The 65,799-nt window shown below is 46.5% G+C and overlaps 8 protein-coding genes across 32 annotated transcripts in view; 4 read left to right on the top strand and 4 right to left on the bottom strand.

Moving 5' to 3' along the window:
• Positions 1–4,709: 4,709 nt before the first annotated feature.
• B4GALT3 (beta-1,4-galactosyltransferase 3) lies at positions 4,710–10,647 on the top strand. 7 transcript variants are annotated; one of them, XM_043877949.1, is made up of 9 exons: positions 4,800–4,881; positions 5,165–5,477; positions 5,687–5,832; positions 6,167–6,465; positions 6,969–7,204; positions 7,986–8,176; positions 8,283–8,405; positions 9,614–9,718; positions 9,852–10,647. In XM_043877949.1, the coding sequence occupies exons 4-9, from the start codon at positions 6,204–6,206 to the stop codon at positions 10,123–10,125; spliced, it is 1,191 nt and encodes a 396-aa protein (XP_043733884.1). In that variant the 5' UTR covers positions 4,800–4,881; positions 5,165–5,477; positions 5,687–5,832; positions 6,167–6,203; the 3' UTR covers positions 10,126–10,647. The 7 variants fall into 7 exon arrangements, with proteins under 7 accessions (XP_043733881.1, XP_043733880.1, XP_043733884.1 ...); XM_043877950.1 differs by having other exon boundaries at positions 5,165–5,247; XM_043877946.1 differs by lacking the exon at positions 5,165–5,477 and having other exon boundaries at positions 4,710–4,881.
• Positions 10,648–10,739: 92 nt separating this feature from the next.
• PPOX (protoporphyrinogen oxidase) lies at positions 10,740–14,555 on the bottom strand. 6 transcript variants are annotated; one of them, XM_043877938.1, is made up of 13 exons: positions 14,367–14,555; positions 14,104–14,198; positions 13,823–13,957; positions 13,570–13,685; positions 13,255–13,387; positions 12,825–12,969; positions 12,525–12,715; positions 12,028–12,088; positions 11,730–11,848; positions 11,539–11,649; positions 11,292–11,441; positions 11,041–11,083; positions 10,740–10,958 (listed from the first exon to the last, which is right to left on the bottom strand). In XM_043877938.1, the coding sequence occupies exons 2-13, from the start codon at positions 14,188–14,190 to the stop codon at positions 10,816–10,818; spliced, it is 1,434 nt and encodes a 477-aa protein (XP_043733873.1). In that variant the 5' UTR covers positions 14,191–14,198; positions 14,367–14,555; the 3' UTR covers positions 10,740–10,815. The 6 variants fall into 6 exon arrangements, with proteins under 6 accessions (XP_043733873.1, XP_043733874.1, XP_043733876.1 ...); XM_043877939.1 differs by having other exon boundaries at positions 14,104–14,215; positions 14,367–14,543; XM_043877941.1 differs by lacking the exon at positions 14,104–14,198 and having other exon boundaries at positions 13,570–13,701; positions 14,367–14,540.
• On the top strand, positions 14,387–17,929 carry LOC122677733. Of its 2 annotated transcripts, none has more exons than XM_043877952.1 (2): positions 14,387–14,800; positions 17,401–17,929. In XM_043877952.1, the coding sequence occupies exons 1-2, from the start codon at positions 14,387–14,389 to the stop codon at positions 17,416–17,418; spliced, it is 432 nt and encodes a 143-aa protein (XP_043733887.1). In that variant the 3' UTR covers positions 17,419–17,929. The 2 variants fall into 2 exon arrangements, with proteins under 2 accessions (XP_043733887.1, XP_043733886.1); XM_043877951.1 differs by lacking the exon at positions 17,401–17,929 and adding an exon at positions 14,972–15,581.
• Positions 15,290–21,830, bottom strand: USP21 (ubiquitin specific peptidase 21). Of its 2 annotated transcripts, XM_043877936.1 has the most exons (13): positions 21,391–21,830; positions 19,707–20,327; positions 18,845–18,904; positions 18,593–18,713; positions 18,258–18,369; positions 17,923–18,078; positions 17,373–17,437; positions 17,018–17,121; positions 16,750–16,836; positions 16,388–16,466; positions 16,057–16,164; positions 15,838–15,952; positions 15,290–15,626 (listed from the first exon to the last, which is right to left on the bottom strand). In XM_043877936.1, the coding sequence occupies exons 1-13, from the start codon at positions 21,394–21,396 to the stop codon at positions 15,536–15,538; spliced, it is 1,725 nt and encodes a 574-aa protein (XP_043733871.1). In that variant the 5' UTR covers positions 21,397–21,830; the 3' UTR covers positions 15,290–15,535. The 2 variants fall into 2 exon arrangements, with proteins under 2 accessions (XP_043733871.1, XP_043733872.1); XM_043877937.1 differs by lacking the exon at positions 16,750–16,836.
• Positions 21,831–21,963: 133 nt separating this feature from the next.
• On the bottom strand, positions 21,964–25,892 carry UFC1 (ubiquitin-fold modifier conjugating enzyme 1). Its single transcript, XM_043877953.1, has 6 exons — positions 25,500–25,892; positions 23,604–23,671; positions 23,304–23,367; positions 22,923–22,999; positions 22,580–22,670; positions 21,964–22,381 (listed from the first exon to the last, which is right to left on the bottom strand). Exons 1-6 carry the CDS (start codon positions 25,620–25,622, stop codon positions 22,301–22,303), a joined length of 504 nt encoding a protein of 167 aa, XP_043733888.1. The 5' UTR covers positions 25,623–25,892; the 3' UTR covers positions 21,964–22,300.
• Positions 25,893–41,488: 15,596 nt separating this feature from the next.
• Positions 41,489–51,965, top strand: DEDD (death effector domain containing). 8 transcript variants are annotated; one of them, XM_043877971.1, is made up of 6 exons: positions 41,490–41,631; positions 43,371–43,403; positions 48,972–49,360; positions 49,576–49,665; positions 49,961–50,107; positions 50,861–51,965. In XM_043877971.1, the coding sequence occupies exons 3-6, from the start codon at positions 49,036–49,038 to the stop codon at positions 51,235–51,237; spliced, it is 939 nt and encodes a 312-aa protein (XP_043733906.1). In that variant the 5' UTR covers positions 41,490–41,631; positions 43,371–43,403; positions 48,972–49,035; the 3' UTR covers positions 51,238–51,965. The 8 variants fall into 8 exon arrangements, with proteins under 8 accessions (XP_043733899.1, XP_043733906.1, XP_043733902.1 ...); XM_043877967.1 differs by having other exon boundaries at positions 41,494–41,631; positions 48,977–49,360; positions 49,558–49,665; XM_043877963.1 differs by having other exon boundaries at positions 41,495–41,631; positions 49,558–49,665.
• Positions 51,966–52,493: 528 nt separating this feature from the next.
• Positions 52,494–55,452, bottom strand: NIT1 (nitrilase 1). 5 transcript variants are annotated; one of them, XM_043877958.1, is made up of 7 exons: positions 55,324–55,452; positions 54,665–54,763; positions 54,148–54,402; positions 53,938–54,041; positions 53,596–53,729; positions 53,304–53,429; positions 52,494–53,036 (listed from the first exon to the last, which is right to left on the bottom strand). In XM_043877958.1, coding segments are annotated over exons 1-7 (987 nt in total). In that variant the 5' UTR covers positions 55,326–55,452; the 3' UTR covers positions 52,494–52,769. The 5 variants fall into 5 exon arrangements, with proteins under 5 accessions (XP_043733893.1, XP_043733895.1, XP_043733896.1 ...); XM_043877960.1 differs by lacking the exon at positions 55,324–55,452 and adding an exon at positions 55,156–55,292; XM_043877961.1 differs by lacking the exon at positions 55,324–55,452 and adding an exon at positions 55,139–55,162.
• PFDN2 (prefoldin subunit 2) overlaps positions 55,412–65,799 on the top strand; it is a 10,846-nt gene continuing 458 nt past the window's right edge. Inside the window, exons 1-3 of the mRNA XM_043877972.1 lie at positions 55,412–55,555; positions 65,027–65,115; positions 65,217–65,340. Of these exons, the coding sequence (XP_043733907.1) occupies positions 55,481–55,555; positions 65,027–65,115; positions 65,217–65,340 (288 nt within the window). The 5' untranslated portion in view covers positions 55,412–55,480. The remainder of the gene's footprint in view (positions 55,556–65,026; positions 65,116–65,216; positions 65,341–65,799) is intronic.

Genomic DNA, 65,799 nt, shown 5'->3' on the forward strand with positions numbered 1-65,799 from the left:
TTTCAGAAACATAGGCGTTCTAGATGATGACTAAGCCCAGGGTGTGGCCAGCATGAAAAAGAGTGGAGGTGAAGTTTCCTGAAAACAGGGAGCTTACAAATGAATGTAGAAGAGTTGTCAGAAGATGGTAGATATGAGGGATAGAAGGTGAAGATCAGTTTTACAAGAGTAGAACACCTTGGAGGGGCAGAGGCTCAGAGGAAAAGTCCTCTAGATGAGATATATATCAATTTTCTGTATAAGTCTATCTTTTCCATTATACAGTGAGACCTTTTAAAAAAAAAAAAAAAGGTAGGGCTTTTACTTGACTCCTATTTTGTGCTCAAAATTCAGATGGAATGAATATCCAGTTTGCTGGCCCTTTCCCATACTTCTTACTAATTATCACAGAACCCTGTAAGATGGGTTCACTGTACAGATGAACCCAGAGAGTGTATTGCTCAACATCACACAGCCAGAGATTTCAAAGCTGCCATTGTGGTACTTCCCTGACAGTCCAGTGGTTAAAAATCTGCCTTGCAATGCAGGGGACGTGGATTCAATCCCTGGTTGGAGAACTAAGATTCCACATGCCTTGGAGCAACTAAGCCTGTATGCTGCAACTCCTGAGCCCACACACCACAACTAGAGAATCTGTGCACCACAATGAAAGATTCCACGTGGCGCAACGAAGACCTGATGCAGCCAAAAAAAAAAAAAAAGTTGCTATTGTACTGAAATCCAGTATTATATAATTATAAGCCTTCACAGGCACATCAAACTCATTAAGTCCAAAGTTTTGTTTCTCGTTAAATATCCATTGGTCCACATTAGAAATCCAAGATCCATCTTGGAGTCTCTAACTCCCTGACTTGGCACATGCCATCACTCACCAAGTCCTATTTGCCTCCCAAAAATTCTCAAAGGTGTCTTCTTCTTTCTAGTCCCACTGAAATTACCTCACTTTGCATGAGCTTTATTTCACTCCTGGATTTCTGCAGTAACCTTAATAGGTCCCTGCTTCCACCCTTAACCACTCTGATAATGCTCCACGTTTCCACCAGAACAAACTTCCTAAAATCTCTGTTTTGAGTGTTTTAACGCCTTTGTCTTGCCCTCAGGATAAAAATCTCTTTTAATGTGGCTTATGGACTCTTTCATTATCTGACATCTATTTACCTTGTCAGTCTCATCTCTCATCATTCCCCTCACCCTATTGTTTAGCTCTACGATCCATTTTTTAAATTTCCCCAATGCCCTAATTTATTCCTCATTTTCAGACTGCACTATGGTTTTCTTGGTCTAGAACACAATCCATCTGTTAAAAGATAATTTTCGGAAAGGGTAAAATTATAACTCTCACTCTGTAAAATCTTATTCTGACACTTATTAAAATGGTGAGAAAGACGGATTATCGCAATAGGGGTCAACACTGTCCCAGTCAGAGAGAGACTGGATTCAACTCTGAATACAGTTGTTGCTTTAATGGTCCGGGATTGAGCAACGAGAATGAAGACAGACCACGAAATCCGGTGCGATGGGTCAGGGGACCTGCAGCCTCTATTGGACTGAAATGCAGAATCCACGCTGAGTCCAGCTTTTGTTCCTAACTGTAGACCACAAGACTTTCTCAGATCTTATCTTTCTCAAGACACATGCTGTTTCAGTCACATACTCCTATTTGTCATGGACTACACTGACAGAGTCCAGATCTCCTTGTTTTTACCCCAGGCCTCTCCCTTCTGGGCTAGTCTCAGGAACAATTAGCAAGTGAGTAAACAGCAAGGAGAAGGGGACGACAGAGGATGAAATGGTTGGATGGCATCACCAACTCAATGGACATGGGTTTGGGTGGACTCCGGAACTTGGTGATGGACAGGGAGGCCTGGCGTGCTGCAGTTCATGGGGTCACAAAGAGTCAGACATGACTGAGCCACTGAACTGAACTGAAGCAATATTCATGTCTGACTCCGACTTGGTGTTCCAAGGTCCATGTTTTCATGATCCCAGTCATACTCCCTTCTGGGTCTGGCCTTGGGGTTTCTAACAAGGCTATTATTCTAAGAAAAACATGAAAGATAATCATTAACATAGTTTCTTAATATATGCTGTTTTTCCAGGTGCTATTTCCATGGAATTTCTCAAGGCTGTGAATGTACATTATTAGGAATTCCTAATACAGTACAGTCCTACATACAGTAAGGACAAATGGATATTTATAGGCAATGAGCAGAATGAGAGAGTCAATGGATGGAAAATTACATCAAGGATAAGAAGATTCTTGCTAAACCAACTTAGAATTCTTGCTAAAAGCAGGCCAAGGAGATTAGAAATTAAGGGTAAGGGGATTCTTGCTAAACTGATATCGGATTCTTCCTAAAAATGGCTACAGGCCCAAGGATGAGGTCTATTGGAAAAGAGGGCTCAGGGGGCCTGTTTAAAATTTGGTCAAGGAGAGAGTTTTTGTTAATACACATATAAAAATGAACACCTGTTAAAGTGTTTTTATTTAACTCACAAGGAAACAAGCAAAAGACTCTTGAGTGTCCCTCAGACAGCAAGGAGATCAAACCAGTCAATCCCAAAGGAAGTCAACCTTGAATATTCATTGGAAGGACTGATGCTGAAGCTGAAGCTCCAATACTTTGGCCACCTGATATGAAGAGCCGACTCATTGGAAAAGACCCTGATGCTGGGAGAGACTGAAGGCAGGAGGAGAAGGGGATGACAGAGGATGAGATGGTTGGATGGCATCACCGACTCAATGGATATGAGTTTGAGCAAGCTCTGGGAGATGGTGAAGGACAGGGAAGCCCGGCATGCTGCAGACCGTGGGGTCGCAAAGAGTTGGACACAACTGAGCAACTGAACTAAACAATAGACACATTTATGTAGGTCAGGGGTACAGAAATATGAAAATGAAGGCAAAACTGTTTTTTCCACAATGTTGGGAGGAGGGGGTTAATTGAACCTCTGTCAGACAACAGAATTTACATTGGGTCAGTTACCTACAGAGTTGTAAAATAGCCGCATGGAAACAGAAACTTATACAACAGAAGGACATGCTATAGACAAGTACTTTAGGTTTCCTGTCACTTCTGGGAAATCTTTCCCAAACTTCAACTTGTGAATGAGGTGCAATTTCTAGGTTATCATATTTATTACACTATATTGTGTGTAACTCCTCCCATCCCCACATAAGAACATGAGATTTTTCAGGCAGACACTGTGAGTTATTCAAGTTTTCTCAGTGTGATCATCTGCTTCTAAGGAGCACAATATTCGAAGGGGGTAGTAGAAGCCACAAGATAAACATATTGCGTATTAATGGAGTTTCCATCTTATTCTAACATCTGGAGAAACACATTTTTACATTAAAGCAGACACTGCCCTTCCCTTCATACTCAATGTTTCCTTGTTTTATTAACCATTTTTATTTCAAGGCCTGAGGGATAGCTTGGGGATACAAAAATGCACCAGAGTGGTCTGCAAAGATGTACCCCAAGCAGGAAACAACTTTGATAATAAGTGGCACTAGGTTGCGGGGGGCGGGGGGAAGGGGCACTGACACATTGAGAATCGTATTCAGACCAGCCTGGGGTGATAGGTCTTCTGATACACCGGCCTCTCGGTCCTTCTTGGCCCCAAGGAAAGTCCTGGTTTGACAGGCTGTTTTTATAAGTCTAGGGGTGGGGACTGGACATGGAACAACAGACTGCTTCCAAATCGGGAAAGGAGTATGTCAAGACTGCATATTGTCACACTGCTTATTTAACTTATATGCAGAGTACATCAAGCGAAATGCCAAGCTGGATGAAGCACAAGCTGGAATCAAGGGAGAAATCCCAATAATCTCAGATATGCAGATGACACCACCTTTATGGCAGAAAGCAAAGAAGAACTAAAGAGACTCTTGATTCTGAAAGTGAAAGGGGAGAGTGAAAAAACTAGATTAAAACTCAACATTCAGAAAACTAAGATCATGACATCCGGTCCCATCACTTCATGGCAAATAGACGGGCAAACAATGGAAACTGTGACAGACTTTATTTTTTGGGGCTCCAAAATCACTACAGATGGTGACTGCAGCCATGAAATTAAAAGACATTTGCTCCTTGGGAGAAAAGTTATGACCAGCCTAGACAGAATATTAAAAAGCAGAGACATTACTTTGCCAACAAAGGTCTGTCTAGTCAAAGCTATGGTTCTTCCAGTAGTCATGTATGGATGTGAGAGTTGGATCTTAAAGCTGAGCGCTGAATTATTGATGCTCTTGAACTGCGGTGTTGGAGAAGACTCTTGAGAGTCCCTTGGACTGCAAGATCAAACCAGTCCATCCTAAAGGAAATCAGTCCTGAATATTCATTGGAAGGACTGACGCTGAAGCTGAAACTCCAATACTCTGGCCAACTTATGTGAAGAACTGACTCATTTGAAAAGACCCTGATGCTGAGAAAGATTGAAGGCAGGAGAAGGGGAAAACAGAGGATGAGATGGTTGGATGGCATCACCGACTCGATGGACATGAGTTTGGGCAAGCTCCGGGAGTTGGTGAAGGACAGGGAAGCCTGGCATGCTGCAGTCCATGGGGTCGCAAAGAGTCGGAGACGACTCAGAGGCTGAATTGAGGATTGAGGAATCGAATCCTGCTAGGGGTCGGTCCAGTGGGGAAGACCCCTGCGCTGGTTCCCAAAGGGTCGAGCCCCTCGTTGCTTGCGGCCTGAAGCGAGCCCCACCATCCCGGCGGTGCTCAGACCCTGCGCCCCACGCCTGGGCGGCTCCCCTCTGAGGCCCCGCCCCGTGACGCGAGGCCCCGCCCCCGCGGCGCCCGCTTCCAAGATGGCGGCAGCGATTCCTGCCCGGCTGTCCGGGTGGCGGTGACGACGGGCGGCAGAAGGCCAGGTGTGTAGGCTGGAGATGGTGGGGTGGGAGGCCCTGGAGAAAGGTTTGGGAGATTGGGAAGGTGAGAAGTTTTGGGTAAAGGCTGTAAACAGCCTTGAGCAAGGAGGGAGACCTAAGTGCAAGTCCGGATAGAGGCCGGTGGGCTCACTTTGCGAGGTAGAGCAATCGCCAGAGGAGGTTGGCATGGGATGAGAGGAGGCTGCTCCGAAAGAGCTGGGCTGTAACCCCTTCCAGACCGCTGACCACGCCCCTCTAGGTGAGCTAGCCCACGTTCTTCTGACAGGTTCTGCCCAGCCCTCCCTCTCCCTGTCTCATTTCATCAATAACCCTGATCCCGACCCTCGCCAGGATGGAGAAAGGTAGAAGGTAGAGGACGCCACCCGCATCCTATTGCCTGCCGCGCTCCGGGGTTGTTTGCTTGCAGCTCCCAGGTGGTCACCTCCCTGCACCTGCGGAGCTAGCTCCCATAAATGTGAAGAACGGAAATGAGCCAGTTTCCTCCGCCTCCCTGGGTTCTCTTGAGGCCACTTCACAATCCTGTTAGGACTGCCTCACCCAGATTTCCAGTAGCTGCCCTGTCCCCACTCCCCAAACAGGTTGGTCCTGTTGGGGTGGGGGATGGTTAAATACCGACTGAATCTGACACGCTATAGGATGGCTGGGGCAGAGCCGGGGACCTAGCATCTCCTGCTCCACCCCTTTTCTCTCCAACCACTTTCCCTCGCTTCGGGAAACCGGCTTCACCCTGTTCCTGCTCTCTGCCCCTCTGAGGGTGGCTGGCTATCCTTGACCACTTCTGTTCCAGCTGGTCCCAAGATTGCTGTTGGAGTGCTGGATGGAGCCTGTCTCTGTCTTTTGTTACATTTCCAATTTTATATAATGCTTCACATCTCTGCTCCCCCGGGACCTCCTGGAGTCCCCATGATCCTGAAGAAGACAGTTTGAATCTAGGTGAGTCTATCTCTCCCCCTCTAAAATTGGAAGGAATGTCCTCCAGAGAATGCTCTGGAATGGCCTTGGGACCTGAATGATGTAAGCATTCTTGGGGGTAGGGACTGAGTAGGTGGTAGGAGTGGTTTGAGGGAGGGGTGGTGGAGAGTGAAACTTAGGCTGGAAGTGACAGGTGGTGCGGCCTGCTGATGGTTACATTCTATTTCTTTTTGTATATGTGTGTGTGCCCTTGTGTGACTTTGTTCTTTTCCTTTTTCCTCTTTACCCCTGCCCACCACCTTCATCAATACCCGATGCTCTCTCTGCTGGCATGCTGTCTTCCTGTCCCCCCCAGAACTCTCCTCTCTCTCTCATCCAGACCTCAGCGCAGGATGTTGCGGAGGTTGCTGGAGCGGCCCTGCACACTGGCCCTGCTTGTGGGCTCCCAGCTGGCAGTCATGATGTACCTGTCGTTGGGGGGCTTTCGGAGCCTCAGTGCCCTCTTTGGCCGAGAGCAGGAGCCGACATTTGACTATTCTCATCCCCATGATGTCTACAGTAACCTCAGTCACCTGCCTGGGGCCCCTGTTGCCCCAGGGGGCCTTCCAGCTCCTCAAGGCCTGCCGTACTGTCCAGAACGATCCCCTCTCTTAGGTGAGTGCAGAAGGAAGGCAGAAGTGAAGGCAAGGCCAAGGTGTGGGGACAGGGGGCTTGGACAAGTATAGGACGGCAGCAGTGGGTCTTCAGACTGGAGGGTCATGGAACTGGAAGGTAGGCTAATGTTGAGATAGAATGGACTCTAACTTTGGAGTTTCGACTTGGGTTCTTTGAGCCACAGCTTTGCACTGCCTGCCCGTTTATGGGCTCTTCCTGCCTCAGGGTAGGATTAGGAGTTAGTTGGAAGTCCTGTTCTCTCTACCTGCTAACTGTAAGCTTCCAACCTTGTGAGGCAGGGGAGAGTTAAGGAACCCTAAAATAAGGCAGGCTAGGTGAGGAGCCTTCACCTTCCAGACTTTGCAAAGTTGTTCCAATGATGGGGAACTCAAGGCTTTGTCTGAGCAGGCCCTTGAGGGAGCTGAGTCCTAGAGTCAGACTGCCAGGGACAGGCCTCCCTGACCTTCTAACCCCTGACCTTGTCACCCCCCTCCCCCCGACAGTGGGTCCCGTGTCCGTGTCCTTCACCCCAGTGCCGTCGCTGGCAGAGATCGTGGAGAGGAACCCCCGGGTGGGGCCGGGGGGCCGATACCGCCCTGCAGGCTGTGAGCCCCGGTCCCGGACAGCCGTCATTGTGCCCCACCGCGCCCGGGAGCACCACCTGCGCCTGCTGCTCTACCACCTGCATCCGTTCCTGCAGCGCCAGCAGCTTGCTTATGGCATCTATGTCATCCACCAGGTACTCCCAGTCCCCACGCCACTGTGATTTTCTTTTTTATAAGGAAGCCTCAAGCAAATTCCACTCCACTCGCATATAATGGGTCTCAAAATAATTAAAAGAGGGTCAGACTGGAATGTAAGAAAGCAGCAGCTTGCACTGCTCTGCCAACACATTAGCCCCATGCTTCTTCTTAAGGATATTCCCATCGTCCTGTAATCTTCCATGATTTTTCCGTTGTTGAATTTGGAAATGGACAGATTTGGGCTAAAGTTCTGGTTCTGCCATTTGTTCCATATGTGACCATGAGCAAGACACCCAACCTGCTAAAATGAGGCAAAGAGTGGTAACCAACATACCACCTATTTCACATGGTTGTTGGGATTAAATGCTAAATAGTAGCATGTCTGTGTCAGGCACATATGTGTATTAGTCACTCAGTCATGTCCAATTCTTTGCGACCCCATGGACTTTGCCAGCCAGGCTCTGCTGTCCATGGGATTCTTCAGGCAAGAATACTGGAGTGAGTTGCCATTCCCTTCTCCAGGGGATCTTCCTGACCCAGAGAGCGAACCCGGGAATCCTGCATTGCAGGCAGGCTCTTTACTGTCTGAGCCACCAGGGAAGCCCATCTGGCACATACTGATGCTCAATAATTTTTTGTTGAATGAAAAAACAAAGAAGTTGTCTTTCTCTTCATCCTCTTTATCCCGTAACCCACTTTGACTTCCCTCCTTTCACGTTTATGCTTCTTCTCCATGCCACCTATAGACCTAGTTGGTCCTCCTCCATTATCTTCCAGGCTGGAAATGGAACATTTAATAGGGCAAAGCTGCTGAATGTTGGGGTGCGGGAGGCCCTGCGTGATGAAGAATGGGACTGCTTGTTCCTGCATGATGTGGATCTCCTGCCAGAGAACGACCACAATCTGTATGTGTGCGACCCCCGAGGACCTCGGCACGTTGCTGTTGCCATGAACAAGTTTGGATACAGGTAGAGGGCGGGAGGGTACTGGAAGCAGGGTATTCCACCATCCAGTGGAAGAAGGAGGGATGGCTCCCAGAAGATATGTGGAATCCAGGGCTCTTTCTCTCCCTAGCCTCCCATATCCCCAGTACTTTGGCGGGGTCTCGGCGCTCACTCCTGACCAGTACCTGAAGATGAATGGCTTCCCCAATGAATACTGGGGCTGGGGTGGTGAGGATGATGACATTGCTGCCAGGTGAGACTTCTTGCCACCACCCTCTTCCCCAACCCCAGCCTGGATCCCCGTCCTCTAAGACCACCTCTAGCCCTAGTCTTTTAACACTCATTTAGCTCCCTGGTCCTGAACGGTGCCTATTCCTCTCCCTTATCTTTCAGCCTGCCCGGGTCAGGCTTTGCATGCTGCTCCCCCTTCTGTCATCCTTCAGTCCCTTGGACCTGGTTAGTAACATTCCCGGGAGAGAAGACAAGATCAATACAATCAATCCCAATAGTATCATGGGATTCCAGAGCTGGAAAGGGGCCTAGAGACTGTTTAGTCCTGCCTCTGCTAGGATTGCATCCAAACCACTTCCTGCAGAGCTGAAAGAGGAAAGGCTCTGCTCCACAGAGTCCAGAATCACGTTTTTTTTTTTTTTTTTTTTTAAATAAAGGGCCTGTGCCATTGGCATGATGCCAGCTTATTTTTAGCATGTGAAACATTTTGACCTTCAGCCTCAGCTGACCCAATTTCATATGTCATTTGACTATTTGGGCTTGATAGGCTGGGCCCCTTGCCTCTCCTCCTGCTTTGTCCTCTGGGATGACATCTCTGTGAATTCTTGTCTTCTGTATGTGTGTAAAGCACCCAGCAATTTCTAAATGTATATATTCTTTCAGTACCTTCGGCAGCCATCCTCATTCTTGCTTCTGTGTATCAGAATTGGAGTTCATTTCTTTCCAGGCCCCGATTTCCTGGTTCCACCCTTTTCTTAAATGTAGGTGGGGGGTAGGAGTGCAGCAGAGCTGAAGCTGCTCAGCCACTAATCTCAGTAAGAATTGCTGAACTTGGGTCTGTGGTTCCCAGTCTTGTCCTACCTTTTTTGACAGAATGGTTCCTCTCCCTGTCCTTTCCAGACAGCAAAGGCAGCTCCTGGGAGCCATTTAGGAAACAGGTGGGAGGTGCAAACCTACCCCCGCCAATTGTTTATAGGCCCCAGGGTGCCTGCACTAGGCCCTGAGGATTTGGAGACAACCAGCTTTTACATTCTCTTCTGCCTTTCCTTCTTTCTGTTTGACTTTTCTGTTCGCCCTTCCAGTACTTGGCCCTTTGTCGAGTTAGTAATAGTTATTCTTTGTGTAAAGAAACATGCAATTCCTTCCTTGCTGGCCTTAGCTCTTCTTGCTCACCTGTCAGCAGCTTTCTTCCACTCCGGATCCTCCAAGGTACCCTCGCTTTTCCCATAGGGTTCGCTTGGCTGGGATGAAGATCTCTCGTCCCCCCACATCTGTGGGGCACTATAAGATGGTGAAGCACCGAGGAGATAAGGGCAACGAGGAAAATCCCCACAGGTAGGATGGGAGGGTTGCCTGGGATTTATTAGTGAATCCTCAGGGCTCTACACCCCAGCCAGGCAGCTCCTAAAAGTTTCTAGATTCCTGGCTGTTCCTTTCCGGGTCTTAGTCTCCGATCTCTAACCCTCAGATTTGACCTCCTGGTCCGTACCCAGAATTCCTGGACTCAAGATGGCATGAACTCACTGACATACCAATTGCTGTCTCGAGAGCTGGGCCCTCTCTATACCAACATCACAGCAGACATTGGAACTGACCCTCGGGGTCCCCGGACTTCCTCTGGTCCCCATTACCCGCCTGGTTCCTCCCAAGCCTTCCGTCAGGAGATGCTGCAGCGCCGGCCCCCAGCCAGGCCTGGCCCTCTGCCTACTGCCAACCACACAGCTCCCCATGGTTCACACTGACTCCTTCTTAATCATGAAACTGAATCTTTCCCACTTTAATCATGAAACTGAATCGGAGGGGTTACATTTTCCCCACCCTCAGCTCCTCACTGCTCTTAGAGGGATGTGGGGGAACTGAACTTCACTGCTGTGCTGGGGGCAGGGGCCTCTCCTCACTGCTGGACTGGAGCTGGGCTCCTCTGGCCCTGGGGGTCTCTCTTTCTAGGGTCACCTGCCAGGGCTTATGACTGTGAATCCTTGATGTCACGACTTATGTGATGACTCCTAGGACTCCCCTGCCCATGGGGTAGGAGCAGGGCTGGACCCCAAATCCCTTCATCTTCCATGGAGAGAAGAGTGATCTGGCTTCTCCCGGGACCTCTGTGAATATTTATTCTATTTATGGTTCCCAGGAAGTGTGTTTGAAGGAAGCCCCTCCCTGGGTACTTTCTGCCAGTAATGGAGTAGCTCTCTCTTTTGGACCTGGCTCAGGGGGCTGGGATTTTGATATATTTTCTAATAAAGGACTTTGTCTCGCCTCTGCTCCTGCTTTCTGCATCCCAGGCACTCTTTGCCTATCTTTGCTCACCCACCCCCACCTTCTGTCCTTGGATGACAGAACAGCCAGAGCAAGCCAAGCTTTAGAAACTTTTATTTTCATGGGTGAGAGAACCCCTGCCACCAGGGGCAAGAAGGAATGGGAGCTGAGGATCAACTGTTAGGTTCTGTGCCCAAGACACGGGCTGCTGCCTGACGCCCACTCTCTATACAATCATTGACAGCAACCCCCTCGTAGGAGGCCCCGGCCAGGGTCAAAGGCAGCTTCTGAGCAGCCAGGAATTGGGCAGCTGACTCTGAAAGGAAAGATAAAAGGAATGTCACAGCTGGGGATCTATTTTCATGGCTCTTCTCAGCCCAGCTGCTTTCTCAACTTACCCAATTTTTGCCAGTGGCCTAATGTATACTGGGGGATAGAGTTCTGGGGAGAGAAAAAGGGATACAGGGAAAACATTATTATTGATATCCCAGGCCTGGGTGCTACGTTCCGCGGGGTCACAGAGTCAGACACGACTAAGTAACTGAACAACAACAGGCCTGGGTAGACAGTGACAAATGGATCAGTCCCTGCCTCCAAGGCCTGCCTCTACTAGGTAGCTGAAGAGTGTTTACCTGTGTTACCAACTCACCTTGTGTAGATGGACCAAGCAGTGACTTGGTGGCTCATTCAGTCCTAATTGAGTGGCAGCAGCTTTCTCTGCCTCCTGTTGGAACAGCTCCTGAGATAGGACACAGCCCCTGGCTTCTAGTGTCTGTAACCAGGAACCTCCCAGCATCACCTAAGGAGGGAAGATGGCGCTGACCAGCCTGGCCTTACTGCACTGGGGCAGAGAGGAGCCCTTTGGAAACCCCACTAAGCATGGCCACTTCTCTCACAGTCAGTCTGAGGCCTGGGGTGCTCCCATCCTGCTCAGGGAAAGCAACGGAGTCATACACAATTCCCAGGATGACTGGATCTTCTGAGGATGGCACCAAATGTCCAAACCCCTGGAGGAAACAAAGAGACTGGGTCAGGAGGGAAGGGTTCCAGCTGAGCCCGTGTCTGTCTCTCTCCTTCTGGGTCACACCTGCACAGGCAGACGAGCTCCTCGGTACTGCAGATTCACCACAGCCACAGACACCGCAGTGATGGTGCTCAGGGCACGGGCCAGCGGTGCGGCCTCAGCAGGGAGCAGCTTGCTGAGCACTGGAGGAGAGAGCAGCCTGCCTCAGGAGGCATTCCCAGGGCAGTTTTAGCCACCGTCCTTAGGATAAGACCCCTCACAAGGATGAGCAGTTCAAGGGCATGGTATGGTCCTGTTGGCCCAGGAAGAAGCTAGGTTGCCTCACCCTGGCTGGGGAAGGGGAGGGTGGCTATCCCATTACCTGAAGCTGGAATGGCACTAATAATGTGGTCAGCCTCCAGGCTGCTGTCCCCTAGAGACACCTGAAAGGATGAAAACATTAAAAGATGGAAATCATGGGAATTTTGCCTCAGTTTCCCAGCACCCAAGTGGCAGGAGAGAGATTGGATGCTGACTCAGGATGAAGAGACTAACTATGTAGTCAGAACAAAAAACATCCCCCTGTTACTCCAGTAAGTGGGCCAGACGAAAGCCAGTGGGCCAATTTGAAATGTTCAGTGGACCTGGGTGGGTCTTTCCCTTAGGGGGAGCCACTTATATATAAGCACTACTTCTATCCACAGATCTGGATCAAAAGGTCTTGGAGGAAGGTCCACAAATAAGGCCTAAGAACCTGAGGTAGCTCATATTTAAGCAGCTTTTAGGACAGAAGAAAAAGAGAAACTCCAGTTCTGGAGTTGAAACAAAGATGACAACTCTTAACACACAGGTTCATCACAGTCCAGGCGGCTCTCCTACCTTCCAGCGCCCTTCTGCCTGGAGACTGAGCCCACAGACTGGCTGGCCTTGGAGAACACTGACACCCCTACTAGTCAGGTGAGCGTTCAGGGCCTGGGGCAATGTCTCCATCCCTCCACGGAGTGACCACTGGCTCCAGCGCTCAGCCCGAGCTTGGCGAATAAGTGCTGAGTCCAGCTGTGGGCCCCGGCCTGCAGAGGAGGAAGCAGAGAAGAATCATTAGAATAGCACCCCTTGCCTCCAGTCCCTCACTCTGGCAGTCCTTAATATCTTCAACCCTTGAACCAACTGCCCCCTCACCTGCCCCCAGCAGCAGCCCCAGTAATATGGAACGATGGGTTTGCTCAGCTTGGAAGAGACTGGGAAAGCAGGACCTGATGCTGAGCTCACGGCTGTTGCCTGCAAACACTCCACGGCAGAGACTGTCCATGGCTAGAGACGCCACCTTAAGGGTGAGACTAGGATTGAGAGGCCAAGGAATACACTGTACTAATTTCCACTAATCCCTGCTTGGTAGGGAATGGAGGCAGTATGGGTTTACTGGGAAAGCAGTCTGGCTACAACAGATGGGACGGGAAGGAACTGAAGGCATTCACCTCAACACTGAGTTTGGGGGGCTACTGGGTATGAAGAGAAGAGGGCATGTTCAGAGGCTACAGAAGAGGCCCTCGTGGTAGACTTGCAGCTGGTTCAGAAGGGGAGGGATTTGGGGGCTTCTGGGTGGTGGTACCTCAGAACCAAGGCGGCGCTGGGCAAAACTGTGCACAGTCTCATCAGGGTCTTTGCCACGAGGGGTGGTCAAATCCCTCAGCCCAGCCCAGAACAGAGGTTTGGAGAAGGGAGGTGAAGGGCGGAGGAGCCCCCTGTATGGAGGAAGGCACAGTGAAAAGGGAGCTCTGATTTACCTCCCCAGCTCCAGGGGATCATTTCCATTCATTTGGCCCCTTTTGCTGGGAGGGCTGACAGACTGGGAGATGAGGAAATGGAAGGGGTGTGAGGATACGGGCAAAGGAGAAGGACGGCAGTAAGGAAGCGATAACGTTACCTGATGCCAGACGGCAAGGCATGCAGAGCACCACCAACATACAGGAACCTGTTCTGCGCAGCTGGATGGTCTCCCCGGACAGGCAGCACTTCCGAGTCCAGGCCAAGCTCAGAAACCTGCTCTCCACACGTCCTCAAGAGGAGGATATACTAAGGAAAGGGCTGGCCACCAAACCCACTTGCTCCCCTTAACTCTCTATCCTCTAGTGAAGGCCCCTCCGCAATCTCTCCTAAGCATTCCACAAGCCGCTCACCAGGAGCAGGGTCCGGGCTCCCAGGGCTCCCGCCGGCCGAATTCCTCGAGGTCCAAGTTCAAAAACAGCACCATCTGGCCCTCGTACTGAGCGGATCCAGCCTCCCAGGCGCTCGCTGCCCTCCACCAAGACCACCTGAGGACAAGAGGGAGACGCTGCAGCCTACGGCCACAGCCGCGGCGGCAGAGGGGTCAGGAGAAGAGGGGGGCGGCGCGTTCGCTCTCGCGGGAAATGGGAGAGAAGTGTTAAAGGCGCTCCCTCTGGCATCGTGGGGCACTCACCTTGGGGGGACAGGGGGCCCGGCTCAGGTAGTAACTGGCGGCCAAGCCGCTGATCCCTCCGCCCAGCACGACCACGGTCCGGCCCATGAAGAACCCTGCGGGTGAAGACGCACTACGGCCAGGGTGACCGCAAGCACCCTGCTCTCCAGAAAACCTGCGAGCTCCGCGTTCCACCCCCGGCCATTCGCTGCTTTCGGGGAAACCTAGAGCCGGCAGATGGGGTGGTGGAACTCCGAGGTCCCCTCCCAGGGCCTAGGACTCACCCACGAGGGGAACGAGAAAAATGAGGCGAAAGGAGGAGGTAGAGGTCTCAGCGCATCACCCCGCCGGTGTTCCGGGGGCGACAGGGGAGGTGGATAAGGGCCACACCCACGCTATCTGCTCGCGCAGGGCTCGGGGATCCAACTGGACGCCGCGGTTCTGTGGCGCGTTCCCTCCCACCCCTCTCCAGGCCGAGCGCTTTCAGCCCGCTGCCTCCGCCCCCAAGCTTTTTGGCCTCTCCGACTCCCCGTCCATTCTAGTCTCGCGGCCGCCCCAGCCGGTAGAAGGCGGTTCTCTGAAGCTGGAGATTAACTGGTTCGATGCCGGGTTGGAGGGAGCGGCCGTTTCCCGCACGGCCCTCCCTTCAGGGCTGGAGCGGCGAGAGCTGAATCCTGGTCAGCATTCTCCAGCTCGAGCTTCCCAGGCCCCACCTAGGGTGAGAACCCTGGAGGGAGGGTCCCATGAGCTCTGCTTGTAGGGAGAGTAGATAGGGACGCTGGAGGCTGGTCCGTGGGGAGGTGGCTCCATAAACAGCTCCTTGATGTTAGCAACAGCCTGGGCCTGTGGGAGCTAGGGCGGCCTGGCAGCGTACCGTGTTTATCCACAGGGGTCCCTGGGTACCACGCTCTCGGGAGACAGCGCCCTACGCTGGCAAAACCCGTGGACCCCCGTGCCCGCACTCCCGCTCCGGGATTCCTTACAGCTTCCCGAGTCTCAAGTTTGCCTTCCCTCTTTTCCTCCCAATGTAAACCTCGGCTTCTACGTGTCCTGGTCCCACACCCCTATCCCCACCCCACGGCTCTGAGCGGGCCCCCATCTGTTCAGATAGGGAACTGAGTCCCAGGAAGACTCCCTATTCGGCCTAGTTCTGTATCTCCACACCCTTAAAACACAAATACAAACAAGGACATCTTTTTTTTTTTTAAATAAATTTATTCACAAAAAAAGTGAGACTGTAGAGGGTCTGGGGGCTGTACACGGGCGGGGGCCTGTGGAGCTCTGTACACGGGACTGGGAGACAAGGGAGCCTCCAGGTGAAAGGGTATTTTTTAATAAAAAAAATAACGGGAGGTACAACCACCCCCTCCCCCCTCCCCGATTAAAAAGACACAAAAATAGACGTCTCTGAGGTAAATGGGGAGCCTGGGGGCTTAAGGGTGTTGAAAGGGTTTCACAGGCACCGGGGTGGCTCCTGCATCAGTTGGTAAAACAGCACGTAGCCCTCACTGGATGCCACCTGGTTTTCACTGACAGGGGAGACACTAGGAAGAAGGGACACGGGGAAAGAGGTGTGACCAGCTCTGCGCACTCCTGCCTCCCCACAAGACCAACCTCACAGCATCCAGGTGGTGATCAGGATGCCAGCCCCGCCCCCCGCCCCCGGCACTGTGCTCTCCTGGGGCTTTGTATTAGGGAGGGGTGTCAGGGCTGCTGTGGGAACTGGGCAGGAGTTGAATAGCAGGCTCTTCTCACCGAGAGTCATTGTAGACATGCCAGCCAGTCTGGCACCGGCACAGGGCTGTGTAGTGGCCGTAGTGGACGCTGCCCGAGTGGTTGCAAAGGGCATACAGCTGGTACACGGGGCTTCCTTCAGGGTTGGAGACCACCAAAGCCTGCAGTCAGAGCTGTGCCCCGTCCCGCTCCCTCCCTCCCCTTCACGGAGCTCCTCAGCACCTTCCCTGCCGCACTCACCGGCTTTGTCGCTGGCGAAGTCCCCTAGGCTCAGTCGCTGCAGTGGGAAGTCTACACCTACTGAACTCTTCTTGATGGAGCCTCGAGAGGCGGAAAATCGATTAAGATCTAAGCTCTGGTTAAGGAGAATTTGGGAGGCAGAGGGCCTCTGAGGGGGGCTGAGGAGTTGAATGTTGTCCACCACCCTGAACACATCTGGGGAGCATGATGGGGAAAGGTGGAGTGGCAGGCTTTTCCTAAGGCAAACTGAATTCCCTAATGTCCAGCTTCTATAAACATGGAAAATGTGGGAAAAGAATGAATGGGAGAAATAATCTGAAGATTAGGATACGGAGCACGAGAATTCGGGGGAATCTTTGTACTGTCAACTTTTTGGTACTTCGTGTTTTCTGCCGACATCGGTCACACACCTAAATAAATGTCAAATAATGTTATAAGGTTAATGTGTTCCTCACCTCAGTCGGCTTTTCTGGCATCCTGACTCATACAAATTCACTGTGCTCTGTATGTACTTCTATATCCTCTGGGCCGCTGCCCTCTGCCCTGGAAGCACCAGGACATACCTGAAACTCCTTTACAAACCCTGACACGTGTTATTCTTCATACTCAGGCACCATGCAACCCCTTTTACACATACGGAGCTCCCCCCCAGATTTCCCACCCTTACTATGTCCCTTGTGAACCCCCACATACTGGGGCATTCTCCGATTCTAGCTCTTCTTCCTTGGTGAAAAGGTTGAAACAATCTCGCAGAGACACCTTGCCCCCAGCAAATCCTTTCTGGGGGGAAAGGGGAGTGAAGGGTCAGCATGGTATGAATTTACTTTTCCAACTCTTCTCAAGTAATCCAAGCTTCATTTCTGCTCCAGAGACCCACAGGGTTCCCTCCCACACTAGGGGTGGGAGGGTTGCGTCAGAGAACCCATGTCCAATCCACCCCTGGAATCTTCTGGAATCCCACCTTGGGGATGGGCAGGGACAGGTCACAAAAAACCTCGAAGGTCGTGGAGCGATACCCACAGGCCTGGCACTTGAGACAGCTTTTCAACTGGCCCACAAACAGGTCTAGATAGAAGCAAAGGGGCAGGAGAAATAGTCACTGTGGGATACCTAAGGTGCTTTCTTAGAATCCCATCTCTTCCCACCCCCGTACCTAACCTTTCCTTTCCCACCACCAACACTCCTCACAAACCCCTAACAACTTTTCCACCCACCCAGTCCTGTTCCCATACCCCTCGATAGTATTGATTTTTTCTGCCAAGCCTGCACCGCCCCCCTACACACACTTTCCCCCATCACTTTGTCTTATTCCATACCCACAATCTTGCTGTCCTCTCTTTCCAGGTAACGCTTCCACATTAGGTTGGCTCGATCGTCATCGCTACCACAGATCAAGGAAAGTGGGAAGCGTCCATGAGACAGCAGGAATGCTGGGCACTCCCACCACCACTGAAATGATCCACAAAGCCTGTACCCCACCCCCTCCATGCCCCAGCTCCTCTCTATTTCAAGAGTCAACGGAGTCCTCCTTCAGAGGACTTTCTGGTGAGAGGAAGACAAAGGAATGTAGACAAGGGAAGAACATGCCGTCTTCCTCCACCTGGCTCCAAACCCCTTTTGTACCTTATAAATTAATTATCCCCTCCTCCGTCAATATGGTGACAGCCACAGCACTATCTTCTGCTTCCATCTGCGCCCCTCAGCCTCCTCATTCCTTCTTCCTACTTCTGCGCTGCTTCACAAACCATTTTCTGAACTATGTATTTCCTTGGACCCTACAGCCTCAATCTTGACTGACTCACTTCTATGAAGGATGAATGCTGCTGATAAACTACTGGGGAGAAGAGGAAGGGGAAGCAACCTTACCTTAACTCAGGTTCTTCTAGCAGAGCCCCTCCAAGGCGGGGTGGGGGGGGAACAGGACTACTGGCCAAGATTGGTGGAGCCCGGCGGCCTCGGCGGTTGATTTCGAGGTGTAGCCGCTCCATGAGGAGCTTCAGAAACTCTTGGGCATCCTGCTGGCTGCAGCCAGACAAAGAGCATGGGCAACTGACTCCTTCCTAGTCCAGTCACCAATCTCTGCCCAGACATCTGTCCCCACCTCCTGGATGAAGAGCATCTCAAGGCTCAGATGAGGCTGCCAGAGCTCCCTACCCCCAGACAAGGCCAGAGAGAAATCCCATACCCTCCAGCTCTCCCACCTGTATCCAGAGAAGGAGGGAACGTATTTCTGGAAGACAGCTCGGAATCGAGTAGGATTCACAGCTTCACAGGAATCAGGGTGCCACAGGGCACCAATCACATCTGCAAAGGCTATTAGGATGGGAGTGGGGAAGGGAAACAAAAGTTAATGACTACAAGAGGGAAGCAAGGGGAGGCCCAGAGGGTGGAAAACAACCTCTAGGAAATGAGACACAAGGAAAAACAGATACAACTGCCAGCTTTCAGGCTCGGGGTCACCGCCACTGGCAGATGAACCTACACGGGGTTGGGGAAAAGAGGACTTGAAAGAGGGGAGCAGGCGTTGTTGCCTTACCTTCAGTGAGCTCCTGGGCTCGGCCCCCTCCGGGCACCTCTTGACGGAAGTCCCTTCGCAGACAGAAGTCCCGAAGAGGCCGGGTGCTACTCAAACACTGTAGCACAGCATTCAGGAAGCACTGGGGAGCAGGAGAGACACAAGATGCCTTAGGAGAACTTCAGTGCTGTCCTTCTCCAAGTTTCCCTGCCCATGCCTGTCCTCAACACCAGCCCACATTCCTGTTAGGAAGGATGGAAGAATGGCTCTCACCGTGTTCCCCAGATTGCGGAGGCCAACGTGACCAGAGCCCAGAAGCAGTGTGTGATGAGCCTGGAAGGTCAGTACAGCACAGTCAACAGGTCCCTGTATACCCTACCTGGCACTTCCACCTTTTCACAGCGTGCTGCCCACTGCCTTCCCCGTCCCATCCTTCACCCTCAAACGCTACACTTTTTCTCTCAGTGAGTATCAGGGTCTCCCTACCTCGCTGGCCAGGAGCAGTAAGCCCATCACAGCTGAGTGTACCACGGTCTCAGCCATGGCTGTCCCATCCGTTCCCCACTTACTCCTCTGCCCAGCTAGCCGGCGATGCAACTCCTGGGGCAACTCCCCAAGCACTGGCATGGTTGCCCAGCTGCTCCCCACCCCCACCTTGCTACCCGCAAGGCCCCCTCCTGCACCCGTGGCCCCTTTCTACACCCTCTCCTGATGGCTCCAACTGCAATGAGCCTAGCTCACTTAGCTTGGGAAATGGGCAACCACATTAGCTCAGATGTTCTGAGCCCGCCCCTCCTTGGCTCCAGAGATTAATTAAACCTAGACAAGCATCCTAGGAGAGAAGGCACAGCAAGGGAAATTAAGGGCCTGGGGACCCAAAGAATTCCAAATGGTTGAGTTAATTCCTCGGAGAATGAAATGGCAAACCATGCTGGGGAGACACAGACAAGCCCAAAAAGGGTCTATGAGGCTCGAGGGTACTTAAGTAAGGGAGAAGAGAGTCCACACTACTGAAATGAAGGGGTGAAAAAGGAATTTGGGGGAAAAGGAGAAAGGAAAGCCATATGATGGCAAGAAAGCTGGAGGCACGGAGGAACATGGGCATGGAAGGCCACGTGTGCTGGCGAATCCTCACCATCTTGTCATCAGAGTAGAAAGGTTCAGAGGGCCGGGCAGATATCACGTGGAAGGAGCCATGGGGAGTAGGGGGCTCTGTCCGTATGCTGAACAAAGTGGGTGGCCCAGGAAAGCCCCCGAGGCGGCGGAGAGAGGTGCTGCGTCTCAAAGGGGGTGGCTCAGGCCGAAGAGCCAAGCGACTCAGGGCAGCCCCTAGTTCTCCAGTGCCACGGTGCCCTCCCAAGGCAATCCCCATTGGACGCAAGTCCCCACTGCTCACAGACTTGGAACGGGCTAGGTTGGTCCTGGATGGGAGAGGCAGAGCCACAGTTGGGGGTGGTGAGCCAGGCAGGGGAACTCCATGATCTGCCCGAAGTGGGCCGCTGGGACGAGGGCCTGAGGTCCGTCCCCGTCCCAGCTCCAGTTTCTTGAGCCGTTCCTCAGGGGGACCTGGCCTAGGAGGCAGAGGTCGTAACATGGGATTTGGCCCAGGGGCTGGATTTCGGCGCTCCTTGCTCCGGGCCCGGGAAGCAAATGGTAGCTTGGATCCCACTCGGGGCTGGATATTAAGAGGTGGCTCTCGGGTCCGTCCCAGGCGGTGCTCAGAAGCCTGGGGCATTGTGGACACCACAGGCTGGACCTGGGAGAAGAAGACAGGGTCAACATTTGAACATGGAGGGAGGTGGGAACCTAGGCTACCAGAGCTGGCTATATGCATGGAGGGCAGGACCCACATCTATCATATCAGTCACTGTATCCCCAGTAGCTAGCATAGTGTTTGGCACGAAGTAAACCCTTAGTGACCACTGAGTAAATGAACGAATGAACGATAGCAGTCCAGAGCTTTGATTCGACATTCCTTACCCTCTTCCTGCAGAATACAGATTTACTGGAGAGCCAATGAAAAGACAGTTCCTATCTCGTCTGTCTTTATAATCTAAATGTTCGTGGAGGTCCCCCATACTTGGCTAGTCAAGTGGGATGTGCTCTGGGTCATTTAGAACCTCTGGTCAAACAGGGGTGTGGGTGCAAGTATAAAACAGCCCCAAAGACAGCATTCCATTCTCAAACCTCTGCCCCTCCGGGCTGCAAATGAAGCAGATTAAAAGGGTGACTTGCGAATCACTCCCTCCCCCCGCCTCTGAGCTCCAAAGTGATGTCGGGGCTTAGGGGCAGTGGCGAGCAGGGAGGACGAACAACTAATTCCCTGACCCTCAAGCGCTGCACCTCGCCCACCACAGCAGGTTTCAACCGGGTCCGCCCCCCTCGAGGGCAGAAAGGCCGAGGCTGCTGATTGGCTACGGGGTCCAGAGGCATATTCTCCACGATCCAAGGATGCTGGTCCCTCCAGCCCAGTTCTCTTAGGCCTGCCAGGTCCCCAGCGGCTTTGCCTTTGTGGTGGGCGATCTCTCGAGTCTGGAGCAGTCTTCCCTCGGAACCCCCCACGCCATACGCCCCGGACCGTACCTGTCCCCGAGTGAGGCGGCGGGGGAGGCCAACCGGGGTCAGGCCTCAGCTCAGGGCCACCCCCTACTACCCTCGCGCAGCGCCCCCGCGGGCCCGGCTGCAGCTTTAGCCGCAGCTATTGCCCAGCTCTCTCCCGCCGCAGGGGCCGCCGCCATCTTTGTTGGTCCCGCCCGGCCACCGGCCACCGGCTTCACTGTCTCTCAGAGCGCCTGCGCACCCACACAGAAGCCACCCACCTGCATCCTCGGCGCTTGCGTGAACCCGCCCCTTTGGCTCCGCCGCTGACACCATGGAAACAGCCAACTTTAGGACCGCCAGTTCCCAGCTCTGCCAAAAATTTTCTTTAAACCACCACTCCAAAGCAAGTCCCTAAACTACAGAGTCCCATAGCCCCATCTCGTGGCCTTAAAGGATAGAAACCTGACAATCGTTGTATGGTTCCCCGGCTTGCAGCACAGACCTTCCCAGGGAGCAAGGATGCGAATGCAGGGTCTGGGTCCAGCCCACAGACCAGAAAAGTATCCACATAGGGATGGGAAGCTCCCCGGAGGGCAGGGAATGCTGGCCTTGCAAAACCAGTCCTCAGTCATCTTGCAGGCCGAAGCAGGAGTCTCCCTGCTAAAGCACATGTGCAGGTTTCGGCAGCAGGGACAGCAGTCAGGATATCCTTTCATTCTGGTCCAGACCAGAGCTTCCTCCAGTTCCCCCTCCCTCCTGAACTAGGATGGTCGTACACGTGCCTTGGGTGGTAGCCTGCTGACTCTTAGGCTACTCACCCACTATTACAGCCACCAATGAGAACCGCAAGCCACCAGAGAAAGCAGCTTTTATTGATGAGTTATCTCCAGAAATCAGAAAGACTATGTACCCACTTTTGGTCACCCCCTATCCCTCCAGACCTCGCAGTGCTCCACCTAGGGAAGGGCTATAAATTGCCTCTTGGTTTTTCAAGGCCCTAGTCTTTCCTCTTCCTGTGTAGCCCAATGCTGTTTTTTTTCAGCAGTTTCTACTGCAGCTACTTAGTAACAATTATGGGTGAAAGGGTGTCGGGGGAAGCAGTTAGATGAGTAAGAAGAATGATGCACAGGAAAACAGGAACCGTAGCCTATCAAAGGTCCCTCTGTCCTGCCTCAGTGGCTTGATCCTTCATTGGCTGCATTTCTCTTTATGCTGAATCACTCCCTTCTGAATCAGATCGGGGATTTCCACTGCCAGCCATGGTCCCAGCTGCAATACAAGTGAGACCCTGTGAGATTACTACCAGCCAGTCAATGCCTTGTATTCCACCAGAAGCTCCTTCCTAGAGATAGTCTAGGAGAACATACCCAAAGGAAAACACTGTTATTCCATGTTTACTCTCACTTTTCTTATATCACTCAGGACCAACCCCCTTCCCCTCTTATATACCAAATACTCCAAACTTACCCCCAGAGCCATGAGATGAGCTAGTCCAAACTTAGGCACATTCCTGGCCCACAGAGGCTTAAAGTGATCGGTCAGGCATATTTTGCCACCCCTATGAGAGGAACAAGATGATCAGAAGGTGTCGACATGCAAGGTACACCATAAAGCAAAGCAGATTCTTGAGAGCACAGGAAGACAACTGGGGATCAGAACTGAGAACAAGGTCATCTAAGTGCTTTGCCCAGGCTTGGCAGAGGGAGATGTGGAATTTCTCTAGGTCTGCAGATTCTGGGAAAATTTCTGTCTTGGAGAGTTCTTCACCAAGGCCTTCTTTGACCTTATCCCATCTCCTGTTCAGTCCTACCTGTACATCTTTGCTGTTTTTCCATCTAGTTCAGGTACTGCAATTTCTGGAGCTGTAGTGGGATATGTGATAGGAATCTGGAAGAATTACAAGGCTTTAATATGACAGAATCAGAATAGAAAGGAACTAATCTAATCAGATAGACAAATTTCCTGGTTGAAATGAAAGGTTCTGTAAACTCCCCCAAGCAGCAGGTATACAGCAGGGTTCTGGACATGGAGATGAGTAATTAAAACTTATGCTTGTTTCAAACCTCATTAAGATTTTCCCTCCCATTTAAAAAGTTTTCTTTGGTCCCTCCAAGAAAGGTTAGCTCGTTAACAATCACCTAATCCCTCGTCCTCTCCTAACCTCCATTAACTACCACTCCATCATACTCACATCAAACTCGATGTCAAACTCATATTTGAGGAGGTCATGGATGTACCAGCATTTTCCAAACCACCTATAACAGAAACCAAACCTCAGTCCAATTTTCCCATTCTCCTAATACTCATATGACATCTTTTTGGCTTAGGTGACCAGCCTGGGAGACTCATAGGTTGGGAATTGGGAACTCTGGAGTTGTTGGAGTGAAGACTAGAAGGGGGCAGGAAAGGCCTTAGAGTGGGTTGTGGGACACCAGAATGCTTAAGCTACGTAAGATCCCCACCGCCACACCTCCCGAGCGGGTCTGCCTACCGAGTCCCTTCTTTGTTGGACTCCAGTCGGAACCAGTCATTGTCCGCATTCTTGTTGTTCTCCACATACTAAAAGCAGAGAATGAGGTCTGAGGTGGGAATTGGGGCCAAGGGCAGTACGCCTTCCCTCAAAAGAAGTGTGATTACTTACTCCCTTAGTATGTTTACCCAACTTTTCTGACATAAGTTGAAGTCAAAGCCATATTGATAAGTAGGGTACTTGTGCAGAACAGAGAATAGAATGCTTGGGTTCTACTCAATTTAGCAGGCACAAAACACTTTATGATGTTGCCTGGCTTTTCTTCTCACTTCTGACAATGTCAGCCACAACTCATTGTACGGCATATTCCTTCCCAAGACTTCATTTTGTCCTGATTTTGACTAGCACTCATATGCTGATGACTTCTAAATCTTTATCTTTAAACTAGAGCTTTCCTCAGAGCTTCAAAGTCTATATCCAAATGTATACTGAAATTTCTACCTTCATTCCACAGGTACAGTTCAAACTTGGCAGTGTCAGTTTCCCGCTAGTCCTTCAGACTTGTTTCTCCACTGCACCAATCTCCATTGGCAGTATTAGTGTTCAGTCACCCAAGCTAAAAACCTGGAAATCATCCTTAAGCCTCCTCCTCCTTTACAAACCAATCGTTTCTGATATCCTGCTGATTTACCTTCTGAATATCCTTCAAGTCTACCACTCTTCTCTCTCTTACCATAACTGCTGAGTTTATATCATCGCTTTTCTTTTGCCTGGATTAATGACAGCCTCCAAACTTCAGCCTTAGCCCTGCCAATTCTGTCTTCCTCTTTTCTGCCAGTGATTGAGCTAAACCCAAACCTCATCATGCTGCTCCTCTGCTTAACACCCTTTAAAGGAATCCCAATGCCTCCAAGACAGAGTTCAAGTGCTTATATCTATGTATTAAGTCTTATCTACCACTCCCTGCCACACCTTGATGCTCTAACAACTCTGAACTAGTTGTGTCTTATATGTCATGTGTTTCTAGCTTCCATAACTTTGCTCATGCTGTTCCTTTTGCCTTGAATGTTCCTCTCTTAGGCTCGTTTTTTATAAGGCTAAGTTATGTTTACCCTTTCAGTCTCAGCTCAAGCATTGCCTCTTCTAGGAAGCCTTCCCTGCCCCGACCCAAGCTAGATTTAGGTATCTCACCTCCTGCTTCAAAACATCCTAGCAATTTCTCAGATTCCTTCTCCCTCTTTCTCCACCTCATGTATTATAATATATGTTTCTGTCTATCGGTAGGCTCCACTTTATTCGGCTTTGGATGCCCTTCCTAGGTACTAGATGTACATTATATTTTAAATTTATTTTTTAGTGAATACATGCATCAGGAAACCTTTGAAACAGACAGACACCACCGCAAGGAAGTCAAATTCTCTTTCCACAGAAGGGAGATCAGCAGAGAAAACGGTTCATTCCTAACTGAGCTCAGCTCCTCATCACTCTGCAACTAATACCTACTTTAATTTTTCGCTCTAACATGTAGTCCTACCTTAGGACAAGTGAAAGAGCGGAGGGACTCAAGCCCGGACTTAGGGCTCTAAGAAATCCTTAAGACCACCATGTCCCCTACATCCAGGAGAGTAATCACCTGGGGCCAGAAGGCCACGTCATTTTCCTGGGCCGCGTATCCCTAAAATAACTGCTGCTTTCAGGAAGAAAATCTGGCCCCACCGTGGTTCCTAACTTAAGTCTCTTATGCCTCCTCCCCACCGCGGCTCCTTAAGTCCCCCAGCCCCGAAGTCATCCAGTATCTTTGAATTTGTAAGTTAAACTTTAAAACCGGAAGTGGATTCCACACGGAGCCTATTCCGATGAACACCTGATTACCCGCAACCCTTTTACCACGCGGTTGACAGTAGAAGCAGAACTGACCCGTATAAGAGACTGATATTCCTCCTTGAGTCTCTGCACCCACAACTCCCGATCTCGAGGTCCGGCGTTGGTCTTCAGCACCGGGATCTCAGACACGACACGCCGGGTGGCCTCGTCCGCCATCTTAGACCAGGGCACGAAAGAAATACGGAAGTGGTATTACCTGTAGTTTACATTCAGGGCGCCTCCATCTTTACTATGGGAAGATGGGGAGTTGGCTGCCTTAAAACTTCGCTGAATGCGATCTTTATTTTCTAGTAACGAAGACAAATTTGTCACCGGATCACCTGCTTGTGGGTGCAACGAGGAGAAAAGAATGGAAACGGATGACTCTGTCCTGAATATGGCACCTATCATTTAACTGCAGATTGCTCAAAGGGTGACTTCCGCTCATGCTCAGAGACGTAATCTCAGAAAACCCTTCTGGACACTTGAAGAATTGTTAGAATTTCAGGCACTGTTAGGCGCTCTTCTGGTTCCTGTCATCCTAAAATGCGCGAGTCACCTGTTTGAGCTTTGATTAAACTTCCTTAACTTCCTTGTAGTTAGGCTGAGGTAGCAGGGAGCCACTGTAGTCATCCATTCAGTTCAGTCGCTAAGTCATGTCCTACTCTTTGTGACCCCATGGACTGCAGCACGCCAGGCCTCCCTGTCCATCACCAACTCCCAGAGTTTACTCAAACTCATGTCCATTAAGTTGGTGATGCCATCCAACCATCTCATCCTCTGTTGTCCCCTTCTCCTCCCGCCTTCGATCATTCCCAGCATCAGGGTCTTTTCAAATGAGTCAGTTTTTCGCATCAGGTGGCCAAAGCATTGGAGTTTCAGCTTCAGCATCAGTCCTTCCAATGGATATTCAGGACTGATTTCCCTTAGGATGGACTGGTTTGATCTCCTTGCAGACGAAGGGATTCCCAAGAGTCTTCTTCAACACCACAGTTCAAAAGCATCAAAAGTCATCCATTAGGAAGGTATTTAACTCCTGAAAGTTATTGGAAACCATGGAGAATCAAAGTATATGCAGTCTCAGCCCTTAAGAGTTAACACAATTGAATTAGAGAATTCTTAATAAGTGCCAAAGTTGTTGAAAGGCCACTAGAAAACTTGCCTTCCCCTAGCCTAGTCATTTTTGGGTCTGGAATTAATAAATCTAGAAGGGAATCATGTCTCTTATCTCCAGTGCATGGCATACAGTAGGTACCCAGTAATCCTTTTTCAGAATTTTGTATCTTCCAGTTGGTTTTTAAACAGAAGCACATTATTTTTGGCCTTAACTTACACATCTTGTTTGCAGCATTAGTCATTGCAACCTTTAGCTGTAATTTTGGATCAAACCCTATTAATAATGAAATTCTATAGTTTATCTACAAATTTACTTTCTTATGGCTGAAACCTCCAGTACAATGTTGAGAGCAGACACCCTTGTCTTGTTCTGATTTCAGGGAGGAAATCATTGTCTTTCTTTTTTAAGTATGCTGTTCTCTATAGGCTTTTCACGGGTGCCCTTTATCAGGTTAAAGAAGTTCCCTTCTCTTCCTAGTGTTACAGGTTTTTATCGTGAATGGGAGTGTTCCCCACTCCCTGAATGCTTTTTCTTTATTCACTGAGATGATGATGTAGTTTTTGTCTTTTATTAGCATGCAATATGTTTCTTTCTTTAAAATATTGGATATTGGATAAGGCTAAGGCAAAGCTTTGTAGTATCTCACTAGAGTTTTCTCTCCTAGAGAAATAAAGATTTATTCCATTTTGAGTGTGGGCTTTGTGGTGTGGTAGAGAGCAGAGATTTGGAATGAGGCATGCAATTTGATTGTCATAAGAATTTGGAGAAGGAGGAGAGAGAAATAGGGAAATGTAGGTCAAATTGGATGCACAGTGTTATAAAAAGAATACATTCTGAGGATTTAATGTACAGCTGGCTCAGCGGTAAATCCACCTGCAATGCAAGAGACTCAGGTTTAATCCCTCGGTCAGAAAGATCCCATGGAGAAGGAAATGGCAACCCACTCCAGTATTCTTGCCTGGGAAATCCCAAGGATAGAGGAGCCTGGTGGCTACAGGCCATGGGGTCACAAGAGTTGGATACAACTTAGTGAGTAAACTACCACCCCCAGCACCGCATGGTGACTGTAGACACGCTTTCTCAGTTGCAGTGTGTGGGTGAGCAGGAGCTGCTTTTTGTTGCTGGGCACGGGCTTCTCACTGTGGTGCCTTCTCTTGTGGAGCACAGGTTCTAGGCGCATGGGCTTCAGAAGGTGTAGTATGTGAGCTCAGTAGTTGTGGCACATGAACTTTCATTGCTCCATGGCATGTGGAATCTTCCCACACCAGGGACTGAACCCACGTCCCATGCATTGCAGGCAGATTCTCATCCACTGTACCACCAGGGAAGTCCAGCCTTAAACATTCTTAACCACACGTGTGTTGACTATGTGAAGTGATGGATATGGGTATTGATTTTGGTAATCATTCCCATATGTGCTCGAGTGTGTGTGTGTGTATTCACCACATGTATATGATATATACATGCAGATGTACATCAAGCCATGATTTTAAAAATATACAATTGTATTTGTCAATTATTCCTCAATAAAGTAGGGGAGGGCCAGACTTTGGTGACTTACTTTATCTCTGTGAGCTGCATGTCCTCACCTATGAAAGAAGGATAGTAGTGTTTATAGGGTGATTTTAACTATATATGCAATCTCTCTTTCTCACTCTCTTTTTTGCTGAGCTTTTCATTTTTATTTTACTTATTTTTATTTGGTTGTGTCAGATCTTAGTTGTGGCACGTGGGGTCTTCATTGCATCACACGGGATCTTTCATTGTATTACATGGACTCTCTAGCTGTGGCATGAGTGTGGTGTCTCTTCACACATTCACATAATAGACTTTCAGGATGAAATTCACGTTAAATATATGGCAGTGATTTTCAAACTTTTTGTAATACTGGAGCTAGTTTAACAAGCAAACTCTCACTTGGAATCTCAAAATACAAAAATGATCAATGCAGAGATGTTCTTGTTCAAGTGCAGGCAGAGACCTCTAGCCTTAGAATACTTCCCCTATGGTAACGACTTATCACACTTTATTGTTTAATTGTTGTGAAAGACTGGAAACTCACAGTAAAGACTGTGTGTCAGTCTTGTTTATACAATAATACTGTGGTGCCTGGCACCAGCTAAGTGCTCAACTAGTATTTTTAAAATAAAAGAATTTCTTGATGAGTTAGGTAAGCATCAGAAAAGCTGTCTCCCTAAATCTTTATCTTTCTTTAAAAAAAAAAAAACTCACCTTATTAGACCACTTTGTGAAGCAGAGCTCATAATGCATGATAAAAAGCTGTCTCTATTGTAAGCATAGTTGCATTTCTGTCAAGTATATTTATTTTGAGAAATGGTTCATTTAAAATTTTCAATTTAGCTTATTTTTGTTTAAGTACTTCTGATAAGAGATCAGAAGGTAAGGTTGAGAAGACTGAAAGAAGCGTGTGTAGGCCTGAGCTTCATCTTTTTTCCAAAGGAAAAGCTCATTCATGCACAGTTCATGCATTTATGGAGGTCTCACTACATTTAGGCATTGGAAATACAGTAGTGCATAAGGCAGGCAGAGTACTTGCCCTGAAGGAAATTGTCCTAAAACAGCTATAAAAAGGAATTGGACAGAAATGACTGGAAATTTCAATTCTGGGAAAGGCACTGACATCAGACCATGGTTTTGATGGGACAGTACTGTTGGGTACATGAGGGTGCCCCTGAAAGTAGTTGAAAATCCCATTGTCAGTCATCATGGAGAAAGGTAGCCCTTGGGACAAAAGGAGAAATACTGTATTAGGGAAACAAACTTTGGACTAGGGGAGGAATTTAAGTTTTTCCTCATTCTGATCTTTAAGGGGTTAGTCTGGACTCTAATATTCTCAGAGAATATAGTTCAGAATGGTGAGGAGAGGGAGCCACCCTAAAGAGGATCAGTCAAGGCTGGGGTTTTTCCAGTGGTCATGTATGGATGTGAGAGTTGGTCCATGAAGAAAACTGAGTGCCGAAGAATTGATGCTTTTGAACTGTGGTGTTGGAGAAGACTCTTGAGAGTCCCTTAGACTGCAAGGAGATCCAACCAGTCCATCCTAAAGGAGATCAGTCCTGGGTGTTCATTGGAAGGACTGATGTTGAAGGTGAAACTCCAATACTTTGTCCACCTCATGCGAAGATTTGACTCATTGGAAAAGACCCTAATGCTGGGAAGGATTGGGGGCAGGAGGAGAAGGGGACGACAGAGGATGAGATGGCTGGATGGCATCACTGACTCGATGAACATGGGTTTGGGTGGACTCCGGGAGTTGGTGATGGACAGGGAGGCCTGGCATGCTGCGATTCATGGGGTCGCAAAGAGTCCGACACGACTGAGTGACTGAACTGAACTGATAGATGGGTAACCAGTTCAGAAAACTTTTTTCCTTTTGTTATTGCCTTTAATTATTCTGGAGACTTCAGCAAATAATTCTTATAACACTCGGAGAACTTGGTAGAGAGAATGATTAAAAAAAAATTTATACAATGCTTACAATGTGCTAGGCGTGGTCCTAAACATTAAAAAAAAATTAGATCCTTTAATTCTGGCAACAGTCTTAATATAGTTACTTCATTAGCTTCATTTACATTTGAAGAAACTGAAGAACCCAACTGAAGTTGGGGTCAATGAAAGAAAGCCCTATATCACACAGCCACTAAATGGTAGAACTGGCATTCAGTCCCAAGCACAGTCTGGCTCTAGAGATCACATCCATAACCAGCTTTCTACCATTTCTGGGCCAGTGTGAAATTAGTAGCAGTGATCTGAGGGGTCAGAGTTGGTATTAGAGGGCTATTCATCACCCTTAAAAGGCAGACAGTTATCAAAACACAAAGAGACTGCAGAAACAAACAGTAGAGCTGCAGAAACATAAATGGGACAACCAGCAGCCCCCTCCCTGGAATGGGCTGAAGTGTGCACAGGACTCTCTGAGGTGTTAATATCACCCCTAGAGATTATAGAACTATGGACTTTGAGTTCAAAGCAAGATCTTGGCAAGGCTTGGCAGTGTCAGAGGATTTGGTTAATAAACATGAAAATACATATTCTTTGGGGAGGAGAAATTAATAAGTAGTCAATTACCATAAAATAAGAAACCTCTATTCTGGACATGTTCAAAGTACAGTCCAAGTACATATGCCTGAGAGAATCAGGTAAGGCTGATAGTACTTGAACTGGATCCCTTAGGATGAGCACACTGAATATGCAGGAGAGGAGAAAGCAGGGTGAATGTGACATTCTAGGCAGAAAGAAGAGCAGGAAGTCATGAGGGAATAAAGTAGTGTATTAAGGACAGCAAATATCCAGATCATCGTTTATAAGAGAAGATGGAAGAAAACGCCTAGCAGGACTTAATTATATGCAATATGCTATATAGAAATATTTATAAAATAAGCATAAAATCACAAAACAAAATTATACACAGATGTGGCTTCAAAATACTTACAAATACATGCACCTGCTCAAAATTCAAAAGATAGAAAATGCTATAGAGTGAAATGTAAGACTCCCTCTAACTCCATTCCTTGGCTACTTACTTCTCTTCCCCAGGGCTCTCCTCTACAACTAGCTTTTTGTATATCCTTCCAGATATAGTCTATGCACTTACACAGATACACACATATACGTTCTTTGAAAACTCTTTATATAAATCATAGTATACTCTTCAAATTTCTGCTTTTTTTTTCACTGAATAATATCTTGGAGGCTGTTCTATATTAATACATAATTAAACTACCTCATTCTTCCCCCTCCCACTCTTTCTTCTTCTCTTGTAGATGCATCCCATTGTATGGATCTACCATAATTTCTTCAGCAAGACCCTCAGAAGGTATATTTAGATTGTCTTTTGCTATTTATTACAAACAGTACTGCAGTTAATAGCTTTGTCTACTCATCACTTTGTACATGTGTAATAAATACGTAGATATAGTACTGTTGCCTCAAAAGATTTGTGCTTTTTAAAATTTATTAAATATTGCCTCTATAAAAGGCAATTTGTTAAAAAATTGTCCTCTATAAAAATTAAACCAATTTGTATTACTATTAGCAATATATGAAATGACAAGTTCCCCTCCTTAAAAAAAACAAAAAATCAGTGTTAACAACAGAGTTGTTTTTGCCAATCTCATGACTGAAGTAGAATCTCAAGACAATTTTAGTGTCTATTTCTCATTCTGAGTAAGGTTGAATATTTTTTCATAGGTTTAGGATTCATTTGTACTTCATTTTCTATAATTTCTTATATCCTTTGCTCCTTTTAAATTGTCATTCATTTTTTCTTACTGATTTTATGAGTTTTTAAAAAATATATTAAAGAGATTAGTCATTTGTGATGAGTTATAGATATTTTTCTCAGTTTGTCATCTTAGTTTTTGTTCATAGTATTTCTAACCATGTGGAATTTTTTTTTCCCCACAGTCTTTCTTTGCTTATAATTTCTGGTTTTGAGTCACCACAACAGTATATATTACTTTTTAAAAATTATCCCATGTTTTCCTCTAATACTGTTTCTCTTAAAATGAAAATGGCTTTGTTTGTTCTAGCTTATTTAAACAATACAGAAAAAGAAAATTAATTCAAAATTCTACCCCATGTTAAAAAACAAAACAACTGCTATCATTTAAAGTATATATCCTTTTAGACATCTCTATGCACACATTTTTCTTCTACTTTGGTTTTAATTTACTGTTATATAGGTTCTTAAGATGGATGCAAAGCTTTTGAACTTTCAGTTTTCCTCTTTTCCTAATATGTGCATTTAAGACTATACACTTCCCTATAAGCATAGCTTTAGTCACATCCACATTTTGTATGTAATATTTTTATTATCATTCAGTTCAAGTTATTTTCTAACTCCAACTGTGATTTTTTTTTGGGGGGGAGGTTACTTAGAAGTACTGTATTTCATAACTTCTAGTTACCTTTTTGTTACTGATATGTATCTTAACTACAAGTCAAGAAACATACTTTATATCACTTCAGAACTTTGAAATTTGTTGAGATTTGTCTTATGGCAGTATATGATAGGGCTTCCCAGGTGACTCAGTGGTAAAGAATCCACAGGCCAATGCAGGAGCCCCAGGAGATGTGGGCTTGATCCCTGGGTTGGAAAGATCCCCTGGAAGGAGGAAATGGCAACCCACTCCAGTATTCTCACTGGGATAATCCCATAGACAGAGGAGTTTTGCAGGCTACAGTCCATGAGGTTGCACAGAGTTGGACATGACTGACCATACACTACTACATGGTCAATTTTCAAAATGTCCCAAGCGTGCTTGAAAAAATCTGTAATTTGCAGTTCTGGAGTATAGTGGCTGTATATACATATTTATACTTGTAGAGTTAAATTTGCTACTCATGTTATTTAAGTTTTTATTGGTTCTGAAAGAGGTTTGCCCTATCAGTGAACAAGAGCAATGTGTTAAATCTCCTGTTATGATAGTGAATTTGTCTATTTTTTTCCTTGTAGCTCTGTTGCTCTATATAATTTCAAGTTAACTTCATACTTAAATGCAACTTTAAAACTTCCATGTAAATTAGACTTAAGTGAAGTGTTCTTGTTTATTTCTAGTAATGCTTTTGCTTTCAAACCTATTACATCTGTTATATAATTTCCTTTTGGTTTATTTTTCCACAATATATCTTTTCCCATTCTTTTACTTTCAACCTTTTTTGTATATTATTTGTATATTTTTTGTATGTTTTAGTTTCTAGTATCTTATGTTAATTATGATTGACTATTAATGCATATGGAATTAATTTTAAAGGGTATGTATATTTCCAATGATCTAAAGTGACACATTTATCAATATAAAATTTTCTTAACGTATTTGGGTCTATCACTGGACCATCCACTTGTTTTCATCAGTTGGCTTATTCACAGGGCATTAACCCACTGTTTTAATTATTATAGCTTTACAATACATGTTAATATTTGGGTTAACTTTTAGTCATTACCTATCTTTTTCAGAATTTCCCCTTCATTTTTTCCTTATTTTTCTATGTGAATTAAAATTAATTTGTTTAAAAACCTTGCTGACATTTTTATCTAGATGTTAAACTTATAGATAACATTGGGAAATTGACATCATACATATTCTCTCTCTCCAAGAACATGATGTTACTTTACATTTGACCAAGCTTTCTTTTATGTGGGTAGCATTCTAAAATTTCATTCATACTAGGAATTTCCTGGCAATACAGTTGTAAAGACTCTGCACTTTCACTGCCAAGGGCACAGGTTCAACTCCTGGTTGGGGAACTAAGATCCTGCAAGCCTTGAAGTGTGGGAAAAGAAATTTTCATTTATGCAGATCTTGCCCATTCTTTTTAGTTATCCCTAGGCATTTTATCTGATTTGTTGCAATTGGGTCTTTTTTAATTATATGTTTAGTTTATTGTTTATATATAAAGGTTATTTATTTCTGCATGATAGTTCCTCTCCCAATCATCACTTTACTAAATTCTATTACTTGTAATAATTTTAAAGTTGATTTTCATGATTATACCTATATATATAATAAGCTATCATTTGTAATACTGACAATTACATTATTATTTTAGCTATATAAAAATGTTTATAAGTGGCTAGCTTGGGAGAAAACATGAAGAAATGAGGTAAAAAGGTAAAACGAGTTAGGAAAATTCTTTTTGTTAGTTATAATTTCACTGATGATTAGCTAAAATGATAACAGGATTCTCAGCATTTTAAACGAGTTCAGGGCCTGGACACATGGTATTCTAGAAATCAGAAATATTTTGTAAGTGAAATTGTTTTCCACAAAGGTGGTCTGAAGAACTCACAATATGGCAAATGTCCACATTTTCAAAGAGAGAAATTCTAGATGGTGAATTCTGGAAACTAAAGAATTAAGACTATTGATTCTTTTACAATTATAGAACAGTTATTAAAGATTATTTTATAAATGAGAAAAGAAAGCAGTGATCCCCAGACGCCAACAGTGTTTCACCACGATGTGATTCAGTCGCCCAAGTGTCGGCTTCGCCTTGCCTTTGGGCCTCTAGCATGTACCCTCTCATCCTAGGATAGTCTTCTGCAAGCAGACTGGTTCCTTTGGGTTCTTTGGGTCTCAGCTTCTGTGTTACCTCCTCAAAGAGAGCTTTCCCTGATCATTCCTTTTCTGTCACAGCATTCTGTTCTTTTCCTTCATAGCACCTATCTCAATTTAAAATGGCATATTTGCTATTTTTTTTCCTTAGGCAGTCCACCCATATAAACAATAAACTCCATGAAGACATGGGTCATGTCTGTTTGCTCACCACTGTGTATCCTTCTGTATATGCCTATAACGGCACTTGACATTAGTAAATGCTTAATGTATATATATTAAGTAAATGACTGGATGACTTTCCTTGTCAGTGTTACTAGACTAGCAGACTAGAGGAACATCACAGAGACACCATATCTTGATTTCAGAAAAAAAACCTAACAGCTTCCTGATATGATCTTTGAAAAAGATAGTGAATTTGCTAGAATACAGATATACTTTTATTTGACTGAACAACAACTAAAGAGAATTAAATCTCTAATTAGCTGGAGGTGTTGGTAGGACATGGCTGGTTTTTTTGTCATGGCCTGACTGTAGGATAACCAATGGCTTGGAAAAAGTCATCCCCATGGGAGCAGCAGAGAGCATTAACAAAGAACCTCCTGAATTTCTGAAAACTGGTGAAAACTGTTACATATAAATATTAGGTAACATTTTGAAAAAAAGAAGAAAAAGAAAAAGAAAAGAAAAAAAAATATTAGGTAACATTTATCTGGTGCTTACAATGAGTGAGGCCCTGTGTTGACAGCTCATATGTATTATTTAATATAATCTTTAAAACAATGACCTATGACATGAATGTTATTTTATATATGCTCCTTTTACAGATGAGAAAACAAACTCAGGGAAGTTAACGGACTTACCCAAAGTCTTGTTAGTGAAGGTCAGAGGTGGCAAATGAAGGAAACAAGTTAAGGAGAATGTTAGACAGCAAATCCTTAGGATTCAGTGACTGACTGTGGTCTCTACTCTTCTATTCAGGAGCCAGGAGACACTGGGATTCTAGCTAAAGGCTTACAGCTAGGTTAGAAATGAAAAGACACTCCTTGGAAGAAAAGCTATGACCAACCTAGACAGCATATTAAAAAGCAGGGACATCACCTTGCCAACAAAGGTCTGTCTAATCAAAGCTATCATTTTTCCAGTAGTAAAGATGTAAGAGTTGGACTATAAAGAAAGCTGAGCACCGAAAAATTAATGCTTATGAACTGTGGTGTTGGAGAAGACTCTTGGGGGTTCCTTGGACTGCAAAGAGATCAAACTAGTCAATCCTAAAGGAAATCAGCCCTGAATATTCACTGGAAGGACTGATGCTGAAGCTGAAACTCCAACACTTTGGCCACCTGATGCAAAGAACTGACTCACTGGAAAACACCTTGATGCTGGGAAAGATTGAAGGCAGGTGGAGAGGAGACGACAGAGGATGAGATGGTTGAATGGCATCACCAACTTGATGGACATGAATTTGCGCAAGCTCTGGGAGCTGGTGATGGACAGGGAAGCCTGGCATGCTATAGTCCACTGGGTCACAAAAAGTTGGACACGACTGAGCGACTGAACTAGAAATACAACTGAAATTAGAGCTAACCTGATGCTTTAGATGAAAATGAAAATGAGTAATTGGAGCAGCTTAGAGTTAATGGGGAACCAAGAACTAGAGAGGACTGTCAGGTCAGCAAGTCACCGTAGGATAAAGTTAAAGAGTAAAGCCCAGGCAATGACATAGGGATCACAGTGGGCCTGGAAGCGTCAAGAGTATACTTGTGACAATGGGTTACTAATAGGGTATTGAATTTTTTAAGGAAATGTCTGGCTCAAAAAGAGATTTTAATCTGGCAGAAATGGGAACAGCATAGACGGAGAAAGCAATCTCAATAGAGTATTCAGATTAAGAAAGATGAGAGATCTACTGTAATTTTAAGTGGTAGTACCATTGGACTTGGAAAAAAATACTTAGTAGGGACACAGTAGCTCTCTGAAGGGCTGACATTTAGCTCTGATGTGTTGATCCAGAGGAAAAAAGACAGGGCCAATAAATGGAAGTTACAAAGAGATTTTTTTTTTTTAAGCACAGAAAAAAAGGCTTTTCTAATCACTGAAAATTACAGTGGATTATTAAGTGCAGGACATACTGGAAATGGGATCATGTGAAAGGTAGCTGAAGGATGTTTGTTTAAAGATTCAAACGGAAGAAGAGATAATTGTGGGAATAGAATGTATTGAGAAGTAGAAAAGAATGGAAACCAGGGTCCAATCAGAGGCTGCTGCTGCTGCTAAGTCGCTTCAGTCGTGTCCGACTCTGTGCCACCCCAGAGACGGCAGACCATCAGGCTCCCCTGGCCCTGGGGGCCTGCCTGAAAGCTGGAGGGATGTTCTCTCAGCTGAGGCTTCAAGGAAGAGACAGCAATGGATATAAAGAAAGGGACATAAAAGGAGGAGGAACAAGAGAGTCCTATATAGGGTTCTCAATCTTCTCAGGGAGTTTTTTTTGAGTTTTTAGTTAATGTAAGGAGAGAGTGGATAAAGAACATTAGACAAGAGATGAAGTTTTTGTTTTAACTGTAGAGATGACATACAGTTCAAGTAAAAGGGAAACAACTACTTAGCTACAACTAACAACAACAACAACAACAAAAGTCCATCCTAAAGGAGATCAGTCCTGAATACTCAATGGAAGGACTGATGCCAAAGCTGAAACTCCAGTACATTGGCCACCTGATGCAAAGAACTGACTCATGTGAAAAGACCCTGGTGCTGGGAAAGACGAAGTCGGGAGGAGAAGAAGACGACAGAGGATGAGATGGTTGGATGGCATCACTGACTCAATGGACATGAGTTTGAGTAAATTCCGGGAGTTGGGGATGGACAGGGAGGCCTGCTGTGCTGCAGTCCATGGGGTCACAAAGACTCTGACATCACTGAGCGACTGAACTGAACAAAAAGTCTTAGTGTTTGAAATATTTTTTTCTCAGTGCTGGGCATAAGTGCCAGTCTCCTTGGTTTGGTTAGCATTTATTCCATTTCGCCTCAGGAAATCTGCTTAGCTCTCTGTTAAGGGCATTATGATCTCTTAGCCACTGAACCACCAGGAAATTCCTGAGGATTCATGTTTTTTTGTTTTGGGCCATGCAGTGCAGTATGTGGGATATTAAGTTCCCTGACCAAGGATTGAAACTGTGCCCCCTGCAGTGGAAGTGTGGAGTCCTAACCACGAGACCACCAGGGAATTCCCAAGTTTTCATGTTTTAAGAGTTTATTTCCAGCTCCCACCCCCAAAAGAAAACATTCCTACAGTCATGAATGCAGTCATGTAATGGACTAACTTAGGAACAGCTGGCCAGGCAATTGTCTCAATGTCTGGAATCTGTAAAATTTAGTTAAGGTTTGGCCCCAGGGAAAAGGATTAGGAATAGTCCTATAGAGGAAGATTGATTACTTTGCAGGCCTAATGAAAAAAAGTTCCAGTCCTTTCTTTATCTTTCCATTGTGAGCGGGTGATAGGTCATCTCCCCAGAGGCCGCACCGAGCAGATAAGAGAGAAGGCCACTAGAGAAGGCCTCTCCTCTCTAATCCTCTAAATGGGGTTGGCTTAAGTTTGGAAGAGAGACGGGCTCCTGGAAAGGAATTCCCACCATGATGTCAAGATTGCTAGGCATCAACCCACTTCCTAATATGGGTAGGGAGAGAATACGATTCAATCATAAGTAGTGCCTGTCTGCCTCTTTTATGAGTTTATGTGGGTGGGGGCACATCCCCATTCCATACATTACAGGTGGCAACCTCTGCCCTGATGACTCTTCCTCTAGGAGAAAGAGAGGAATCTGAAGAAAATGAGGATGGCGTGCAGGCTGTTCACAAGGGAAGAGTTCCAGTGTGGGGTGGTGGTGAAGGGGGAAGAGACAGCTTTGGCTTTTTCTAATGGATATCTCTGCCTTTCAACCTTGTAGAGACTGTTTATTCTTCCCAGTCCTGCAGGAAACAGGGGCAGGGTATCATCCTTCTCTTTACAGTTCACTGCTACTTTCAGATGATCATGCTCTCATCCTCTTGTAAAACTCCTTCTCGGAAGCTTATACCATTTGGCTCTACTGTCCTTTATCCGTCCTGCTTACTGAAAACTCCTGTGCCTATTAAGTAACCCCTCTGTGCCAAACTGGGTATGTGTATGTATATGCTAAGTCACGTAAGTCGTCCGACTCTTTGAGACCCTATGGGCTGTAGCCAGCCAGACTCCTCTGTCCATGCGATTCCCCAGGCAAGAATACTGGAGTGGGTTGCCATGGCCTCCTCCAGAGGATCTTCTGACCCAGGTTTCTAACTTGTGTCTCTTGCATTGGCAGGCAGGGTCTTTACCACTAGCGCCACCTGGGAAGCCCTCCTATCTGAGTGGTTTTAGGAAAATCCATGTGATTGGTAGTTCTTGGCCTTCTCAACCTTTACTCCTACTTTCAATTCCTTAACTTTACCATTTCTGGCAACACAAGTTTTTCTTGATGGCAGCCTAAGGGCTTTAATAAAGAATGGGACAGGAAGCAATCTTGAATGTGAAAACATTCATGGTGAAAGAATTGGCTGGTATTTATTTGAAGATGCATTGAAAGACTGGGGTTGTCAGCTGTAACATGTAATGATGGAATAGCATAGAAGTTGAATTTCAATGATATTTAGTGAAAGTTCAAGATATGGATTTTACCTTTATGCCAAGTTTCCAGGAAACCTGAGTTTGCAGCTAGCTTTTAACTTTCCCTGTTAGCTGCCTTTCTGGGGATATCCAACACTTTCAACTTCTCTCCTCTTGACACACTCTCTTCCTTCCGATTCTGTGACAACTAGGAACCAGGGTTTTTTCTTCCTCACTGGCTGTTCCTTTTCAAAGATTCTCCAAGGGCTCTTCTACTTAAGCCTTAAGTGCTAGACTTCACCAAGGCCTCTGCTTAGCCCTCTGCTGTTCTCTGTGGGAGTGTATTCAAATCTATTTGGCTTCAACAACCACAGAAATGTTCATGATTCAGAATTTCTGGCCTATACATCATTGAGGTTTTTAAAAAGCAGCTTTCTACAAAAGTAATGTATGTTATGTACACAGTAAAACAAATTCAAACAGTAAAGATGAATCTAAAATTAAAAGTATGTTTCATTCCTCCCAAGCCCACTCTTCATAACTAATTTTTTAATGCTTGTATAAATATGCATGTATTCTTTTGCACTTGCTTCCCCCCCCCAACTTAATATAATTTTCTCCCATGTTTTATATTCCTACATTCAACTGTCATTTGGACATCTCTATCTGGCTGTCCCACAGCTATCTACAATTCCTTCCTTTTCTGTGAAGGTCTCCCATATGCTATACCCTACTGCTATCCCCCTTTTACCATTATCGTTGTGAAGAAAATTGTTTTTATACATCGTGCCTTTCTAGTAACTCAATTTACCTCCTTGTTTCTACTCCACCATATCTTTGAAACAGTTTTCTCCAAAATTACTAAATGACTTACTTGTTGCAAAATCCAATGGACACATTGTAGTCCACATCTTAACGTGATTTTTTTTTTTTTTCTGGATCTGCTTTAATACTGGCCAATTTCCTTGATATTTCTGGTTTCTTCTTTCTACTTGTCCCTTCTCGGTGTCCTCTTTCCCCCTCTTTCCTCACCTCATCTCTTAAATGCAGGTATTCCTCTTTCTAGGCCATCTTATGCACTTCCATGGTTTCAACAACACACTCTAAACCTTCCTTTTGGACTCCCAACCCACATTATGTAACAATCCATTGTCTAACGGATATCCTACAGGCCCTTAAAAGTCATTCTCTCCCCCACCTTCCTCGATCTCAAATAACAACGAAAATGGCATCATCAGTCCCTAGGTGCCCAAGCCAGGACACTGGGAAATAAATACCTTGGATTCCTCCCTCGGCCTCAAATCCATTTCCGATCATTCCCCGCCCCCCCCATCTGTACACACCCTTCCACAGGACAGACCACTGTGGTCTCTCTTAGAGGTAAAAGCGTCCTAACCGTTCTTGCCTCTAACTTCGCCCCCTCCAATTCATTCTACCCATTGCTATCACTGATCTTTTAAAATGCAAATATATTTGTTCACACCTCTGCTAAGACTCTTCAAAACCTATTCATTACCCTTAGAAAAAAATAATTTACGTGGCCTTGCGTAAACTGGCCCCTCCCAACCTCACAGAACTCATCTATTTACCCCCCTTTAAGCCATACCATGCTGCTGGCAGCTCCAGAAGGTACCCAGTCTCCCACCCCCAATTCCCAACAGTCCAGGAGTCAGCTCAGGTGACAATTCCTTCAGGAAGCGGGTACTCAGAAAGCAAATGCTCAAAAAGTGAAATCCTTGAGGGCAACTGACCAGTGATTTCTGTTCCGGACCCAAGTTTACGGAACGTCCGGGTTACCAGGAAGCTCAGGGCAAAGGTCAAACCCAGATCGTGAACCTTCCCCCAAGTTCGTAAGGCAATCGGACCCCCGTAATATTCCGCCCTTCTGCGTCATGGCTGCCAGTCGCAGTCCTTCAGTGGATCTTGAAGTCGACACCAGCCAGCTCGGGTCCCACCAACGTTTCCACACTAGAGAGTGCAACCTCTCACAGGCCTTGCTACGGCCCTAAAGCCGCACAGAAGAAAAACTTGCGTTGCCAGCTTGCCCCAAAGCAAGATGGCTGCCAATCTCTAGTCTCCGGTACCGAAGTGAAGCTATCCACTCCCTGGTTAATGCCGCTGCCAGGCTGCCCTCACCTAGCATGGCTACCCCGGCTCATGCCTCACTATGGTCTCGAAGCCGCCACTAACCGGCCAGGTTCCGGGAGGCGGTGTTCAGGATGCGGCCACCCCCGCCCGCCTCTCCCCTCCCCCACGCCCGCGGTGGCGGCGGCGGCGGCGGCGGCTGAAGCCCGGATGCGGCGCCGTGAGACAGGCCCGGGAGCGCGGCGCGGATGGATCCAACATGGCGGCGCCGAACCTGAGCCGAGAGTGAGGCGGCGGGGCGGCCGGAGTGGGGAGGGGGAGTCGAGCGGGACGGGGCGGGGCCGGGCGGGGCCGCGAAGGGCTTGGGGAAGGAAAGTGGAGGGGGAGGCGTTGGCGACGTCCAGCTTGAGAACCTCAAGAGAGGGAGGTGACGGGACGCTGCGAGGTGGGGGAGGGGAGCGGCCGAGGGGGCGTGCGGGGGAGGTGGCAACTGTGCGGGAAGGCAGGGTCGAGGCGGAGGAGTGGGGCAGGGGAGGGGCGTAAACAAGGGCCGAGGCCGGGCCGGGCCGGGCCGGGGGTGTTAGAGGCCGAGGGGGAGCGGGGCTGGGAGCCCGCTGGGCCAAGGGGGTGGGAGCGGGAGGGAGGGGCTGCGGGTGTGGAGGAGAAGGGGCTTGTGGCAAGTGGTGGGGAGAAGAGCTGGGCTCACGTTAGGGGTGTAGTGGAGAGGTGAGAGGTGAGGCTTGGGCTTGAGACGTTTGGGGGAGGCTCTGAAAGTGTTAAATTGGAGGTGGGCGGGGGGAAGGGCCTAGGGGAGAATTTGGGTGGAAAAGGAGAAAACGGAGGTTTGGGGACTGGAGAGCGTGTCGGTGTAACGAGGTAATGGAGAAAGTGAGAGACTAGCAGGAAAGTTTGGGAGGAAGGGGAATGGGATGGAGATAGGACAGTGCAGCTGCGCGAATGATAGAGGTTCAGGGGTTCCCCTTTCCCCTGTGGAAAGGGAGAGGGCAGAGTTAAGCAGCATCAGTTGCAGCCAATTCTAATTGCCAGGCCTTTTAGCTCTTCCTCGGGTGGGACGGGCAGAAGGGAATGGTCTTGTGGGTTTAGAGAATTGGGGTTGGATGAGGGTTCAGCTGGATTTCCAAAAGCTCCCTTGTTTTTCCTGGTTACGAACAGAAAGGGAACGGAGGACCCTGGTAGCGCTGAACTGTGGAAGGAGTAAAGGACTTTCCTAGTTTTAAGTAATTAGTTAGGAATATCGGAATGGGGAAACATGCATGCTATGTAGGACCTCTGTATGCTAAAGTCAAGGCTCTGAAGTCTGAGAAAGGGAACAGAAAACACAGGATGGCATCTAGGCAGCCATGCTAATTAAACGAGCGCTTTAGTTTCCAGATTCTTTATTTTGCTGTTTAGTGCTAGGAGGGAGGGTCAGTACCCGTGTATAAAAAAATGTTCCCGGTGAAATGTAGATGTTTGAGTGGATGCTGTCCCCGTGGATATTTCGTTCTCACTGTGTACTAGGTAAGGGAAAGAGTGAAGACAGAATTTGGAGGGTAGTTACGGGCTCATAAGTGAAGTGATGAAAAGAAAGTGCCTTTTGCTGTAACCACTTTCCTCCTGGTTCATCTAAAGATGAAGTCAGTGTTGATAGTGTAACAAAGTAGGTGGGCCTCATAAGAGATTGAGGACTGAGGTGTCAGAGGATAATTGGTTTTCCCACAAGTTGTTACATTTGGGACCTTTTTTGCCCTAAGCCACTGAGACTGGACATTCTCAGACGTGGTATTGTTTACTGAATTGGGTAATAGAAGGTTAGGGAAGCCTGGGGACTTTGTTGGAAGTGAGTTCTCCCATTTAGCTTAGAGTGTATCATTACAACTGAAATAGCTTTAGGCTCGTCTGTATGTTTTTGCAGCTGAGATTGACTCTTTGGGCCTTTGAGGTGTCAAAAAAAAAGCTTGAAAATTGACACTTTCCCCCCTTATTTGTTTTTGTTTTGCTGCTGGCTTTGAACCTTGTGCTAGGAAGAGACCTGGGAAATTAAGTTTCCTGCAGAGGTAAGTCTGGAACTTTTTGTTTGTTTTCAAACAATGAAAAGGAATGGAGATGACATGTTGAGGGTTGAGTGCAGTAATGGGTAGATGACAGGGAAAATAGGTTTTCACTCACCCAACCAGGTACATAAGATTTGTGACAGTCATTGTCTCTTTAGGTCACTGGAAACTGATAGGAGGGAAAAGAGAACAGAAATCAGGTGTCTTAGGACAAGCCTCCAGCCTTGTTTTGTTACTGTCTAGTCTTCATGGTCAGCTGTGAGAGAAACATTTGTAAACATATGGAATTCTGTACTCTAGAACAATATCTACTAAATGCTGCCCTTGGAGGATTGCTGAGACACCTGCTGCGGCTTCTGCAGGCAGGCTTTTCCTCGAGCTTACTCTTTCTCCTAGTTGTTCCGGAATTTTCATTTTGAAAACATACTTTGTAATTCTGACTTCCAGATATTTGGTTGCATTTTCTGGGTCCTACCAGCAAGAAAGCTCTTTCTTTATGTAGTCTTAGTCATTTTTAAGGTTTTCCATATCCTTTACATTTCAGGTTTTAAGACATCACCCTTTTTTAAATTCTCCCTCTTAAAAGGGCTTGTGAAAGAGTCAGATACCTCTAGTTCTGTTGGGATGAAACTATACTGTTGTTTTCATTTTAAGACACCAGTCTCTTTAATTTCTTCCACATGACTTCCAGGGGCTTCTGAGAGAATCAAATACCTCAAAAAATACAGATCTCACTCCTGGTTGGAGTGAGACTAGTCTTTGCTTGAGAGTGGAAACCTAACAGACAACGGTTAATCGAGAGGAAGGCCTGTAGGTACATATAGACTGCTGGCCCTTGGCTGGCTTGTGCTTACCTAAAGAAAACAAACAATAAAAACTCCTACAGTGCCAGGGAATGCAGCAATTCATCAGAATGAAGGATTAGTCTTGGGAACCCCTTAGGGGTGATCTAGATGTTAGGCGCTCAGATAGACCCAAACCAGCCTGCAGGACCAGGACTCTTGTTTGCTGGAGTGTTGTCTCTTGGTGTCTGGCAATATTTCAGGCACTGAGATTCTGAAGTTCTTTCTCATCTTCTGTTTGGAGGGTGTACATTCTCCTCACTGCTCTGATGCCTTTCACCTAGAATCTCTGTATAATTTCTGGGTAGTTCCCCCGATTCACTGCCACAGTAAGCTGAATATATTTTGGTTTAAGAGGAAGTTGGCCATGTTCTTTCAGTGCTGAAGCTGGAACTCGCATGTGGATTGCTGAGTGAGTGAACTCGCCATCATAGATGATAATTAAGTGGGGAGGGCTGCCTATTAGCCTGCATGCCAGCCTCCTGACATTTCTCCCAAGGACAAGCATGGCCTTGGGAAACTTCTTCCTCTTCTACATTTTGCTTTATTGCATAAGGGCTGTAAGTGCTCAGCAGCAGGGTCTGCTCATGGTCTCATTTTGGGACTTTAAAGATGGCTGCAAGGTTTCAGTGCAAGATCCTTTCTGTCTTGCAGAGGATGGCATTTCTCTAATCTTCACAGCAATTTAGATTGAATTAGGTCAGATTATACCTCCTGGGATGGGGTGGAAAGGAGCATAGCCCTGTCCCTGCTGTTCACCTAAATGGCAGCAGCAGGTGATAGAGAAGCCAAAGCTGGAGCGGGATGAAACTCCTTAGTTAAGTTAAATGAGTCTTTGTCTGACTGGCTCTTCTTCTGGAATATTGTTTTTGATGGGTTTTGGTTGGCGGGACCAGATGACTTCCTTCTCCAGATATAAGATGGCAAGTGACAGTGCTGTTTCTTCTTTGGACCCTTCATCATGCTCCATCTAGAACAGGATTTCTCATCTTTAGCATTATTGATACTCTGGGTCAGATAATTCTTTGTTGTAAGAGGCCGTCCTGTGCTTTATAGGATGTCTAGCATTATCCATTGCATTTACTCATTGCACACCAGTATTGCCTTCCATTACCAGCCTCACTTCCCACTCCCCAGTCATGACAATTTAAAAAGCCTCCAGACATTGCTGAATGTCCCCTGGTGGGCAAAATTGCCCTGATTGAGAACCACTGACCTAGAAGCTCTGATAATTCCTGTCACTTTGATCCAGCCTAGGATCTACAACTTAAAGGTAGCTGTTTCCCCCTCAGATCTAGGGATGTAACCCTCAGAATTGAGGCCTATCATAGAATTTGCATCCATTGATACATAGTTAGGACCACGGTGCTTTCCTGTATTCTGCTTCATTTTCCAGTGACCAGGTATGTGGGGACAATACTTCCTAATTTCCTGGGGTTTATAGTCAGGACACTTTGAATTAGGGAACTCTGGAGCAACCTACTCTTCTGATTGGTTGAATGTGAAACCTGCCCATCTGTGTTTTTCTGGGATCCACATAATAGACAGCTGGCCAAGGGGAACAGGTGGGATAGGAACAAGGCGAAATTGTAGGGGCTCTAAGGAGGCTCAGTTTTCTCAAGTGGCTGCTATGAGCAAGAAGTTGTTTTCCTTCAGTCCCCTCTGTTTGTAGCCAGTGGCTGCAGCAGGTGAAGCAAGAGAGGAAGAGACCAGGAAAACCAGTCGATCATTGAGTAGCTGTATTCCCAGTTGTCTCCCATGCTTTGGGTGGGATATCTGGTTCTCATAAGTAGAAATGGGCTATGTTTCCTGTCCACATTCTGAACCCATGTTATGGGGCTAGGTAATTCCAGGTTGGACCTCCCGTTTTCTTAAGGGTATGAGTCACTCTGTGCGTTCGTTTCAGGATTGAAAGAGAGGACCAGGTCCTACTTGCTCTTCAGTTTTTTGAGTCCCCAGTTGCTTGATTCTTCTGAAGTAGTTTATCATTTTATTCTCTCTTTTAACATAGCCTCAATTTCTTGGAGTATAAAATGGACAGAATAGCCTGTATTGTTGTTGAGTAGGTTGCTATGGTATGGGTAGTTTTGCAGTATGGGGAACGCTAGAGAATATGCATGTTACCTGAGTTGCATGTACTTTTAATGGGGTCCTCTCACTCCTGGACTTATGTGAGTTTGTTTTTAATTGGTTTTGCTGTGGTGATCTCTTAGGTTCAGTTTAGTTCAGCAGCAGGTTGCTCCTAGTATATGCCAACCCCTGTCCTTTGCTTGGCACTATAGATATAAAGATGAATATGACCTAGTCCCTCTAGTTGAGTTGCTTAAGATACAATAGGCGTACAGATAATTTTAGTACACTTTGATAAATGGTTTAAGGGAAATACATGAACAGTGTTCCATAGGAGCACAGAGGAGGACTACTTAATCCCAGCATGGGGGTGTAGAGAATGAATTTGAAGATGGCGTCTGCACTGGTTTTTTTTTTTTTTTTTAAATATTTATGTATTAGTATTTTTTTAGTATTTATTTATTTCATTTTTGGCTGTGTGGGGTCTTAGCTGAGGCACACAGGATCCTCTGTTGGGGCACATGGGCATAGTTGCCCTGTGGCATGTGGGATCTTAGTTCTCCACCAGGGATTGAACCTGTATCCCCAGCTTTGGAAGGCAGATTCTTAACCACAGGACCACCAAGAGAGTCCTGAACTGACTCTTAAAGGATGAGTAGGAGTTAGCCATCTGAAAAAAGGTGTAATGGGGCATATGGAAAAGAAGGGAGGGGCCATTCAGGCAAAGAGAATAGTCTAAAGATAGTTATAGAGAAATGAATTGTGTGATGTATGTGAACTATAGACAGATGATTAACGTTAGAGAAATAAAAAGTGACAAAGGCCTGATCTTGGATGGTTTGGTGTGTTGGGTAAGGAATCTGGAGTGTTCTTATTGGTAAGGAAAGGATTGTGGATGCGAATTCGTTTCAGTCGTGTCTGACTCTTTGTAACCCTGTGTACTGTAACCTGCCAGACTCCTCTGTCCATGCGATTCTCCAGGCAAGAATACTGGAGTGGGTTGCCATGTCCTCCTTAGGGGATCTTCCTGATCCAGAGATCAAACCCACATCTCTTATGTCTTCTGCGTTGGCAGATGGGTTCTTTACCACTAGCACCACCTGGGAAACTCAAGGAGAGAATTGTGGAGAGGTGTTAAGATGAAAAGTGATGTGGTCAGTTGTGCATTTTAGATAATTCAGCTGGATGTAGGGATTGGATTTAGACAGCTTAAGATTGGTTGTAAGGAGAGCCCCCCCCCCCTTTTTTTAAGGAGAGCCCTTAAAGAAGCTTTTGCAGTAATCCAGGTGAGAGATTATTGGGACCTGAACCAGCGTGGTAGTAGTAGGGGGTGGAAAGGTGAGGCAAATTTAAGAAATAGAAAGTAGTATCAACAGGAATTTATAATTGTTTGGGTGATTGGAGGTTGTGGTCAGAGGGTGTAGTAGTATTGGGTGGTACTTGGTAGGGTAGTAAATATAAGTGACTAGAGAGGAGATGAAAGCTGTTTGACTTGAGGATTGGTTATTAGCTGGGTCACTGATATTACTCACAGTGATGGAGGAAATTTGTGAATCAAATGCCAAAATACATAATAAATGTAGGACTGTGCTTGGTCATTTACAGGGGGTTGGTAGATGACGACCATGAGGAAAGGTGAGAAAGGGGCGTATATCCAAATGGTGTGAACATCAGGAGAGCACAGGTGGCGTAGGAGAATCCCACGCATGCTCAGTGTAGGAGCTTAGTGCTGCTTGTTGATTTAAATCCATGAGTTCTGGTGGATATTTGATTAACTTTCTCAGCAATTATTCTCCTGGACTTGGTTAGATTGTAGGAGAAATGAGGATGGGTCTGTGGAGGGATGAGTCTGGGCTGCAGAGGCCAAAGATGCTTGTCTCTTTGAAATCGAACAAGTTAGATAAGTTTTACGGCGATTTCATGTGCATTTTCCCACTGGGTTCTTAATAACTCCAAGGAGTAGTTTCTTTCCTCCTTGTTTTGTAGACGGGGACGCTGAGGCTTTCAAGTTAAGTGACTTACTTAAGGTCACGTAGCTGCAGTTTGTTAATAATACAGGCAGAATTAAAACTAGCTCAGACTTTCAGTTTCTCTGCTGTCAGCCCCTAAGTTTATCTGATGCAGCTTCTGTGTTAGAATTTAGAGTGAATTTTCTACTTCTCTTCATTTTGCTTTCATTTAAGGGATAAATTGATTGGGGGCACTGTCAGGGAGAGCACACAGGACCAAAAGCAGTATTTTGGAGGCCAGAGGAACAATTGGGACAATGTCTGCTGAATATGTAGCACTAAAATCGCAATTAGTGAGTCTTCCTTAGCGGAAGTGACTGTCTTTCTCTAGTAAGATCTGGACTTAGGGCAGCATCTGCTGAATATAGAGAGCTCTAGGCTTTATTTTTTAATAAATATTTTATAGGCACTTCTCTGGCAGTCCAGTGGTTAAGGCTCCATGCTTCCAGTGCAAGGGGTGCGGGTGCAATCCCCGATCAAGGGAAGTAAGATCCCATGTGCTGCACAGTGAGCCAAAAAAATCAACAACTTTGTAAAAGTTAATAAAGGCTTATTAAGCACTACACAGTGTTAGGCTCTGAGAGTACAGGCTTGGCTGAGACGCGTTCCTGACGTCGAGTGGTTCACGGGTTCTTCCCTTGTCCTTCCAGTACAGTGGGGACTGTGGCTGCTGAGCGGGGATTCTGGGAAGCACTGTGTGCCTGAGCCCCCAGCATGGCGGGCCTGAAGCGGAGGGCAAGCCAGGCGTGGCCCGAAGAGCACGGTGAGCAGGAGCACGGGCTCTACAGCCTGCACCGCATGTTCGACATCGTGGGCACCCACCTGACGCACAGGGACGTGCGCGTTCTCTCCTTCCTCTTTGTCGACGTCATCGACGACCACGAGCGTGGCCTCATCCGGAACGGACGTGACTTCTTACTGGCGCTGGAGCGCCAGGGCCGCTGTGATGAGAGCAACTTCCGCCAGGTGCTGCAGCTGCTGCGCATCATCACTCGCCACGACCTGCTGCCCTACGTCACTCTCAAGCGGAGACGGGCTGGTGAGGGTGCCCCTGGGGCGGGGACGCTGGGGTCAGGGGAGAGCTGTGGGCGGCCCCGAGTAAGCAGCACAGGAGGCCAGGCAGAAGGAGGCGCTGACTCCGGGGAGTCCTGAGAAGGACGCTGCGAGGTGCACTGGAGGACTGGACTAGAAGGGAAGGGTGTACCTTCTCCTGAGTGAGTCCCTCTCCCCCTACAGTGTGCCCTGATCTTGTAGACAAATACCTGGAGGAGACATCAGTTCGCTATGTGACACCCAGAGCCCTCAGCGACCCAGAGCCGAGGCCTCCCCACCCCCCTAAAACAGGTGAGATCCTAACTCTCCCTAATTCCCATAATCAAGAAAGAGGACGCTGGACCCATCTTTTGCCAGCCTAAATGAAAGGACACTGTCCCTCCCATATCTGCCCCTCCTTCAAAATCAGATGAGGTGTTAATGCTTCATCTAGGTCCTATAATGGTTCCCATGTTGTGTCTGCCTTTCAAGTCACATTATTGATACTGCTATAGTGCTAAGTCTAAAGGATCCCTCCACATTCCAAGTGAATTGTTTCAATTTCTGCTTTTCCCCTGCTGTGTGTCCCTTTTTACCCTCTGGTCAGTGCCTCCCCACTATCCCGTGGTGTGCTGCCCTACTTCGGGCCCTCAGATGTGTAGCAAGCGGCCAGCTCGAGGGAGAGCCACACTTGGGAGCCAGCGAAAACGCCGGAAGTCAGTGACACCAGATCCCAAGGAAAAGCAGACATGCGGTGAGGAAGCTCAAGGGCTCTAGAGGTGGAGTAGACTGGAGGGGAAATACAGAGAACTGCTGGAATACTGGGCATGCTAATTTGCTTTAGTCATGTCCGACTCTTTGCAACCCCATGGACTGTAGCCCACCAAGCTCCTCTGTCCATGGGATTCTCCAGGCAAGAATACTGGAGTGGGTTGCCATTTCCTTCTCTAGGGGATCTTCCCAATCCCTCTCTCTTAATGTCTCCTGCATTGGCAGGTGGGTTCTTTCCCACCAGTGCCACCTGGGAAGCCTCGGAACACTGGGCAGCTTATGCTGTTTAGAGCAAGCCTCCCTTTGATCGCTGTGGCACAGTGAGGTTGAATGTTACAGTCTCTGGGTGGAGGACTCTGTCTTTGTGGCAGAGTTCATTTCAACTCTTTCTAAGTAATAACTAGATGAAAGGGTTGCCGTTATGACATCCTTATTGTAGTATGACTCAAGTCATGATAGAATCTTAAAGTGAACTTCTGTTAACTAGGAAAATATCTCTTCAAATCAAGGTGCTACTTGTGAGTGATGGAAATAATCTGACCTCGGCATGTTCCCATTTAAGGGAACCTCTTGAATTGAGATTTCAGAGCTTCATAGAAAAGAACTAGTCCTGGGAAGAGGTAGAGAAGCTGTTAGGTGTTCTTCCCAACTTTGCTACTCTGCCGTTCTTTTCAAAACTTGGGTGTAAACTAAACTCTTACTGCAATCTCTTCTGTGCGTCTTCTTTTCCCCACAGACATCAGACTGCGGGTTCGGGCTGAATACTGCCAGCATGAGACTGCTCTGCAGGGCAACGTCTTTTCTAACAAGCAGGACCCACTTGAGCGCCAGTTTGAGCGCTTTAACCAGGCCAACACCATCCTCAAGTCCCGGGACCTGGGCTCCATCATCTGTGACATCAAGTTCTCTGAGCTCACCTACCTCGATGCATTCTGGCGCGACTACATCAATGGCTCGTTACTAGAGGCGCTTAAAGGCGTCTTTATCACAGACTCCCTCAAGCAGGCTGTGGGCCACGAGGCCATCAAGCTGCTGGTGAACGTGGACGAGGAGGACTATGAGCTGGGCCGGCAGAAACTCCTGAGGAACTTGATGCTTCAAGCATTGCCCTGACCTTTTCCCTCTCACTTCTCTGGGGACTTCTCACCACCCACCTCTGGAGCTTACATGCTGTGCTGGGGTTTGTTCTCTACCCTTCCAACCAATCACACCCCTGCCTTTGTTTTTTTTTTAAAGGAAAAGACAAAAGAAAAATGGAAGTGGTGTCCCCCACCCCTCCCTGCACCCATGTGCCTGGGCTTCCCCTTGTTTCCCTTTTCCACTCACCCCCTCATGTGTGTCTCTACAGTCACCTTGCCACTGAGCCGTAAGACAAATGTGTAGGGAGAAGAAAGGCTACAGACCATAGTCTTTGTAAGGGATTGAAGTGATCACTGCTTTTGGGTGCATTGAGGGGTTATCAGTACTTCTGGCTTTATGAGGGCTCTTAAACTCTGTCTGAAAAACCAAAGGGCTGTCAGTAGGGAGCTGTGTGGAAGGTGGGACTCTGAAGTGTATTTTGGAAATTAATCACCACCCTCTCCCAAATTATAGAATTTTTAAAAAACAAAGAAGCTGTGGCCCTTTCCACTCTCTCCTGGCCTCTGGTGCTGCTCCTCTCTGCCTCGCTTCCTCCATTCCATGGCTGGAAACCTCTGGCTGGTGTGGCTCCTTCCTTTTCCCTCTCTGTTAAACCCTCTTCAAAGGAACAATAGGTAAGAGGACTAGGTCAGCCTAGTCACCGTCCCAACTGTGGTGTGTGTGTACACACACACACACACACACACACACACACACACACACACACGATGGATGGAGAAGCGGTTGCTGATTAAAATACACACACACACACACACACACACACACACACACACACACGATGGATGGAGAAGCGGTTGCTGATTAAAATACACACACACACACACACACACACACACACACGATGGATGGAGAAGCGGTTGCTGATTAAAATACACTCCCCCTGAAAAGGGGAAGGGGGAGTGTGACACTTTTCTTTCCATGTTCAAGTGAAAATAAATAATGTACCCTGCAGCCCTTTCCCCTTTTGCTTTCTTCTGGCTTGGGCAAAGGGCATCATAGGTGAGAGTGAAGTGATTCGGTATCAATGCCTTTCTTCTTTTTCTTTCCCCATCCTCTACCCTCACGCCCACTCCCACACTTGGGAGCAGGGGCTGGGGCGTGCACTGGGTGTTGCACTTTTCTTTAGGTAGGGAGGCGTGTTGAATAAGCCAGGAGGCCTAGAGCTGGAGCCTAGTCCAGCTGGTACAATACCACCTCCCCTTTCAGCTCCGAAAAGAGAGATTCAGACACAGACTTTATGATTATTATATTTTTTTCAATGCCAGTGCTGCTCAGCCCTCAGCATAACTTCAGTTTTCATGGAATAAACAGTGACTATATTAAATTCCACCTTTCTGAAACTGAAATCTGAGCTCAGGTGAAAGTTTCTTCTTTTCCAAGAAGCTGAGCCTGTGTTCCATCAAGAGACAAGGTTCTCCAAGTGAGGGGAGCTGCGCCTGGGTCCTGCCTACAAGTCACAACACCACCAGCTCGTAATGGAGGTCTCAGTGGACAGAAGTCAAAAGTCAAGACAGTGGGTGACCCAGATTGCCGTAGAGGTCAGGCCTGCGGTGCTGGAACACAGGCAATTGTTTGCGCAACTGCTGCAGATAGTTGAGGTCAATTCGGGCAAGGCAGAGGCCTGGTCCTTCAGAGCAGCGGGCCACCACTGTTCCCCAGGGATCTACCACCATGCTGTGGCCATAGCTTGCTCTCTTCTCATGGTGGCGTCCACACTGTGCTGCCGCCACCACGTAGCACTGGGTTTCAATGGCACGGGCCCGCAGCAGCACCTAGGGATGGAGGAGGTAGGTGTCCACTTAAGTACACGCAGCAGCTGGTAGGCAAGTGGTAAGCCATGGACAATACAGCCCAATCTACCCATTGTGACCATTCTGATAATTGCCCTGTGAATGATTTACTGCTCTGAGAGGCAACAATCTGGGGAAATGAATTTTCCCAGTAGGTGGGAAGGAGAAAGAAATCTTTTAACTGGTAGAACCAAGGAAGGAGAGTGAAGTAAGAAAAGGCCCTTAGGTTCTGAAGAACTATTCTCTTACCTCCCAATGGGCTGGACCTGTGACAGATCCAAAAGCCGAAGGGTAGGTAAGTATTTCTGCTCCAGCCTGAACCAATGCCAGAGAGAGTTCAGGGAACCGCATGTCATAGCAGACAGCTAGACCAATCTGGAATGAAACACAGCCTATTTAGCCCCCCTGCCTGCATGTCACAGCATTTGGTCATAACCCCGCCACCCCACTCAGAGCTTTCTGTCCTCTACCCCCACTTTAAAGTATTCCTGTTCCCTTCCCTCTTGTTCCTCTCCTACCCTCGTCCTTTCACAATGCCCACCTTGCCTGCTGGTGTGCTGATAGGAGACTTAAGACTGGGCCCAGGTATGGTAGAGTTGCTTTCACGCATAGGCCCCTGTCCTGGAATCTCTACATCACACAGATGCGTCTTCCTGTAGGTGGCCACTACTGACCCTAGAGTAAGAGGGAGAAAGAATACTAGGGCACCAGCATCTAGAAAGCCAGCTTAGATCCTCTCCTCCCAGAGAGGACATAGCTTATAGGCTAGGAACAGAAGTACAAATACCCCGCAAAACCCCCTGGCCAAGGAAACAGTTGAGAAAACAGAATTCTAGAGAATCTTAGGTAGAATTGCCTGAGGAGGCAGGCTAAAGAGTCTCACCCATGTTGTTCAGAATCACATGACAGTTGTAGATTTTCTGAGTCTGCTCCCAGTCCTGGCCACGCTCATGGAAACCACCCAAGGACAGCCAGAGTCCACATTCCCTGAGGGGGAGGGGACACTGACAACTCTTCTCAAGGTTCTACCCTCATGTCTGGCAATCCTAGGACATCACTCAGAAAGAAACTACCTCTCCCTCCCACTTGATACCTGGCAAGCTGGGTATATTCTTCCAAAAGTTTCCCACCCAGTGGCTCAGACAGGCGTAGTGTCTCTGCAGGGTCCCGTGCAATGAAGTCAAAGGCCTCAGGCAGGAAAGCCAGGCAAGCGCCCAGTCTGGCAGCCTCCCGAATCAGCTCAGCACACGTTTTAAAGTTCTGCTCCTTGTCTGGGGTCGATGTTACCTGGCACACAGCCACCAGGGGCAGTTCCCAGGAAGAAGATGAGACGGCCATGGTTCTGAGTCTGTAAATGGCATAGGCAGGCCTCAGACTGACTAGCATGGAGAAACCGAAGTTTAAGGATAAGAGGCTAGAATCTGGAGACAGGAGAGCTAGACTTTCATTTTACTCTTACAGGGCACAATGACCCATGGCATAATGACCCACTAATCAAATATTTCTGTGGATGGTTGGTGCCCCAGTGTTTCCCACCATCCATACATTTAACAAACATTTACTGAGCATCTATTATGTGCCAGGCAACTGAGCACAACAAAACATGTTACCTGGGTGGAGCACAAAGTACTGAAAATCGAGGTATCCGGAGTCCAGGACACGAAAGAAGGGACAGGAGTTGGTGAGGAGGCCTGATGATGAAGCCCAGCCTGAAGAAAGTGAGAAATCAGGACACCAACCCCACTCTCAAGCAATAAGTTCCTAAGATCCCCTGACTTCTCTCTTCATACTGTGAGGCTGAATCAGGACCCTCCCTGTAAAACCTCCCAAATCGTCAAAACATTCTTTATCATAGGTAATTATGGGCTACCGGAAGAGATCATAAAGTGGGAAGATGGAGGAAAGGCCTTTGATCTCACATTAAATTAAAGCCTATTTCCTCAGACAAATGTTTCCGCAGTTCAAAAGTCATCTCCGAGATACTTCCTTGGTCTTCCCAGCTTCTCTTCCTGACTGTGCACCTGCAGTCAGTTTTATTGACGCAAAGCATATTTCCCCACCAGACTCTCTGAGGGGAAGCTCACCCTCCCTCGTTTCTCACCGCCCAGTGGTGGGCAGGGGGGCACTGGCACCCAGATCCCGACCAGCGCCCTACTCTCCAGTTAACCCTTTCTTTCCCGCGCTTCCCAGGGGCAGCGTCTCTGTTGCACAAGTTAAAGCACCGCAGGAGGAATTCATCGGGGTGGGGGGGATAGGTAGAAGGTCCTACATTAAGATATGGCCAAAATCATCCGCGGCATCCGAACCAAACTGCGGCCGGGAGGTGGAGGTGCCAGGGGAGAGTGGGCGGTAACTCCGAGACCGGACGTGACGCAGGGCAGGGGGGTGCTGAGCCGCGAAGGCCGGAAGCCTAGCAGGCGGTGAAGATGGCGGAGAACGGCGGTCGCGCCGGCAAGAGCAGCGGGAGCGGCACGGGGAAGGGGGCGGTGTCCGCAGAGCAGGTGAGGACCAGGGAACGTGAAGTAGGGCAAGCTGGCTGGGTCCAGAGTCGTTGTGAGAGGAGGGGGGAAAGCCTGTGGCTGTGCAGACCTTTACTCCAGTCCCACATTTGCGTGGCCATCCAGAGAGGGGAGGGTCCTTGGAGGAGCCAGCCGAGCCCCCGGGGAGAGAGTAGGCGGATTGGTAGGTGAGGGCCACGCCCCCTCGGAGGGTTGGGTGAGCCTGGGCGAGAGAACCTCTCGGGGAAGCAGGGGCTGCGAGGATGCGCAGGTCTGAGGAAAAATGGCTGGCCACTTTCCCCACTTTCCCCCCGCACCTTGGAACAGGATATGGCTAGGTGAGGCAGGTCATGACGAGTCTAGGGGATTAGTCGATGGACTGGTAGTGTAGTCTGTTACTTGACCCTGAAGCCACGCTGAAAATCGTCATCACTGCAGAGCCACGTGACTCACATGCTCGAACAGTCTAGTGTTTCATACTGTTTTGAGAGTCATTACTGGATTGAATTTAGACACCAGAAATCCCTTACTGAAAATTCGAGCATACATTTCTCCCAGTGCCTAGCACCGGGAAACGTTTGATAAATTAATCAGAAAGCCGTTTGTTGCTTGGGAACCGTGGTTTGCTGATAGTGGGGCTAGTGTTTATTATGGGTGGGAAGAAATCCGTGTAATAGGAAAACGTAATTAAAACAATAGCTGTTTTAATTATAGGTTCTTTTATCAGTTATTTGTTGAACAGTTACTATAGGCAGAGGTATTCAGCATAAAGAGTTTTAAAACTGACTCCTGCAATCAAAGAGCTTTCAGTCTGGTGAGAAAAATAAGACATACACAAAATGCTATTGTGAGGCAGAAGTATATGTATGAGAGATATAGATATGAAGTGTTATGGAATTTTGGGGGAGGGGAGAAGAGTTTTTAGACAACATATACAAAGTGTTTTGCACAGTGATATAAGACAAAATATACCATGTGTTTCAGTTCAGTTCAGTCGCTCAGTTGTGTGACTCTTTGCGACCCCATGGACTGCAGCATGCCAGGTCTCCCTGTCCATCACCAACTCCCGAAGTTTACTCAAACTCCTGTCCATTGAGTCGGTAATGTCATCCAACCATCTCATCCTCTGTCATCCCCTTCTCCTCCTGCCTTCAATCTTTCCCAGCATCAGGGTCTTTTCAAATGAGTCAGCTCTTTGCATCAGGTGGCCAAAGTACCTGATGTGCATAATAAATGTTAATTATTTTGTTTTGTAAAAAAGATCATCTTTCAGCTCAGTTCTAAAGGATGAGAGAAGTTAGTCAAGCAAAGAAGGAACTGGAGGATTTTCTAGGTAGAAGGAATAATGTGTTTAAAAACACTGTGGCGTGAAACTTCCTGATATGTTTGGGATGCAGATGCACTTAAAGTTTGGAATGGATTACTGCAAGACTTGAAAGTGGAGAAAAGGGGACAAAAGAGGACTCTTGGATGTCCTTCAGGTTTCTGTCTTTGATGGTGCCTTTAGGGAATGTAGGAAGATGGACAGGTTTGGGGAGAAAATAAGTTTGAATTTGAATTTCTTGTGGGACATATAGGTAGAGACATTTAGTAGATAGTTTGATTCATAATGTCAGGTTACAGAAAGAAATCTGAATTGGAGATACAGAGAATTATACGTTTATGAATGGTAGGCAAAGCCATGGTTGTGGGTGAAATCACCTAAGGTTTGGACAGAAAGTGAAAAAAGAAGTAGAACAGAATGAAACCAGTTTTAAGGGATGATAGAGGAAAAGAGGCCGTCAAAACAGACTGAAGAATTGTGGTAATTGAATTCTGAGGCTGTTCCTTAACATTCTCTGACCTTTGTTTGTGTTCCAGAGAGAACACTGGGTAAAAAACATTTATCACTGCTTCAAATCCCAGCTGCATAGACAAGATGAGGCAAGTGGCACATTGTGCTGGGCACGTTACTTGTTTATCTTCTGTTATTTAATTACTGCCATTTGAAGGAGCAGTGTTGTCCTCAGAATGTTTGAGTTTCAGAGGCTTTCACTTACTCAGACTGGGAGAGTTTTTAATTGAGGGACTTGAGAATCAGACAGACTTATTTTTTTCTGCTTATACTATGATCCTGTTAGAGATATTTGAGCTGAGCCTGAAGGATTGGATAAATTTGAACAGATGGCAGTAGAAACAGAATATAGACAATAGGGTAAGAGGAGAGCTAGAGAAAGCATAGGTTGACATGAAGTGCAGTGACTACTTTGTTTAGCTAAATCATGAGTTATAAGTTAGAAAGGTATAGTCCTTAAAGTATACTGAGTCTTTGCATGGCAAAGAATTCAGGACTTTTTAATGTAAGCAGTGAGGGACTCATAGAAGGATATATGTTATACCATTCATTTTTTTCTTATTACATAAAATAATACATATTCATTGTAGAAAACACAAGAAAAAGTACAAGATAAGAAATAAATTACCCATGGCCCTACTATCCAGAGATAACTATTTTTACCATTTTGAAATGTATCCTTTGAGAGAGGTTTTTCCCCCTCTTTTATGTTTTTGTACATGTGTATTTTACACATTTACGTCTTTAATTTTATATAGTATTCTAAATACAGTTATTTGCTATTTCATAATCTGCTTTTAAGTTTAATACTATATCATGAATATTTTTCTGTGTCATCCAAGTGCTGCTGCTAAGTCGCTTCAGTCTCTGTGCGACCCCAAAGACGGGAGCCCACCAGACTCCCTGGTCCCTGGGACTCTCCAGGCAAGAACACTGGAGTGGATTGCCATTTCCTTCTCCAGTGCATTAAAGTGAAAAGGGAAAGTGAAGTTGCTCAGTCGTGTCTGACTCTTATCGACCCCATGGACTGCAGCCTACCAGGCTCCTCCGTCCATGGGATTTTCCAGGCAAGAGTACTGGAGTGGGGTGCCATTGCCTTCTCTGCATCCAAGTGCTAGAAGAATTAAATTAGCAACAATGTATAGGATGGATTTGGAGAGTCCAAAAATGGGGAGATAATCTAAAAGACTGTTGCAGTATCTCAGACAAGAGGTAATGAGGCCTTCAATTGGCAGGATCAATGTTAGTAAGTCTAAGAAAAATTGCTGAGGTAGAGACAGTAAATTTGGCAGCTGATGGGATAAGGGTGTGTTCAAAGAGGAAACCAGGGTTTCCTACCAGGCTAGAGTTGTGTCATTAGCAGAAAGAGGGGAGACAAGAAGAGGAGCAGTTTAAAATGGAGTAAAAGGACCTCCCTGCTGATCCAGTGGTTAAGACTCTGAGCTTCCAATGCAGGGCGTGCGGGTTTGAACCCTGGTCAGCGAACTAGGATCCCACATGCTGTGTGAGTTGCCAAAAAAGGAAAAAAAAAAAAAGGAGTAAAAGAAAGTTCAGAGTTTCGGGTATCTATAGGACATTTAGGTGGAGCTGTTTTATAATAATAGCAGGTACTGTTTATTGGCAATCTGTTCTATGTTGGATAATGTCCTAAGTCCTTGATGTAATTAATGAATCCTCACTACATTGTATGAGATAGATACCTCCAATTTTTTTGGTGAAAAAACTTGATTCAAAAAAGACATAACTTGGGAATTCTCTGACGGTCCAGTGGTTAGGACTTGGTGCTCTCCCTGCCGTGGCCCAGGTTCGATGCCTGGTCAGGGAACTAAGATTCCACAAGCCTCATGGCATGGTCCAACATTTAAATAAATAAAGTGAATTGGGAGGTGAGGAAGTAGAGGCAGTGAGTATAGACTGGTCCTAAAAACTTTGATGAAGAGAAAGGATGAGAATCATCATTTGATAAGCTCAGAGAAATTTTTAGAGTTGAATATGCTTGCCTGGAGAATCCCCATGGACAGAGGCACCTGGCAGGCTATAGTCCAGGGAATCACAGAGAGTCGGACGTGACTGCAGATAAGCACACAGCACATGTTAGTCAGAAAAGGGGGCACTGAACTAAAAAGAAGATATTAAGTGCAGTGACAGCCCGGAAAATGCTTTTCCAGATGCGTCCAGTCATAATTCTCTACCCCTTTCATTCTTCCATTAAACCCAGTAAGAGTAAACACCATGTAGATAAGACCTTTGGGTGATAAATATAATGATTATAGATCTTCCCCTTATCAAAACTATATGGTATCAAACAAAAAAGAAAGAAAACAAAAATAAATCAAATGGAAATAGTTTGACTCATTAAGAGATGATTATGTGACAAGCCAGGAATAATACATTAATAGAAAATGAATTCTTAGAGTTAGACAGACCATGGTAAAAGTAGCAGTCCTGCAGTCCACTGTGTTATTTTATCCACCCCCACATTCCACCAGCCTTGGTTTCATGATTTGTATTTTACGGAGGGTACATGTCTTATAATGTTTTTTGTTGCTTTTGTTGTTTGTTTTAGAATTAAATGAAATAAAGAGTCCAGCAAAGTACCAGGCACATAATAGTGCACCCTTTCTGTGCAAACTGTGGTGGAAGGAAGGCAGGTTATTGTAGGACTATAAAAGATGCAGGTATTTTAAAAGAAGTTATATTTACATATTTTACATTTTCAAAGAAGATAATAAAGTTTAGAGATAGGCAGTATGATGGAAAATAAAGAACATAGTATGTGAAAATAGAAAAAGTTTTCTATCAAAAAGTGTAAGAAATTGATAGGTGCTTATATGTGAGTGCATGCAAATAGTTAGTATGGGCCTAGGGGTGGCAGGAGCCGCTTCCAGGAAGAATCTGTTGGAACGTGAAGAATGAATCAGTCAGGCAGAGAAAAGTGCGATGAGGAAGGTTCGGGTAAGTGTGCTAGGTAGGCTGTGGATTTTCTGCAAATGCCTGAAGGTGAATGACAGGGGAATTGCAAGTGGTTCTGCTGGGCCATGGGCTTCCCAGGTGGCCCAGACAGTGAAGAGTCTGCCTGCAGTACGGGAGGCCTGATGGTGCTGAGTGTAAGAGGTGGGAGAAGAACTGGTTGCAAGAAGTCAGCAAGGACCAGGTCTATAGGACCTTTTTCCTGCTGTCTTCAGGAGTTTGGATTTTATCCCGTGAGCAGTGGGAATAATTGAAGGTTTAGGCATAGGATGGTTAGATTTAAATTTAAGGTTACTTGTGCTGAAGTGTGGGAAATGGATTGAAGGAGGCAAGTGTGGAACTCACCCAGGAGGCTCCATAGTACAGGTGAGAGATGATAGTGGATGGATTTGAGGTATTCAGTAGATAGATATGATTTAGAAGTTAATTAATTGAGGGTGGATAGTGAGTTGAGGATGATTCCAAGGCTTCTGGAATTAAGATCTCTTCCTGCTCTAAAAATTACTAAATTAACACAGGTAATATAAGCTACCATTAGGTACAATCATGACATTGCTGGTAGCACTGAGAAGTCATCTGGTCATCCTGGAGAAGTTTATAGCAACAAACAGTAGAAACTATAATAATGTTAATACCCTTTTGACTCAGTCTTACTTGGGGGAATGTGATTCAAGAGAAATGACTGTAAAGTTTTTGCACTGTTTGTCCAGATATGTGAAATCAACGCTGTTTATTACAGAAAAATTGGAAATAACCTAAATGTCCCAACAAGAGAAGAATGGTTAGATGGTTTATGTATTAAAAAAAAGTATCAATAAGGTTTAAATGCTGTATAGCCCTCACAAATTAGAAGGGCTAATTTGTCCTGTAGGACAACCAAAAGGGCTAACCATGTCCTGTAGGTGAATACATAAAATGTCACACACACATATATACACACACAGGAGAATATTATTCACCTATAAAGAAGAAGGAAATTCTATTTGTGACAAAATGAATGAACCCTGAAGGTATTATGTTCAATGAAAATAAGTCAAAGAAAAACAAATACTTAATGATCTCATTTATATGTGGAATAAAAAAAACAAAATTGAACTCATAGAAACAGAGTAGATTGGTGCTTTGGAGCGGGAAGAGGGGGACTGAATGAAGCAGGGTCAAAAGATAACAAAATTGGAGTTATAACATGAATAAGTTCTGGGGATCTAATTATAGCATGACAGCTATGATTAACGATACTATGTTGTATACTTGAAAGTTACTATGAGCAGAAGTCTTAAAAGTTCTAATCACAAAAGTAACTGAGGTGATGGATATATTAACTAATATTATTGTGCTAATTGTTTCCAAATATATATATAAAATCCTAATGTTATATACCTTAAACTTACACAATGCTCTAGGTCAGTTATCTTTGTTTTTGGCAGCACTGTGCGTCATGTGGGAGCTTAGTTCCCCAAACAGGGGTCAAACCCAGGACCCATGCAGTGGAAGCTGAGTCCTAACCACTGGTTTGCCAGGGAAGTCCCCTATCAATTATATCTGAAGAAAACTGGGAACAAACAAACAAAAAAAGATGTCCTCTGTAAAATTATTTATACAGGCCAGTTATAAGAATGTGAGGGCTCTGTATAGTTGTGAGGCTTGACGTTACTTTAGAATAGGAGCAGCAGGGACTTCCCTGTGACCCAGTGGCTTGGACTCTGCCTTTGCACTACAGGGGTTGTGGGTTCGATTCCTGATCAGAAACTGATCCTGCTGCACCTCACGGCCAAAAAAAAGGAAAAAGAGTTGGTATTTTAGTTGGATTCTTTTTCAGGAGGAGTATTTATGTGTGAGATGATTTAATAGGGCTGAGGGAGTCAATAGTGACCTGGCCATCTCTGCTTATTATAGGGTTGTTAGATATAGGGTTGAAATATAGCATTGTTAATCAGCAAGAGTGTTTGAGGAAAAGTTGGAATTTAAAAAAACTTCTTTGCCTTTAGTGGTGTTAAACTGGTGTTGAAAAGTAGATTCCTACTAATTTTTTTTTCCTACTAATTATTATACCAAAGAAAATAATTTCAGGTCTCAGAAATTTTAGACATTTAAGCTGATTTCATTAATGTATGTTAAATACAACATATAGCCAGAAGAATGGATGTCATTCAGATGCTAGGGGGGCATCTGGAATCTAGCTTAGTTGTGGAATTTTCTTAGATGAAAGTATTTTGATGTAAAATTGACAGTGGAGAAAATGCTAATTATAAATGGAATAGTTTTGATGTAGGTAATGAAGGTGAAGGAAAAACAGCTTGTAGATGAGTGAGGTTTCCGATGCATCTGCTAAAAGGAGTGGATGAAGCAGACTGAGATGAAAGGATGATGGTTGGGAGAAGGAAACAAGCTGCTGGAATGACAAGTTCCTGGTCAAATTTATTCCTTCATTCATTGGGCAGTAGAAGGGATGCAGAGGTGGTACAGGACAGCATGATATTAGCTGTATATGAATCTTGCAGAGAGAGAGCTAGAAATAAGGGATCCTAGTAAAGATGAGGTGCTTAGTCATCGATGGCAGTGAGAATGGAGATGATGGAAGTGACCATGAGAGATTTGGTAATGGTTTGAATGAATGGGCCTGTTGCTTTCAGCTGACCGTGAGGGTCCAAGGGACACTCCCTTTGGAGAGAGGTCATGATGTTAATTAATGTACTTCACTGCTTACAAAACTGTTCCACATTAATTCATTCATGTGATACAACAGCCCTATGAAGTAGGTATTATCTGCATATCACAGGTAAGAAAACTAAAGCTCAGAGAGATTAACCGAGTGGTTTTCAGTTCTGCCTGCACATCAGAATTTCATGGGAGATCTTTTCTGAAATACTGAGGCCTGGAGCCTCACTCCCAGTGATTGTGTAATTGTTCTGAGGTTCCACTATTCATGTTTTATTTATTTTTTATTTTTTTTAGCTCTACCACTGTATTGCTACCAGCCCATCTGCCTCCACCCTCGTGCACACACGCTCAGTCATGTAACCCCATGGACTGCAGCCCGCCAGGCTCCTCTGTCCATGGGCTTTTCCAGGCAGGAATACTGGAGTGGGTTGCCATTTCCTTCTCCATCATGTTTTAAAACTGATCCCTTGATCCTAACTTGTAGCCAGGGTTAAACGAATAGGGTTAAAAGTCTGTCACAGTTCATAAAACCAGTATGTGACAGAGACAAAACTTGAAACCTAGTCTTTTGTCTTTCATCTGATATTTCTTTCCAAATACAGTCATCAGAGCGCTATACTAGATATGTTGCTGGTGGTGGTATTAGTACCCAGGCTGACTTTCAGTCTGTTTTAATTCTCTGCTCAGTTTCTGGGGAAGAAGCAGCTGGTGGTAATCATTTCTCTGGGCCTTTAAGTATGTTATTATGCTTCTTTTGCACCACTACCCACCCCACCGTCACCCCCAATTTCTCATCTTTAGGCTTCAGTTAAGGCATTCTCTCTCAGGAAACCTATTATCAGTTAGGATTTACAGGCTGCAGGTATCGGCTTTGGGCCACTTATTTTTTTTTTAAAGGACTGTTTTAGAAGGACGGTGGTAGAACTGAACACAGTGAACACAGAATTGAACACAGTGAAAAGAAACGTTAATCATCTAGGCCACGCAAAGTTCAAGAAGCAGGGCAGCTTCAGGGATTTCAGGAAAGGAATAGAGGATAATCTTGACAGGACGACTGTCAGCGTTGGGGTTTCTCTGGTGGCTCAGGTGGTAAAGAATTTGTCTGCAGTGCAGGAGACACAGGAAATGGTGGTTCGATACCTGGGTCGGAAAGATTCCCTGAAGGAGGAAATGGCAACCCACTCCAGTATTCTTGCCTGGAAAATCTCACAGACAGAAGACCCTGGTGAGCTACCGTCCATAAGGTCACAAAATGTCAGAGATGATTGAATACTCACATTGGTGTCTTAGCTCCAGCTGCATTTTGTACCTGTTTGTCTCTCCTGTAGAGAGACTCTAGTATAGAATAGGTTACTGTCCTGTGGTCAAGGAGCAAGGGTCCTGTAATTAGTAGCCCACAAGAACCCCAGTGAATTAGGAGGGGCAGTTCCCTAACGAGAGGGATGCTGCGCAGACCCAAACAAGTATTACTACAAAGCCTTTCCTTTACCTGCAAGTGTAAGCTCCCCGGTAGGTGCTCCAGTAGCTCTCCACCTCCGTTCTTATGTAACAAATGCCTAGTCCTCACCAAACCAAGTTGCAAGATGGTCTAGCCCCCTGGCTGGCACTCAGTGTTGGTTGACTGGAGTTCCAGACAGACATGTTACAATTGCAGACTGTGTTCTACTCCTTTTGCCAGGTAGGTGCCCACTACTGCGTCTCTGTAAAGCCTGCCATGCTGTGTTGTATGTTGTTGTTGTTCAGCGGCTAAATCATGTCCAGCTCTTTGCGACACCATGGACTCAAGAGTGCCAGGCTTCTCTGTCCTCTACTGTCTCCTGGAGTTTGCTCAGATTAATTTTCATCGAGTTGGTGACGCTATCTAACCATCTCATCCTCTGCCGTCCTCTTCTCCTTTTGCCCTCAGTCTTTCCTAGTATCAGGGTCTTTTCCAGTGAGTCGGTTGTATGTTGGCCCTTTGCCATTTCCACTGTCCCCTCTCTCACCTTATCTCTTTTTCATCTTTTTAGGTAATTGCTGGCTTCAACCGTCTTAGGCAGGAACAGCGGGGCCTGGCATCCAAAGCAGCAGAGCTGGAGATGGAGTTGAATGAGCACAGGTGAGAAGCAAACAGTAGGAGAGGTGGATGGGCCACTTTGTACGAGCGTTGCCGCAGAGTGGGACTGAATTCTCAGACCCTGCTTTGTCCTCCTACCTCAGCCTAGTGATTGATACTCTGAAGGAGGTGGATGAAACCCGCAAGTGCTACCGCATGGTTGGAGGGGTGCTGGTGGAGCGGACCGTCAAAGAGGTGCTGCCTGCCTTGGAGAACAACAAGGAGCAGGTGAGCAAGAATCCCCGTATAGATGCTCTGAGCAACCAAGGCGTAAGAAAGGGGAGGCTGGGGCTTTCGAGAATGTGGGGAGGAAAGTGTGGGTAGGGACTCACATTGAAGACAGCATAAATAGCCTGTTGGCCTATGCTCTTTATGTTATGCTAAGTCTTAACTCCTTAGACAAAGGAGTTGGTGACTGTGCCTCTCACCATGGGTTCTGTGACCTGGCTGAGTTGGGAGAAGGAAGGTGGTTAGAGTGGGGTTTTTAACAGTGTAGTCCATGGGTACCTGCATCCAGATCACCTAGAGGACTAATTTAAATGCAGCTTCCCAGACCCTCTCCTGTACCCACTGATTCAAAACTGCTGGGGATGGGAGCCACAAAATGCATTTTAAAAATAATCAGCCCAGGTGATTCTTATGTATACTGAAGTTTTTAAACCATTGTTTTAAATAATACTGTTTTAA

This window comes from Cervus elaphus, chromosome 20 (assembly GCF_910594005.1).
Source record: "Cervus elaphus chromosome 20, mCerEla1.1, whole genome shotgun sequence".
Lineage (NCBI taxonomy): Eukaryota > Metazoa > Chordata > Mammalia > Artiodactyla > Cervidae > Cervus > Cervus elaphus.

Excerpts from the sequence above, each read along its gene's own strand:
- B4GALT3 (XM_043877946.1), top strand. The coding sequence starts at position 6,204 with ATGTTGCGGAGGTTGCTGGAGCGGCCCTGCACACTGGCCCTGCTTGTG. Across the intron at positions 6,466-6,968 it reads AGAACGATCCCCTCTCTTAG|TGGGTCCCGTGTCCGTGTCC; the intron begins GTGAGTGCAGAA and ends TCCCCCCGACAG. Across the intron at positions 8,177-8,282 it reads ATGAACAAGTTTGGATACAG|CCTCCCATATCCCCAGTACT; the intron begins GTAGAGGGCGGG and ends TTCTCTCCCTAG.
- PPOX (XM_043877938.1), bottom strand. The coding sequence starts at position 14,190 with ATGGGCCGGACCGTGGTCGTGCTGGGCGGAGGGATCAGCGGCTTGGCC. Across the intron at positions 12,970-13,254 it reads AGCGCCGCCTTGGTTCTGAG|GTGGCGTCTCTAGCCATGGA; the intron begins GTACCACCACCC and ends CTCACCCTTAAG. Across the intron at positions 12,089-12,524 it reads AGGCAGAAGGGCGCTGGAAG|GTGTCTCTAGGGGACAGCAG; the intron begins GTAGGAGAGCCG and ends TCATCCTTTCAG.
- LOC122677733 (XM_043877951.1), top strand. The coding sequence starts at position 14,387 with ATGAGGCGAAAGGAGGAGGTAGAGGTCTCAGCGCATCACCCCGCCGGT. Across the intron at positions 14,801-14,971 it reads CTTCCCAGGCCCCACCTAGG|GGGTCCCTGGGTACCACGCT; the intron begins GTGAGAACCCTG and ends GTTTATCCACAG.
- USP21 (XM_043877936.1), bottom strand. Across the intron at positions 17,122-17,372 it reads AGAGGACAGCAAGATTGTGG|ACCTGTTTGTGGGCCAGTTG; the intron begins GTATGGAATAAG and ends GCTTCTATCTAG. Across the intron at positions 16,837-17,017 it reads TGTCCCTGCCCATCCCCAAG|AAAGGATTTGCTGGGGGCAA; the intron begins GTGGGATTCCAG and ends CTTTCCCCCCAG.
- UFC1 (XM_043877953.1), bottom strand. The coding sequence starts at position 25,622 with ATGGCGGACGAGGCCACCCGGCGTGTCGTGTCTGAGATCCCGGTGCTG. Across the intron at positions 23,368-23,603 it reads TCCAACAAAGAAGGGACTCG|GTGGTTTGGAAAATGCTGGT; the intron begins GTAGGCAGACCC and ends TTTCTGTTATAG. Across the intron at positions 22,382-22,579 it reads CTCATCTCATGGCTCTGGGG|CTGGGACCATGGCTGGCAGT; the intron begins GTAAGTTTGGAG and ends CTTGTATTGCAG.
- DEDD (XM_043877964.1), top strand. The coding sequence starts at position 49,036 with ATGGCGGGCCTGAAGCGGAGGGCAAGCCAGGCGTGGCCCGAAGAGCAC. Across the intron at positions 49,361-49,557 it reads TCTCAAGCGGAGACGGGCTG|TGTGCCCTGATCTTGTAGAC; the intron begins GTGAGGGTGCCC and ends CTCCCCCTACAG. Across the intron at positions 49,666-49,960 it reads TCCCCACCCCCCTAAAACAG|TGCCTCCCCACTATCCCGTG; the intron begins GTGAGATCCTAA and ends CCCTCTGGTCAG.
- NIT1 (XM_043877957.1), bottom strand. The coding sequence starts at position 55,026 with ATGACTTTTGAACTGCGGAAACATTTGTCTGAGGAAATAGGCTTTAAT. Across the intron at positions 53,730-53,937 it reads TGTGATTCTGAACAACATGG|GGTCAGTAGTGGCCACCTAC; the intron begins GTGAGACTCTTT and ends CTCTTACTCTAG. Across the intron at positions 53,037-53,303 it reads CAGGTCCAGCCCATTGGGAG|GTGCTGCTGCGGGCCCGTGC; the intron begins GTAAGAGAATAG and ends CTCCATCCCTAG.